This window comes from Solanum lycopersicum, chromosome 8, assembly GCF_036512215.1.
Source record: "Solanum lycopersicum chromosome 8, SLM_r2.1".
Classification (NCBI taxonomy): domain Eukaryota; kingdom Viridiplantae; phylum Streptophyta; class Magnoliopsida; order Solanales; family Solanaceae; genus Solanum; species Solanum lycopersicum.
Window position 1 is genome coordinate 22,488,692 of NC_090807.1, and position 72,089 is coordinate 22,560,780.

Here is a 72,089-nt window from a genome sequence, read left to right on the forward strand (position 1 = left end):
CACTTGAAGGGAAAAAAAAGTTTTCCCTGTGACGCGGGGTCTTCGCTAACCATTGTGTCTCAAAATTTTCCAAAACCAAGAATCAAAGGTGACATCGCGACGCTAAGTGACCTCCCAAATTTGATCGCGTCATTTTTAAAGTCAAAATTGAATTGGTTAAAAGGTCCTTTAAGTTTAGGCGTCTTTTGCGTAATTTGGGTATGAATTATTGATGATTATTGAGTCTTTTTAGATCCCACAACTCAAAACAAAAACTCTCCATTCCTTTCTCCAAAAACCTTCATTGTTGCAGCTTGGGAGGTTCAAGGAAGAAGACAAATTTTACAAGTTTTTATCCACTAATTTCATGGGATAATATTCAATATTGAGGTATGATTTTCATACTTGAATCTTCTTTCTTTCAACGAGTCAATTCCAATGGTTTTCAAAGATGATCAAAAACCTGAATTCTTCTATTTCAACTTCTAGCCATGGGTTCTTGCATAAAATGATTTGGAACAGTGATTTATGTTATAATTGATATTAATTGAATGATTTGAGATCAAAATTCCTACGAACTCATGCAAATCATGAAATCCTATTTTTGGCTATATTACAAGTGATATGATCATAGCTCTATTGTATTGATTTCTTGTGTAGACTACTTTGGGCTATTGAATTATGTAAGAAGCATGTTAGAATTATATATAGGTTGTCCTAATTTGATGGATTTCATATCGTGTTATGTTGGATCATTGTATAATTTGATTATTGGTTTGGATTGGTGCATATGACTATTGGTAAGAGCCTTTCTGAATTGGTTGGAATGACTATGGATTGGAGGTGTTCTTGGTGAAATGGAGGTAAGTTGACCTAATATTCTCTATATTGTGTAGTATAGATATTAAATAGTGTTGATTGGTATGGTCTACTTATGGTGGCGGTGCTTATGTGTTAGACTTGTGATGAACATGGCCTTGTCGGCATTACTTTATGAATTGTGATATTATTATGTTATAGATTGTGTCACTGATCGATTTAAAACATGATTGTGTTTATGTATATGTAAAGTGAAAGAATGTTATCTCCTAAATGATTATAGGTGATGATGAATTGTGGGTATGGGTGGAAACGGGATCGGAACCAGGACTACCAGACTGGTATTAACCGGAATCGAGAACCACCACCCTGAACCATACCGGAACCAGGATGGAATCGTACAACTAGTTTCGGTCAAATATGCTTGTACCCCTCCCGGTCCGCTAGTGAACTGATAACTGGACCGGACTCCAGGACTGGGTGGGATTAAATTTTTAAAAAAAAAGATTATTAAAATAAATTAAATCTTAAACTTTTATTATTTTAAAGTTAAAAAACAATACTTTTCAAACATTTAAAGTTATTATTTATACTTTTTAAACTTCAAAGTTTGAAAGTTTGTAAAACTTAAAAGGTTAAAGTTTGAATGTTTGTAAAATTCAAACATTCAAATTATAAATATATAATTTAAATATTAGTTTGAAACTTTGAATATAAATTTAAAATTTTATATTTCTAGCTTAAATTTTTAACTTTAAAAGTTTGAAAATTTAAAATTCAAACTTTGAGGTTATAAAAGTTTAAATTTAAAACTTTAAAAACTATAAAAGTTTAAATTTCACAATATAAAAATTAAAATTAAGAGAATAATAAAAAAAATAAGCTGAATAGCCTACACTTTTATTAATATTAGTTTGATAGTACAATACTACAATTTGATCTATAAAAAAAATTAGTATAGTACTAAAAGATCTAATATACACATCTACCTTCTAGGAAGGATTTTGTTTGAATTAGACCTTGATTATCATACTCATACTAATAAATAATTACACATATAAATTTAATATTTAGTGCTGCCATAGAGATCTTTTCGTAAATCATGTAACATCTCTCTAGTAACATGATCGGAAATTGATTGAATAGATAAATATTCCATTCCTTGAATGTCGTCGTCACTATAATCTTGCATTATTTCATCAACATCATTTTCAGATTTGGTCGATAGTGGTTGACGAACGAAATTTTTTCTCTCAGCATAAATCCAATCTCTAAATAATACCGATATCTCCAAGCTATATGCTGCTAATGAATGTCTATGCTCTCCAATTACAAACCTTGCTGAACTAAAAACGCCTTTTGAAACTACTGACTATGCCTGCATATCTAATACATCTCGAGCCATCGGTTGAAGTTTTGGAATCCTTTGCCGCGATTTCTCCACCATCCTAGAACATTTTTAGTAGGTTCTGATATTCCGTGGTTTCACGGTATTTTTAATGCTTTTTCCTTAAGTTTAGTGTGTGTCCAAAAGCCTTTTTGTATTAATTTTTATGTAAGTTTCTCTTTATTTGCAGGAAATCTGTCTAAAGATGATGCGAAAGTTTTTGAGTAAGAAATGCAGAAAAGTACCACCTACGGAGCTTGTGACGGTCCGTCGTGCCTGTGACAGTACGTAGGTGGCATCGTAGTGAAGATGCTGAAGGAAGATGGGGAAGTTTGACCAAATGTGGGGTTACGAAGTGTGTGACGGATCGTCGTAGCCATGACGGTTCGTCCTTCTGGTTCGTCGTGAAGATCAGAGAAGTAGTCCAATACCCAAATTCCAAGAGTTAAAGTGTTATGGAACGGAGAGCCTCGACAGATCGAGGTGCCTGTGACGATCCGTCATACCTGTCGTCGAGGGTAATGAAGAGAGAAGCAGAAGAATTTGCAAAGTATGGGACGACGAAGTCCATGACGGCCCGTCGTGACCATGACGACCCATGGCGAGGTCCGTCGATCCAGACGCGTTTTGACATATTTCTAGCAATTAGAGTCCTTCTTTGATTAGGTTTTTATTTTTTTATAAATAGTTCGAAAAACCTCATTTTTGAGGTTAGAGTCTTTGGTGATTAGACACTTTTATGTTATATTCTTTGTGAGGAGATTATTTTTGGTTATTACACTTCGATTTATTACACTTTTCTCTAGATTTTATTCTTTCTCATTGAAGTAAGTGCATGAATTCTTATATTACATATTTGAATATTGTAATTATGACTATGGTAACTAAACTCCATAACTAGGATTGTGAGAACCATAAGCGAATAATGAGGTAAAACCTAACTAAAATAACAATTCTAGAATACTGTCTTGCCTGTATTGATAATTCTTTCGTTTAGATGACTTTTTTAACGGATGGCCAACGTTAGAACTTGCCTTAATGCTACTTTCCGGACCAAGGAGGTAGATAATAGGAAAAGAATTATCAACATAAATTTAGTGTATACTATCTAATAGGCTAGTAACGATTGGTACGAGGTAATAACTTAGTCAAATATCGAATATGATGCTTAATATTAGGTAAAGGTAAGGGTTAGTATAACAACACACGTAGCCGGACCAAGGTGCGTAGTGAAATTTTCTAGATGCCGGACCAAGGATTTAGAAATACATAACTTATCACTTTGCATGCAAGATATTAGGAAAGAATTGTTATAGTTAGAATTATCAAGCTAGGAACATGTGGGGAAGACGTAAACTCTAGTTACTTTTATTAATTGATTAAACTCCAACATTTGAAGCTGTTAGTTGTCTCCTTTAATTTAGCTAGTTATAGTTCACTCATTGCTAAGCTAGAGTCCCTTTTTGAAATGTCTTTCATTAATAATCATTACTTAGTTTAGGTCATAGGAGACTACTCCTTGTATATTATCATAATTAGCTCATTAGGAATTGTATAAGAACCACCTCTCAATATACCCCTCATAGTGAGATCAAATTATATATCATACCATAATAATGCACACAAATGAATCAACATCATCCTTATATCATCACAACCTTAACATGATATCACAATTCATAAGATAAGACATTTCAATACCAACATCATATCATCTTAATCAATCCAATCGCAACACATATAATTCAAATGAATCACCATCATTAGGTATAAGTCATCAAAATAGAGTTAAGATTTGAAGATCACAAAGTCTTACCTCTTCCTCTTCCAAAGTCATCATCATGGTCTTACCATCATCTTACCCCAAATCATCCATAAATTGGCATAATAACATCATATAATATTAATTCACACATTAACCAAGTCATTTCATCAATACTAAATAATTCAATTCATGATTACAACCTAGGGTTAAAGAGAAAAGGTCATCTTCCACAAACTAGGTCAATTCATCAAGGAATAGTATAATTGAGTCATAGTACATGTTAATCTACTCCTGATAACCAAAATCATAAACAAAGCAATTTATAAGATCAATTTCATATTGGAAGGAATTTCAACTTTTTGAAACCAACTTTGGAAGAACCCTTTAGGATAAAGAATCCCAAAGGTGAAATGTTGCCATACCTTGTAAATTGACGAAGATTGATGGATAAAAACTTGATCTTTGCAGCCCTATAACATCCTTGACCTGGTATTCTATGGAGTTTCTTTGGGAGACAGAAAAAAGAGAGAAGGAAGAACAATTTGTGTTTTGGGAATTATGTGGGTTGGGTTAGTTTAATTAGGTTAGGCTCTTTATACAAGTCAATAACTATATTAATTAGAATACCCTTAGCCGACTAATTAAATAACCATCTAATTAATTAATTGAATCAACTAAAATGTGGCAACAAAATAGTATCCTAACCTACGAGACCCCGACCTATGGGATGTAGGTCAGTCGATGGCTAAGACCCCTCCTCCATTCTGCTCATCTGTCTTTTGCGACGGAGACTTGCCAAAATGACTTCCAGTGTGATTGAATAAATTTCTATCAACGCCCCGTCGATTGGACCACGCCTCGTGGTTTGCCCCTCGTCGATGGCTACTGTCTTAGACAACTTTTAGTCATATATGGTCCTCCTCAAGGGCCCTTGGTTGGTCCTTGGTTGGTATTAACTGGACGTTTAGACTATAAGCCAACTCTAACAAGTATAATACACCTTACTACCAAATTCCATCAAATTCCGACTCCTATAACCTAGTCAAATAGGCTAAGGCACACTAGCACCTCTTGAACTTGTTTCCGGACGTCATGGACGTTTTAATTCTAAAAATTCCTAAAAGACTTTTATTCATTATATTTGAACTCAAAACAGTTTCCTAACCCTTAGACACTCATGTTAGGCCCTCGATTACATCTTAGATTTTCAGAGTGTTAAAATAGTATAGGTCTTAGATAGTAATGATGTTTGGTATGGTCCACTTATGGTGGCGGTGCTTGTGTTATACTTGTGAATTATGTGTCCTTTTCGGAATTACATTATGAGTTCTTAATTAATGTGGCCTCGTCAGCATTACTTTATGTATTATGGCTTTATCATGTTATAACTTGAATATCTGAATGTGAATTGTGTTATACTTGTGAATTATGTGTCCTTGTCGCCGTTACATTATGAGCTCTTAATTAATGTGGCCTCGTCGGCATTACTTTATTTATTATGGCTTTATCATGTTATAACTTGAATATCTGAATGTTATGAAGTTCTTGATGACTTATGTGTTTAGGTAGAGTCAAAGCATGAATTCTCTTAGTTGATGATATGTGTCTCTAGTAGACTATAGTGGAGTCATTATGTGTATTACATTATGTTGAAGTATGATGTTTCTGGGTAGATTATATGATACTTGTGATGGTTTATATCGATGATGCTATAGTAGTGAATAGGGTGACCTATAGTTGACTTCGTCATCCCTAGGTTCTATAGAATAGTATACTATGTGTATGGTATGGTGAAGACTTATGTCCCTTACTTGATACATGTACAATGTGAAAATGACTTCTTCACTTAGTATGCTAAAGCTCCTTAGTCTTGTATGTGTGATTGACATGTGACCTTCAACATAGCTAAGAAGGTCTTTTATGTGGAACCTTCATCCTAGATGTAAGGTTATGATATTCTTAAATTTGAAAGACGTAATGGTATCCTTCTTGTGTGAATGGTGGACTTAGGGTTGGTTGGCTAGAATGACATGAAATCATCCTTAGGAAAATCATTGAGCTATCATCTTAGCCATTACAGGTAGCCTTAATGGACCCTCTTTTGTAAGGTGTAATGTGATTGGGTTGTGAACTATATATGCAATCTCTTCATGTACTCATTGAAATTACTATATGAGAACAAAGGCTAGCACCGAGTTAGTATGCTTGGTAAGTTGCTCCAACTAAGATGACTTTAGAGAAAAAGAAATCCTCGATATTCCTTAACCATATGCCTACATGAGATGTGTCTTAGTTCTACTATTGTCAAGTAGAACACCCTCCATCATAGTAGGTTCATGACTCCAGATTCCATGCATAGCTAGTATGGTCTATGTTGTTTATTGTCTATTCTCATCATATGGGATACCTACTAGTTTTGGAGAAGTTCTATGAAGCTTAGGTGGTGGTATGAGACACTATCTAGACATTGCACGATTCAACATTAAAGAGGTTAGTGAGTGAGTCCCTAGGTCTTCTCCCATACCATTACTTGAATGTCCTTAAATGTTTAATGTCTCTTAAATAAACTAATGAAGAAAATTGCTTAAGTTAGAAAGTATGTAAATGAATAAGTACTAGTCTAGTGTAGCTTTAAGGATTTTCTAGTTAAGGTGTGAAGGGGGTATAGGAATGGTCTCTTCATGTCTTACCTAGGAAAGTCTTAAGAATAACTCTAGATAGGAAATATTGATTAATGAAGGGAGAATGATCTTATCCTAGGTAGTCTAAAAGATCTCTTAGGTGTGTGTGAAGGGATTGTATAGGCAGTCCCTTTATAACTCACTGAAGTGATCCTTAGAACCTTTGATAGGAAGATCTCATGTTTATATGTTTCTATATTTTCTTGATGTTGTATTGTGATGTGTGAGTCTCATTTGAAGTTATAGTGAAGTTCATTGTAATCTTACTGTAAGATCTTATAATTTGATATAAATTGCATATGACTTGGAATGTGTTCTAAATGTGATGTTTGGTGTTTAAATGTGATTCTCATGCTTATACTATGAAGTTTTAATCAAAAGGAGCATGTTTCTCATAAATGTCTGTTTCTCGTGATGTTATACATTATGCCATACTTAGTACATGCATTGTACTAATTCCATACTTTTTGTCTATCTCTAAAGGTGTGGCTAGAAGGTGAAAGGTATCTTGAAGAAAGCTTGGAAACTAGGACTCTTTCAAGCAAAGTTTAAGTATATCCTCACTTTACTCGAGGGCATAACTATCTTTAGACTTCTTTTATTCAAAACATTGTAATAGATATTAGATTTCTATATTTCGATTGTACGGGTCGTGTCCTAAGTATTCATGAGTCTAAGGATGGAGTATGTTGAGACATAGTATTTCCTATGATTTTATATGAAATATATTTTAAAGATATTTCGTGTGAAAAATTTTAATTTCGCACTACTTTTCATACATGTTATGCAATGAATGATGTCAAGGGCTAGTATAATACCTCCAAGAGGTAAGTACGCCATATTGCAATCTGAGAGTTCCATATCTTCTAGGGCGTACTCTTGGGATGTGACACCAAGCCCTTAAAGAAAGAACCAAGTTTAAAATGGAAAAGAGTAGTCGGCGGATCGCCGAGTGATTCTATAAAGACAAGATAGATCACCCAAAGTTATAAACCTAGAGGACGTTGAGTACCAAGGCAAAAGGGCATTGGCATAGACCGAAGGGCGGCTTGGTCCGACATACTTTTTCGAGTGACTCTTCATAACATTTTTGGTGACTAAAATAGATTTTTCAACATTTAATTTAGTAACTTAGATCATATATTTTTAATCTATTTTGGAGTTTTGAATTGTGAGATAGATTTCTCTAGTTTCCTAAAGCTTTGAAGAATTGAAGTTTTTCACTTTTGAGAAAATAGAAATTGTTCAGTGAGATTTTTGAATTGGAAAATTACAAGGACAAATATACTCTTACCCAATTTATGGATAAACAATTATGTGATTTTGGGCTTATTTATTTTATGGATATTGCTAATTGTTAGTTGAACTGCTATTTAGAAGTGATCTTAATCACTAATTGTGGTTTAATTTAGAAATTATAGTTGTAAACACAGTTTCATGTTTGTGTTCTTAGCATGCTTAAGACAAAGGTTTTAGAAGCAAAATTATTGGTTGATAGTCAGTGGGTATTAGGTTTACCAGGGTTTATCTCGAGAGAGTGAATCCTAAACCCAATCTCACACATTAATCTCGAGAGAGTGAATAGACTTAAGTGTGGCTTGTTCTTATATTTGCATGCTTGTTGATGTTCGAGAGAAATCAACTTTATTCGGGGTAAATTTTTCTAGAGAAATTTTACCTCCACTATAGACTAGCTTACTCACTAATATCTACCTAATTACTAGTACTTGCAATTACTCATTTGTCTATATTAGCCTATAACCGATCACATCCCAACAACCCATCTCATTATTGTTAAGTTTTATTATTTGTGACATTTTTTTGTTGATAATTAAAACCAAAACCCCATTTGTCATTAGTTTCACCCCTATACGAATGATATCTTTATTCAATAAATTTTATTCCTATGACTGATTTAGACATGTTCATACTTCCCAATTGAATCTGAAACTTGTACAACTTCTTGTGGAATTCGACCCCAACTTATTTAGTTGGGTTTTATACCAACTAGCGATCGTTAAAAACATAGTATTGGATGAAGTTTCTAGCGTCGCTGCTGGGAATAATGTTGTTTGAAATTATTTTTGGTGAAGTTGAATCTTGTTCTTGTTAGTTATAGTTGAATCTACTTACTTTTAAATCTACTTACTTTTAGTTTTGATTTTTGTATTTTGTTGTTAAAATAGAGGAAATGGGTGTTAATTGAAGCAATGGTAGCCATATTGGTCCACCAAGATGACACTGGATATCTCAACGATGTCAATGGACCGAATATTGTGACCCTAATCTTATTAGGATCAAATGCACGCAAACACACTAGATGAATGAAGAACACAAGAACTTTCAAGAGAAAGAGATGAGAGATCTAGAGAGAGAAAGAGAAAACCCAATATTTCATGGTAACATCCCGTGAGTAAACTTCCACGGCGGTGAGGTATATTTATATTAATAAATCAGAGTATTTTTGGTTACAGAGAATAAATAGAAAAACCTAAAATAGATAATAAATAGGAAAACCTAAAATAGAGAATAAATAGGAAAACCTAAAATTAATCAGGCTCCACTACCTAACAATTCTCCCACGTGGAGACTGACTCAGTCATCCAAAAAATACATTCTCAAAAAAAAATCTCTTCATCATCAACATCTTTACCGCACCGCAACATCTGTAGCAACAACTACAGAAGACCAACCGAGGTTTTACATAACCTCAGTTTCCCAACGTCAACACATTTCGTCAACATGTCTGTCGGGTTCTTTGCACCCTCTATCTTCTCCAAGCACATATCACCATCCTCCACTGCCCTGCGAGTGAAATGGTATCGCCTTCTGATGTACTTTGTCTTCGAATGATAGACTGGATTTTTCACCAACTGTATGACACTCTGTCTATCTGAGTAAAGAATCTTCTCGCTTTGCTTCTTTCCCAATTCCTTAAGATAATCTGCCAGTCATATCATCTCTTTCCCAGCTTCAGCTATTGCCACATACTCAGCTTCAGTAGATGAAAGAGAAACACACTTCTGAAGCTTGGACATCTAACTCACTGTTGTTCCACCTATGGTATAAATGTACCCGAATGTACTCTTGCTCGAGTCAACATCCCCAACAAGATCAGCATCCACAAAAACCTGTAGAGTCACCTTGCCTTTGCCAAAACAAAGTGAAGTACTGGATGTACCTCTCAGATATCTCAGAAGCCACTTCACAGCTTCCCAATTCTCTTTCCCAGGGTTCACAATGTACATGCTAACTACTCCCACTGCATGTGCTATATCAGGTCTAGTGCAGACCATAGCATACATCAAACTTCCAACTGTTGAAGCATATGGAACAAGTGCCATGTGATCACGCTCCTCGGCAGTCTTGGGTGACTGCTCCTTTGACAATTTAAAGTGATTTGCCAATGGATTAGTCCTGGGTTTAGCATCATTAACCCTGAATCTGCTCAGCACCTTCTCAATGTACAACTCCTGAGATAGATTGATAGTGCCAGCAGATCTATCCCGAGAAATCTTCATCCCCGAATCTGCTTTGCTGGACCCAAATCTTTCATCTCAAAAGCTGCAGACAACCTTGTCTTCAGATTATTAATCTCCCTCATACTAGATCCTCCAATCAACATATCATCCACATACAAAAGAAGAAAGACATATGAATCAGTGTATTTCTTCAAGTAACAACAAGGATCCTTTTAATCTTTGCAGAATCCACTCTTGGTCATGAAGGAGTCAAACTTCTTGTACCACTGCCTTGGTGCTTGCTTTAGTCCATACAAGCTCCTGGTGAGCTTGCACAACATGTGTTTCTTGCCTGAACCATAAATCCTTCCGGTTACTGCATATAGATCTCTTTGTCCAGATCTCCATGTAAAAATGTTATTTTTACATCCATTTGCTCTAGATGCAAATTCTCCGATGCAACATTACTCAACAGAATTCGAATAGAGGTTAACTTAACAACAGGAGAAAATATTTCAGCATAATCGATACCTTTCCTTTGTGAATATCCTTTAACCACTAAACGAGCCTTGAACCTTCTTTTGCCATCTGGTTCAGTCTTAATTCTAAACACCCACTTGTTCAGCAAAGCTCTCTTCCCTGCAGGTAACTCAATCAACACCCATGTGTCATTCTTCTCAAGTGACCTCATCTCATCATCCATGGCTTGCTCCCACTTGATCGAATCCTCCACCTGTAGGGCCTCATCAAAAGGCTCTGGTTCCCCCTCATCAGTCAGCAATAGATAGTGTAATGAAGGTGAATACCTATCTGGTGCCCTGATGGATCTGGATGATATCCTTAACACCTGCTCAGGTGTAACTTGCTCCACTTCAGATTCTTCAATAGGAGTTGGCTGAGCATCTGCTTCGACATCTCTGGGGTTACTCTTCTCCAACTCAACCTCAACTCCCACTTGTTTTGTAATCTCTAGAACCTTCTGCTCTCTGTCCTTGTACAGGATAGACTCATCAAATGTCACGTCGCAATGTCTCAGGATCTTTCTGTTCTTCTCATCCCAAAACCTGTAACTAAACAAATCAGAACCATATCCTATGAAGTAACACTTCACAGCATTGGCATCAAGCTTGTCTCTCTTTTCTCGATCAACATGAACATAAGCAGTGCAACCAAAAGTCCGCAAGTGTGAGTACTTGAGTTCTTTTCCTGTCCACACCTCCTATGGAATCTTGAACCGTAAAGGAACTGATGGTCCCCTGTTGATCAAGTATGCAGGTGCGCTCACAGCATCCGCCCAAAGTGTTTTGGGCAGCCCACAGTGTATCCTCATACTCCTTGCACGCTCATTTAATGTTCTGTTCATCCTCTCAGCAATTCCATTCTGCCTTGCCTTACCAGGAACTGATCTCATCAATCTGATTCCCTCAGCTGCACAGAATGCCTTGAACTCTGATTTGTCATACTCTCATCCATTGTCAGACCTTAGGCATTTGACTTTCAAACCGGTCTGATTCTCAACTTCAGCTTTCCACTTCTTGAAAGTTTCAAACACATATGACTTATGCTTCAAGAAGTAAGCCCATACCTTCCTGCTGAAATCATCAATGAAGGTAACATAGAATCTGGATACTCCAAGTGATGATATTGGAGATGGTCCCCAAACATCTGTATGGACCATTTCCAACCACACTTTCTTTGGCTCTCTAGGATTCTTTGTAAAGCTTACTCTTTTCTGTTTACCCATAACACAGCTCTCGCAAAGACCCATATCAACAGACTTCAGACCCTCTAATGCTCCTTTTGCAACCAACATCTTCATTCCTTTAGTACTCATGTGTCCAAGTCTGTTATGCCACAGACATGAACCGGAAGCACCTTCAGCAACAGCAGCCATGTTTATACACCCTACAGTGGTGTACAAGGTTCCAGATTTGGTGCCACAAGCTACTACCATACCACCTTTCACGATCTTCCACGAACCTTTCCCAAACTCTGCTGCATATCCCGTGCTATCCATATGACCAACAGAGATCAGATTTTTCTCGATCCCAGGAATATATCTGACATCCTCCAATGTCCACTGGTTTCCCGAGGTGGTTTTTATGCAAACATCCCCCTTTTCTTCAATATCTAAGGCTTTATTGTCAGCAAGATATACTTTTCCAAAATTTTCAGATTTGAAGTTTTGGAACAACTCCTTGCTTGGAGACGAATGGAAAGATGCACCACAATCCAAAATCCATGATTCAACCGGGTTGTTCACACTAACGATTAGAGCATCCCCAATGTCCTCTACTGAATTTACAGAATCACTGTCATCTCCAAATTTCTGATTCTGTTTTTTCTTTGGCTTTGTACAGTTCATCCGAAAGTGCCCTTTTTCTCCACAATTCCAACAAGTCACGTTTGATCTGTTCAGCGATTTTCCTTGATTCTTTGAGTTTGATCGATCATATTGATTTTGGCCTTTTGTCTTACTTATCCCCCTTCGATCAACGCTGAGAGCACTGCTCGATGAATCTCCCACTTCTCGTTTGCGAATACTTTCGCTAAGAACAACATCACGGATTTCATAAAACTTCAGTTTCTCAGATCCACGGGAACTGCTAATCGCAGCAACAAAAGTATCCCAAGACTCGGGCAGAGATGACATAAAAAACAACGGCTTAATTTCATCTTCGAAATTAATATCCACATAATTGAGTTGACTCACAATCATATTGAACTCGTTTATATGATCAGAAACGGATCCAGTTTCAGACATCTGTAAATTGAACAATCTACGCATCAAATATACCTTGTTCATAGCCGATGGTTTTTCATACATGTTTGACAATGCCTTCAACAGACCGAACATAGTCTTGTCCTTTACGATGATGAACGCCACGTTTCTTGACAAAGTCAACCGGATCAACCCTAGAGCCTGGCGATCCTTGAGTTTCCACTTCTCTTCTGTCATGGATTCCGGCTTCACCCCGGTCAACGGTTCGTAAATATCTTTCTGTTACAGATAATCTTCGATCTGCATCTTCCAGAAACTGAAATTGGATCCATCAAACTTCTCGATTCCAAGCTTCGAACTATCCATCTTCTATGATCGTGTTGAATCTCCTTAGCTATGATACCAGTTGTTAGGATCGAATTCACGCAAACATACTAGATGAATGAAGAACACAAGAACTTTCAAGAGAAAGAGATGAGAGATCTAGAGAGAGAAAGAGAAAACCCAATATTTCGTGGTAACACCCCGTGAGTAAACTTCCACGGCACTGAGGTATATTTATATTAATAAATCAGAGTATTTTTGGTTACAGAGAATAAATGGGAAAACCTAAAATAGAGAATAAATAGGAAAACCTAAAATTAATCAGGCTCCACTACCTAACAAATCTTGTGGGTGGATTAATTCCATTCATTTTCCCCCAGTTAAAGGGTACATTGTGTTCCACATTGAGCACCATGTTGCAGCTCTCGCAATTGAAAGGGTTGTTTGTTGGGTTGACTCATGAGGAGCCTTATGAGCATATAAGGAACTTTATTAATGTTTGCGGTCCATTCTCCTTTAAGAACATCTCCCAAGAGCCGGTCTGATTAAGGTTGTTCCTATTTTCTCTAATGGTAGAAGCATGTAAGTGATTGACTAAGTTGCAAAGAAATTTTATCACTTCATGGGAAGAGATTTTCACCATATTCCAAGTGCAATTTCTCCCTCCTTTGAAGATGATGACACCCCGGGTCAAGATCAAAAGCTTCAAGCATTTGGAGGGTGATCCAATCCATGAGACTTGGCTAAGATTAAGAAGTTGGTGCTGAATAATTTTACCAAGCCTTGATTCGGTGAACAATGTAGTGGCAGATCAACATTATCTGAGAGGTTTAATGAAAATACCTTACATTATAGCATCCCAACTCTTGGATGGTATGACAAAAATTAACCGGGCCAGTTACACCCGTGAAGATTAGGTCTCCCCTCTCACTTTTAAATTAAACAAGGAGAACCTTGAGAAAGATCAAGAAAGGATCAAAATATGGAAAATATTATGACCCAACTGGACCTTTTAGCCAAGAATTTCATAGGTGCTTGTTCTAGGAGGGAAGATGTTGTGGGTATTAGGTATGTAAACCCCAAAGAGGCCAACTTTGAAGAGATGTACAATGAGGAAGTTAACTTCCTAGCCAACACGATAGGTGTTTGTCATGCTAACTATCCAAGATTGGGTGTAACTCAAGGTGTATTAGGGATGAGGGATGGAGAGATCGTGATAGAGAGTGGAGGGGTCGTAACACCACTTGGAAAGAGAAGTATGTTCCTCTGCAAGAGCATCAAAAGCCCAAAGATCTCGAATTATCAACAAGGTTGAAGGGCCCAATAAAATTTTAAAGGAGATAAAGGAAGATGTATCGACCCTCAGCAAGATGTCTACTTCTCATTCCATCTATTTCAAACAGTTGGAGATCCAAATGGGTAAAATTTCTTCTAATTTAAACCCGAGACAAGAAAGGGGGTTGCCTAGTGATACTATGGCAGACCCCACGAATGAAGTTTAAGTGGGACCTTAAGTCGTGCCACACCATTATGTAAGGCACTGCTTGGGAGGCAATACAAGTTTTAAGTTGCTTTCTTTTTGTTTTTTGAATAACGTGTGTTGATTGTGCAGGTGAAAAAGTGGAATGTGTTCGCATTATGTAGGTTGGCGATCCAAAAGTCAAGTCGGCAACTCATCGAAGAACTCAACGATCCCGACTTGGAAAAACCATTGAACTCACGATATTATAAAGATGGACTCTGTAAAACTTGGCGATCACATGGATGTATCGACGACTCACTAAACAAGTTAATGAGCCCAACTATGATCGTCATTTTGGCCTTCAAATTAATTGTAGGTCTTTTAAAGCTCTTCAAGGGAAGTAACCACTCAACGTGTAACCGAGTTATTTGGCTAGGTAGACTAATATGACAAAAATGGATCAAACTAAATGGTGTTTTAAAGGCCAAAGATTTAAACTTTCAAACTCTTTCACATTCCCTCACTTTTCACTTCAATACATTCATACCCTCCCTTCAAATTTACTAATTTTTTTTGCATTTTCTTGCTTTTTGGTCGTTGATTTTGTGTTGGGAGTTGGAATTATTTACGCCTAGCATTTCAAATCATGTTTTAGCATTAAAGGTTGGTTTTCCAAACCCTAAACTCGTAAATTGCAGTTGAACTCAAAAGCTTTTTTATACATTGTGTTTATGGGTGTTGGGCCTCTCTGAAGTTGTGTGTGTGTGCTTGTGTGTCTATTTTAATTTTGATATCGTGCCTAAATTGCCTGAATTGTTGATTCCCTAACTTTCATTCTTTAAAAGTAATTATAAATTTTTTGATTGCCATATTTTTTTGTTGGTTCTAGTTGGGTAAAGTGTGAGTAAATCAAATTGTTCTAAAATACATGCTTGTCCTAATGATCGAGCATTTAACTTCATTGCTAATGTTAAAGTCGTCAAATGATCAATTTTTGCCAAATCGGGGGAAGAATGAGTACCTCGGTGGCATGGGTCTATTGGGTCTGGTCTTAATTGAAAATCTTTGTTGCCAAATTTTTGTTTGGGGGGATATGGGTTTGATTTTGGAAGTTAAGGTTGAAAATAGGCACGTTGGGAAGTTTGGGGAGTTCGGTCAAATTCGTGGAACCACTTGGAGGTTCGCCAAAGCCCCCCATATCGCCTTTAATTTCATGATTTAGTTGAGTTTGGTTCTATAAGTTTCGGCAAGAATCCTGAGCTCACCGAGTGCACTTGAAAACTCACCGAAAGTCTTCTATGATTTCCCTTTTTGCCACCTAACCCCTAAAGCAACAACAACTTTTGGAAGGCTAGCCTGTACTCATCGAATGAGGTCAAAGATTCACTAAAAGGAACTTTTCATTGCTGACATGCCATTTCTCTAGGAAATTTTTAATCCGGTTCTTTTGGCGAGCCCGATATAGCTCTCCTATGTGACTTAGTGAGTCACCAATCGGTTCAGAGAGTCTTTCTCCAACATGATTTCTGCATTATTATAGGGTGGTTGATAACTCATATTGGGAGTAGTTTTGTAGATATGGATTGACCAAAAGTAGAAGCCCAAGACATGCCACCCTGCAAGAGGGCAAAGAAAATCACTATAAATTAAAGATGCAACTACATCATGAGCAAAGGCAACAAATCTTCTTTACCACAGATGGGTAAGTGAAAGGGAAAGGCTACGCACCTGCTCCTACATCAACGGAGGGCAACTCCGATGGTGAAGAAATGTATGCCACTCACTTCCCCACTTGTCAAAATGAGTGTGAACATCAAGACCCTCAGGATACTAAGTTAATCTTGAGGCTGATGAGTTACTATTTGCCCAAAAGGTTGAGTTGCGTTCCAAAAGGTTGAATGATTCATCTAGGATTAGAACTCCTTATGCCACTACTCGTCCTCCCATTCCAGATCAGGTTGTGGTCTCAACACCACTTGCACATGGTCCTCTTCCCTGGTCTATGACCAAACTGAAGGTTGAGGAATTGAGGACCATCATCGAGGAGAAGAGGTTGTTTACATATAGAGTGATAGACAAATTCCTAGAGATCTGAAGCTGTTTGAAGTCTTATTAGTTCCAGATATTCAGGAGACCCCGTGACCCTTACATTCGAAATTGGGTCCGGTAGGTCTATACTACCTACGGAGCCCTGGTGCCACAAGCAAAAAGGAAAGCTACCACATTCAAGCCGGTGGATTATGTGCTCGTCAGGGGCAAGAAGGTTAAGTTTGACAGCAGTGACATAAATGTTGTACTGGAATTCACTACCAACGTTGTTGATGACTACCAATACATGATCAAGACCAAGTCTTTGGAGACTATGAAGGAATATTTGGCTCTTATATTATCGAGCGGTACTCTTAGGTGGCTCAATGTTAGACTGCATATTGAGAAGAAAGACCTCAACATGGCTGCGAGAAACTAGTTTGGCTTTATTATCAACAACATTATGCCATCTCAGAATGAATCTATCCTCTGCCACACAAAAGTGGCTTGTATGGTTCAATCATTGGAGGGAAGCGTATAAATCTTGGCATGATCATTGCACAAGAAATGCCATGAAGGCCAAGACATCGCTTCAGTTCCTGGTGTTGATCACCAAATTATGCAAATGGGCTCGAGTACCCCTTGATGAGAAGACGGATGTGGGAGTTATTCCCACCTCCTGTATCGACATCTGGTTGATAGAAATGGAGTATTTGAAGGATGACGCTAAAATAAATAAAGCAGCCCCGGTGGACTCATTTCAATTATTGATACTGAGACCCTACCCTATTCTGGCCCCTAGGATTTTAAGTATATCGAGTGATGTCCCTTCTGTAGATCCATTTCCTCTACAGCTCCCTTGCCTCCTAGGCCTGATTCTAGTGCCATTGAATCTCGACCTCCACTCACCCAGGTTGTGATAGTACAAATGGGGAAGCTAGCCAATTATGCGGATAGCGTGCCTCCAAACTCGAGACCACAATTCCTGGGATGATTGAGAGGGCCCTAAATGTAGTTGTGACACCCGTTAGTGTGTCTATTAATGCCATTACAGCAAGGATGGCGGTGTGTGAGAAATGCCAAGGGACCACTGATGAGGTGGTGTCCCTAAATGTCGTAATTACTGAGTTGATGAAGGACGTGGACCAATTGAAGTCCACATTATGTCGATGATTTTTGGGACTATAGAGATCCCTTATATGCCAGTTTATGTAGATGTACCTCTAGGTACCACCAGATATGAGGTTCAAGCTAATGAGGGGACTATTTCTGAGTTCGAGGTTGAGACTAATAAGGATCATCATGATATCAATGATGAGTCGGCTTTTGAGGTCCTTACATCAGTTGATGAGGTTGTGGTGGTTAGCCGTGCAAATTTCATTAGCAGATACACCTATGACTGAATCTAGTGGAGCCACTGCTGATGTTACACCGAGCATTGATGCCCCGACAATGAAGTGAATGTGTAGATATGACTTTTTCTTTATCTTTCTCTCTGTCATTTTTATTAACTTGCTGTTTTTTTATTGCGTTTGAGGACAACTACCTTTTTGTTTGTGGTGGGTGAGGTATTTCCATACCTACCTCTTGTGACTACATTTTTTGTATACATTTTATTGGGTTTTTGTGTTTAAATTGTGTTTTGATTTTGTTTTATGGATGTTTGAGCTTGTGGCTTCTCATTATGAATGCAAATGGTTTTTGACCCTTCTAAAAGAAATTCTCATCTCTTATGTGTGATTGTGGTTGTTCTTGTGAAAATTTGGGTATCGGTTATGATCAATATCAATGACTGGAATAGTGCTCTAAATTGAACAAAAATGAATGTGTGGCTACGATGAGGCAAAATAAAATTTCATACACAATATGTGGACTTTTTACATCTCGTTATGACTAGATGATTATCGAATGAATGTCTTGTGATGAACATTCTACACTAGAGAAAGTGTGAGTCTTGTTTGAAATTGGTGTCAATTCCTCGTGTGATGATCTTATCGTGAACCTTGTTTGATGACAAATAGAATTTGCCCTGTTGATTCGGTTGACTAAGTGATGCAAGCTCTTGAAATGATCTTAGGCAACAATTTGGATGAGTTAAATAATTTGACAATATACCTCTTTTGTGGCCAACCTTGTGAGTGTGTGAACTTTGCTTGAACCCCTTATGAGCCTTATCCTTTCCTTGGAAAAAACTTGATCCAATTGTAACCCATGTTCATCATTTCACATACAATCCCCATGAAGTGTTGTTTGTTTGAATATCCAACTTAAGTCAAAAGCCTAAATTGAAAGTGTGGTGAAAAGAGGAGAAAAATCAAGAAGTGTGAAGAAGTCCCCCTTGATCCATGGTTTTGAAAAAGATGAAAAACCTTCATACAAAAAAAAGAGAGAAATAGAAGAAAATCGAAAAAAATTGTTAAATAAAGTGGTTAAAGTTGCAAAAGAAATGGGGTATGAGGTATTGTCTTACAAGTGAATAATGGGGAGAATTTGAGCATGGGTGAAAATGCTGAAGAAAAGGAAGGAAAAATGATATTATACCACATTTCATGAGGATAGCAACCACTAAGCATAAAAGACCATACTTTTAGATTCAGCCCATTACAAGCCGTGAAAAGACCTTTTTGATTTTGAGTGAACTGAAACAAATGTTGATTGGAAAATGAGGGCAAATCTCTGGGTGAAGTCATGCATGTGGTCATCTTTGTGATCATGAGAGTTGTTTGTGAATCCGAAGCTATAAATTGTTGAAGAATTATGTGTGAATTTGGAATAATCTTTGTTATGAGGGAATTTGACTACCTTTATTGAGCTTGAACTTGCATTTGAAGTAAGTATTGTGAATATGAGAATCTTTGGTAATGGTGAGTCACAACTTGTATATTTGAGTGCACAATTGATGTTTGCATGAGTAAATTGAGTCTCATTCTTGATTGAGTCTTTTGTAGCACTGTCTAGACATCCTTTCTGAAATGTTGAACTTGAGTTTTACCTGAGGACAATCAAAAGTATAAGTTAAGGGTGTTAATGAGTCGGAGATTTAGACTCATTTAGGCTTTGTTTATATAGAATTAGTAGCTTCAAATGCTTAATTTGTGTCGATAATTGATGTAAAACCGTTGATTTTTAAGTATATGTATTAAGGAACAAAGCAAGGACACTAACAAGCAAAAAGTAACAAAACAGGCTAAAAGGATGAATAAAGGCAGCCTGGTGATCACCAAGTTCACTTAGCGAATTGAAAAATGATTATTTGACCGCCTAACATTTCAGTATACCAAGCCCTGATGGAAAGAAACAAGTTGGTGATCAGATAGAGAAGTCGACGGATCTTCGAGTAATTCCTCGAAGCCAACATAGATCTCCCAAAGTTACAGACCTGGGGCATGCTGAGTACTAGGGAAAAAAGGCAATGGAATAGACCAAAGGGAGACTCAGTGAGTGGTTCGGTGAGTCCAATTTACTTCGTCAAGTGACTCTTCGAAGTACATTTTTGACGACTATAAATACATTTTTGAACATTTAGTTTAGTATCTTATATAATATATTTTACTCTATTTTGGAGTTTTGAACTGTGAGACACTTTTCCCTGGTTTTACCTAAGCTTTGAAGAATTGAAGTTTCACTTTTGAGAAATTAGAAATAGGTCTTTGATATTTTCCCGATTGGAACATTATAAGTACGAATCTACTCTTACTCACTTAATGGATAATCAATTTGGTAACGATTTTTATGTTTTTATGATATCTAAATAAAATCCCAATTCTTGGGGTATGATTATGTGATAATGGGCTGATTTAGTTCATGGTTATTGCTAATTGATAGTTGAAATGCTATTTAGAAGTGAGGTTAATCATTAATTTAGGTTAATTTAGAAATTGTAGTTGCAAATACAATTTCAGGTTTGTGTTCTTAGCCGGCTCGAGACAGATGTTTTAGAAGCAAAACTATTGGTTGATGGTTAGTAGTATTGAGATGACCTGGATTTAGCTCGAGAGAGTGATTCCTAAATCAAATTTCACACGTTCATCTCGAGAGAGTTAATGCACTTAAGTATGGCTTGTTCTTATTTTTGCATGTTTGTTGATGTTCGAGAGAAATCAACTTGATTCGGGATAATTGTTTGAGAGAAAGTTTGCCTCCACTATAGCCTAGCTTACTCACTAATATTTAGATAATTACTAAAATTTGCAATTACCCATTTATCTATATTAGCCTATAATCAACCACATCCCAAGAAACAGTCTCATTATTGTTGTGTTTTATTGTTTGACTTTGTAGTTAATAATTTCAAGAAAAACCCCTATTTGACATTCGTGTCACCCCCTTATTTGAATGATGTTTTTATTCGATAACTTTTATTCTTATGATTGATTTTTAATATGGTCGTACTTTTCAATTGAATCTGAAATACATATCACTCCTTGTAGGATTCGACCCCAACTCATTTCGTTGGGTTTTATACTGACTAGCGATCGTTGATCCTCATAATTGGATGAGGTGGCCTCGAAACGTTAATCAACATGACATCTTCAGCCAGCTATTAATAGAACTCGCTTAGAAGATCTATGATCATTTTACATTCAAGGGTGAGCCAGTTTTTTCGAGCTGCCATGAGTTCTATTTTTTGTGTATGTCCACATTTCAGACTTAGACTGACACTTTAGTTAGTTCATGTTAGTTTGGGATTGCATCCCTTCTTGTTCACACTTATGTGTTGAACTTTAGATGTTCTGATACATTAACTTTCACGTTCTATATGTATTATTTTTGCAATGTTAGTTTTGGTTGTTGTTTTGTTGGAGTTTATAGGAACTCCCTATTTTTAGCTTTAGCATTTAAAATTGCTTTTGTAATCTTAAATGCCTTAATATTTTGAACAAGTTGATTAGGTAATAAGTATAAATGGTTCTCCCACCGTAGGATTAGTGTGGGTGTCAATCACGTTGAATTAGGTATTGGCACATATATACCCATATAATTGAAGTCTGAAATTATAGTTACAATATTCACCCAACAAAAACAGAAATAAAGCAAATTGATATTTTAATTACAATTAGAATTTAAATAATCAATATTGAAACTTTCAATTACATTCAACTTTTGCAACAAAAAATTACAACTCATTATTATCTCAAATAATTATAAAAACAAAGATATTTTTTAAAATAAAAATAAAAATAAAAACGTGTTATATATAAGTATAACTATTTATTATGAACAACACATATTCTTTTAATAAAATAGCAACACATGTTCTTTAAATCAAATTAATATTAATTATGACTTTAATATATAAATTCACATAAAGAAAATAGTGAATAATAAGTAAGTAAATAAACAAAAATATCTCTTTCCTTTTCTATACACGGATAATAATAGTACATTTTAAAAAGTACAGCTATAACTTGATGTAACTATTTATAAGTTTTGGAGAAAAAAAGCAGATAATGTAAATATTCTTAGACATTTATCGTTCACTATCTCTTCAGTTTTACTTGCTATGTATGAATAGATTAAAATATTAGAAAAAGTTCACATCTAACCATTGATAAAAATATAGTTTTTATTTTTATCTATTAAAATTAAAATTTTGAATTAATAATATATATATATATATATTATAACAAGTTATCAATAGAAAAATGTATATGTTGATTTCATATACATGTTTTTATTATTATTAAATTATGTTATATTCGCTCTATTTTAAATACATATTCAATTATAATATTACACGGCAAATGAATATTTTGATCCTTTTGGATTTGAAACAAAAACATAAGTAAAATGTATCAAAATGTAATTTGAGACTGTGATATTTACATTACATATGGATAGTTAAAATTAATAAATTGTTAAAATGATATTTTTTATTAATACAACATAAAAATAATGAAGGACAAACATGTAGAATATTTGAAATATTTTTCTGTTTTATGAAATTAAAATAATCATAAATTGATATATTTGCGCAATGCACATGTAAGTATAATAGATTTATAATATAATGAAGTAGTAATTCAAAGCTATTTATCTCTTATTTTAACCATAAACATGACTTTCTTCAAATTTATTTTGTCATGTCAAATTACTTTTAATGATAATATTAGTTGAGTGATTTTTTTGATAACAAAAGGCTAAGTTAAGTGATTTATTGGTAGAATAGTCTAAGTGAGTTATTTTGTTGATACAAAATAAAATTCAATTATTTGCTAGATAATTTTTTGAAATTGAGTGACCGTTAGGAAATTGATTACTCTGGTAATAATAATGAATATATTAGGTAATATACATATACTTAAAAAAAAAATTTTCTTATCGAACATAATTTCTATCAATCAAAAGATACTTTTTTTTTTCCAAAGCTAGTCAGAGGTGTTTTATTTAATCAATAAATTATATTTATTAATTTAAAGAGTATTTTTGAAATTTAATAAAAATTAATTTTGACTATATTAAAATTATTGAATCTTACTAATTATGCTTATGATATTATAGAAAGAATATGGCATGTAGTATTGACTTATAATTTTAAAATGAAACATGTTTCCCACATATGAAACAATAAATATTGAGTATATTTTTATATGTTTATTTGACTATATATATATAAGAAGTTGCACCATTTTAGTAGAAGAAGAAAATTACCAACAATGGGTATGAAAAGACTCTTGTTGAGGTTTTGTTCGTTTTACCTTGTAGTAAGTCTTCATCTTACTAGTGCTGCGGTAATCCCCGCGAAGCGCTTTGTGGCACCTTTTAACCGAACAAGTTTCCCTTCTGATTTCATATTTGGTGCTGCTTCAGCTGCTTATCAGGTATTCACAAAATTTTTCATACTAATCTTATTTAGCAAAGCTTCAAGTTATAAATCGTAACATGTTCACGTGACCGTCCACATATATACTTTGAAGTTACAATATTAAATAGTGAGTGTAAGGATACTAGATCTTTCCAAAAGTTTGTGATTATTACAATAATTTCAGAATATTTTCAAATCTTTTTCCATATATATATATATATATATATATATATATATATATATAACATGGAAATTCAATATAGGCATCACACACACATTTTTTTAATATTTTATGTTCGAATAAGTAGATTGAAGGACGAGCTCGTCAAGGAGGCAGGGGAGCTAGTATATGGGATACTTTCACCCACAAACATCCAGGTTTTTCCCCATCCTAAATAATGAAAAAAAATTGTGAATAAAACATAATTTTCCCACTAATGAACATTTTTTTATTCCCTAATTCAGTCAAAATATGTGTGGTAATTGCTAGTGAAAAGTTTACAATTAAAAATAGGTAGTAGTAATTTTTTAGAAGTCAACGATCTTCAATTTAGATAAGATATATATAGGAAATGAGTTGTCAATGATGACCGGTTGATAAAATATATATATATTAAATAATTGTGATCAGCTGAAGGTAGGTATATAAAAAAGTTGATCACCATTATAAATATATGTTATCCAAAAAAATATGATATATAATTTTTTTGTAGATGCAAATTATCTCAACTAACATAAAAAATAACATTTAAAACTTCCTTAAACATATACTTCAAAAAGCAGCTTCGGTCTCACTAGGTAATTTTCAATATAATATATTGTTCTTGGAAAAGCCATTGGCTAGTTTATAATCACGTATTATATAAACTATTTGATATAATGATGTAAACGTATGCTTTAACTTAATATTAGTTGTTATTTGTAAATTGTACCTTTCCAATATTTAAACTTATATTAATTTAAGCAATTAAAAACATATATTCTATGTAAAATAATTTGTGATAATTTATGCGAGATACACTCAACTTGATTTGTATTATGAAATATAAAATGAGTGTGTTTCAATTTTATATAAGTATAAATATTTATTTATCAGTACCTAAAATCAAAGAGACATAATTATCAAATAATATCAAATTAAAGAATACATTTATATATTAGATCAAAACAATATCGTAAAATTGAATTTCACATAAAGGATAGTTTATATTTGTCAACATATATATTATCATGGACTATTTCAAATTCATTTTAAAAATAGTCGTAGTGCATGTCACATAGTTCTAGACTAGATAATGAGTTGTCTTAGTTATATATATATATATATATATATATATATATATATATATATATATATATATATATATATATATGTGTGTGTGTGGGGGGGGGGGGGGGGTTCGGACTCACTCATCTAAAATAATTTTTTCGCTTTTTTTATATGAGCGAGTCCGAACTAAATGGCAAAAATTGTGCAATATTTGCTACGGAATACAAATGAATTAAACAGTAGGTATAGAATTTATTTTGATTTAGATATTTTCTATTATATACAATTTTTTCTTAAATTTAAAACCAAACGAGTGTATGAATGGAGCCGTCAATATGGGCTAGAGTCGTTGGGCCAATCTGGCGTAACCCGAGATTTAATAGGGTTGTGCTATGATTTTTGCAGTCCATTAAGAAAAGGGGTTTTTAGTCCGGCCTCTATAAGTTAGTTGATTTGTGGGACTTGAGAAATATCAGTAGGATCGGCCGTGTGCCAATAAAAATTAACTAAAAATATAATATAATATTAAAATTTAAAATTAAAGAGAGTCCAAATTCAAAATAATTAAATTAATATTTCTATTTTGATATTTATACTTTTACTTGAAAAAAATTTAATAAATATTATAAAGATACTTTTATTCGTTGATTTGATTGACAAGTAGTAACATTAACATATGTAATATTACTTTGCCGATATTTTATGATAATATTTTTAAATAATTTATAATTTAATTTAATAATTATAAAAAAAATATAATTTTAAAGAAGTGGTCTGACCCATAAAGCCTGTAGTCCACGTACTTATGAGTAGGATCGATTATTTTTTAGCTCACACAAAAAATAAACTAATCTGACCTGACCCATAAAATGTCAAAACTTGTATGAATTAGTCCTAATGAGGTGAGGTAGTCCATATTGACAATACTATATATGAGGTTATATTATACATAACATTTTCAAGTTTTTGAATTTCTCCAAAAAAAAATGTATTTTTCTTATTACCTGGTTCAATCTCCTATTGATAAAGTTGTCATACTATTTGTTTCATAATTGATCTAAATTTGACAGTATGATATGACTTCACAAAATGTCATATTTCATGGATCCTATTAACCTAATAGCATATCCTCGTGAAATAATTTTCTATTTTCTATTATTAAATAGAAGAAGATAATTTTTAAAAAAAGTTAAAAATATTTTTAAAATTTATTTTATTAATTGACTATGTTCTTATTTAAAATAATTTTTTTTTTATATTCTACCGTTTACAAATTTATCATATATATCCTTCAATTCCACCTCAAGAAAAATAACCCAATTTCTTCTTCTTAATTTGAACCCGACCGCTAAACCAAATAAATATTACCAAATCAAATCCCCAATATTTTATGACAATATTTTTAAATAATTTATAATTTAATTTAATAATTATAAAAAAATATAATTTTAAAGAAGTGGTCTGACCCATAAAGCCTGTAGTCCACGTACTTATGAGTAGGATCGATTATTTTTTAGCTCACACAAAAAATAAACTAATCTGACTTGACCCATAAAATGTCAAAGCTTGTATGAATTAGTCCAAATGGGGTGAGATAGTCCATATTGACAATACTATATATGAGGTTATATTATACATAACATTTCCAAGTTTTTGAATTTCTCCAAAAAAAATGTATTTTTCTTATTACCTGGTTCAATCTCCTATTGATAAAGTTGTCATACTATTTGTTTCATAATTGATCTAAATTTGACAGTATGATATGACTTCACAAAATGTCATATTTCATGGATCCTATTAACCTAATAGCATATCCTCGTGAAATAATTTTCTATTTTCTATTATTAAATAGAAGAAGATAATTTTTAAAAAAAGTTAAAAATATTTTTAAAATTTATTTTATTAATTGACTATGTTCTTATTTAAAATAAATTTTTTTTATATTCTACCGTTTACAAATTTATCATATATATCCTTCGATTCCACCTCAAGAAAAATAACCCAATTTCTTCTTCTTAATTTGAACCCGACCGCTAAACCAAATAAATATTACCAAATCAAATCCCCAAATTCATCAATTTATTCTTCATCTCTATACAAAGTTTTTCGTCCATTTCTCCTCATCGTCTTCTCTGTAATCTTCTTCTTCATTCAACCCTCCGTGCAATGGAACCCTTCATCTTCAAATCTGGACAGACCAAGTGGTGAAAAATGCAGATCTTTGTGAAGACCTTGACGGACAAGGTTATTACCTTAGAGGTAGATTAATCGGACACCTTAACAATGTTAATGCTAAGATCCAGGACAAGAAAGACATTCTTTAACCTTTTAGTTCAATTATCTTGCATTTCTTTAACAAAATTGTCCAAAGTAGTCTTGTTCTTATCTTTATTTAACACCAATTGAATCTCATTCTATGTGCCAAGACCCGACCTCAGACTAAAAGAACGAACAACTAACATCAGAAAGAGAAAATGGAACCAGAAACGACATAACTCAGCACCTTCAGTCATCTATTTCAGTGAATCAACAACCATCAAAATAGGTGCACAAATCCATTCAAATTCCCACATAACACTGTGAAAGGGTATCCATAAAATCCAAAAATATTAAATATAACATCTGGCCCTCTAGAAAAGCCAAGAATTTATAACCTAAGGCATGATTGAATATTTCTTTTTCAAAGTTAAGGTTGCACCATTGACAATGTTAAGGCTGCACAGAGAGTTGACGGAAGAAGAAGATTATATGTTAAAGGGGTTGGGCATGGTTTTAAATTGAGAAAACAGGTCGTTATTTAAGAATCAGGTTAATTCAAATCGACTTTAAATAGTGAAATTATTAATCGTGAGAGAAAAATAATTTCATTTTACATAGCTAACCAAAAAAATAAAGAATATTTTTTATTCTTTTTTTATTCATATAAAAAATAACCTCTTATTAAAAAAAACATAAACTAAAAACAAGTTTGAAGATGATTTTAATTGCACTTGTAATAGTGTATTTTGCCCTGGATCTCTTAACAATTTATTATCCGTAAATTACAGAAAAAATTGCTGACCATTCTACTGGAGATGTCGCTGTTGATTTCTATCATCGTTACAAGGTATTTATGATTAAATAATAGCTTAAATCTATACACTTTTATGATTAAATAATAGCTTAAATGTGTACAGTGCTTTTTAAAGTTGTCTGTATATTTTATTTAAATAATTTAATTAAGATTATAATTTATTGAACACTTAAATTGTTTAAAAAGTATACCTATTAAATATAAAATACTGATATGACGAAAAAAAATATTTTTCACTTCTTATGAACGCGTGAAATTTTTTGAAATATCGTTTTACTTTTATTTTTTCAAAAAAAAAACTAGACTTTTTCTTGTTTAATTGACACTTGACATTCAGATAAATTACAATTATTTTTTAATATTTAAAAAATAATATTTTTAAGTAAAAAAAGAAAGAGCATCCTACCACCCTTCGACTAATCTTTTTTTCTAAGTTTAAACTTTGAAACAAAACTAAAGAATCTTCATTTTTTTATTTTCTATTTCTTTTCAATATTCATAAAAAAAATTGAATCAAGAAAATGAATTTACAAAAAAAATAGCGAAAATAGATTTTTGGAACATCGAGATGAAAAAAGTAATCATCTCCATTTGCAGTCACCTTCAAATAAATATGACCATTAAAATAAATTTGTAAACCCACTAAACTTATCAAAAATAATATCAAATAATTCACTAAATTATCCTCTTAATTGCTCCTTAAAATTGATTTTAAGATGATTAACCATTGACAAACTTCCTTTATTCATCACTCTTATACCAACTTTTAAAATATCTTTCTCTATCATGTACAAGGAATGAAAAATAATTTTCCATGAAATTAATTTGGGTCCTTTTAATTTTACTTTGCAATCGATTTTCGGATGAGTATTCTTCATCACTATTGTATCAATCTTTTTAGATATCTTTTTAACTCACATATTAAAAATACAAAATATTTTTTTCAAACATATCAAGTCAACAAGTAATTTGCAGTGAAGGTTTTTGTCGTTTGAGAAAAAAAATAGATGAGAAGAAAATGAAAATGAAGGGGGATTGGGTAGGGTGGGGTTGAGTAAAATTGGTTGTCATTTCATTTATTTTTATTAAGAAATAGATACAAGATTTATTTGAAATAATTTTCATTCTTTTTAATATTTTTTTTATAGTTATTGGGGTCAAGTGACACATGTCATCATTTAATTAGTTAATTCTTTTACATCATATCGTTGTATCACACACACTTTACCTTTTTTTTTACTGATTATCGAAAAAAATCTAATAGAAATAAGTTTTGGATAGATAAAAGTGTCTAATAGATACTAATCTTAATTCAGATGTCTAACTAAATCATACGAACAACTTAAAGGGACTACATATGACTTAAGCCTTATGTAATTCTAAACATTACACAACATCCCAATCATGTCCACACCAAAACTAGTTCTCTTTTATCTTTATAAAGAACTCAATATGATTATATGTGTGTCTCGCATTAATCAATAAAATTATACACGACAAGAATAAATTATATAAAAAGATGATCGATACAAAAAAAAAGAGTTTAAAAATTATTTAATATAGGATTATAAAACAATTAACGTCAAAATAAATGTTGCATTGCAGAGCGACATAGGTCTGCTTAAGGAAGTTGGCATGCAGGCATTCAGGTTTTCTATCTCATGGTCTCGAATTTTACCATGTAAGTATACTTCTCTTCAATATATAGATGTTCTACACATTAATGATAAATCTTTGAAAAATCCTAATAAGAAATGTAATACAATTAGTAATAATTACTATGACTTTCTTGCACCTTAACATGTACAATATTTGCATTTTCTTAAATTAATTATAATATTTGATAACATAGGATTTTTCTCATCTTTATTTTAGTTGTTAGGTAGTGGAGCCTGATTAATTTTAGGTTTTCCTATTTATTTTCTATTTTAGGCTTTCCTATTTATTCTCTATTTTAGGCTTTCCTATTTTTTCTCTATAACCAAAAATACTCTGATTTATTAATATAAATATACCTCACCGCCGTGGAAGTTTACTCACGGGGTATTACCACGAATTATTGAGTTTTCTCTTTCTCTCTCTGGATCTCTCATCTCTCATCTCTTTCTCTTGATAGTTCTTGTGTTCTTCATTCATCTAGTGTGTGTGCGTGAATTCGATCCTAACAACTGGTATCATAACTAAGGAGATTCAACACGATCACAGAAGATGGATAGTTCGAAGCTTGAAATCGAGAAGTTAGATGGATCCGATTTCAGTTTCTGGAAGATGCAGATTGAAGATTATCTGTACCAGAAAGATCTTCACGAACCGTTGACCGAGGTGAAGCCGGAATCAATGACGGAGCAGAAGTGGAAACTCAAAGATGGTCAGGCTCTAGGGTTGATCCGGTTGACTTTGTCAAGAAGCGTGGCATTCAACATCGTGAAGGAGAAGACTACGTCCGATCTGTTGAAGGCACTGTCAAACATGTATGAAAAACCATCGGCGAAGAACAAAGTATATTTGATTCGTATATTGTTCAATTTACAGTTGTCTGTGAATGGATCCGTTTTTTATCACATAAACGAGTTCAATATGATTGTGAATCAACTCAATTCTGTGGATATTAATTTCGAGGATGAAATTAAGGCGTTGATTTTTATGTACTCTCTGCCCGAGTCTTGGGATATTACTGTTGTTGCGATTAGCAGTTCCCGTGGATCTGAGAAACTGATGTTTGATGAAATCGGTGATGTTGTTCTTAGCGAAAGTATTCACAAACGAGAAGTGGGAGATTCATCGGGCAGTGCTCTCAGCGTTGACTGAAGGGGGAGAAGTAAGACGAAAGGACAAAATCAACATGGTCGATCAAAATCAAAGAATCGAGGGAAATCCCTGAAAAGATCAAACGTGACTTGTTTGAACTGTGGAGAAAAAATGCACTTTCGGACGAACTGTACAAAGCAAAAGAAGAAACAGAATCAGAAATTTGGAGATGACAATGATTCTGTAAAATCAGCAGAGGACATTGGGGATGCTCTAATCCTTAGTGTGAACAGCCCGGTTGAATCATGGATTTTGAATTCTGGTGCATCTTTCCATTCATCTCCAAGTAAGGAGTTGTTCCAAAACTTCAAATCTGGAAATTTTGGAAAAGTATATCTTGCTGACAATAAAGCCTTAGAGATTGAAGGAAAGGGGGATGTTTGCATAAAGACCATCTCAAGAAACCAGTGGACATTGGAGGATGTCATATATATTCCTGGGATCAAGAAAAATCTGATCTCTGTTGGTCAGTTGGATAGCACGGGATATGCAGCAATGTTTGGGAAAGGTTCGTGGAAGATCGTGAAAGGTGCTATGGTAGTAGCTCGTGGCACCAAATCTGGAACCTTGTACAGCACTGCAGGGTGTATAAACATGGCCGCTGTTGCTGAAGGTGCTTCCGGTTCATGTCTATGGCACAACAGACTTGGACACATGAGTACTAAAAGAATGAAGATGCTGGTTGCAAAAGGAGCATTAGAGGGTCTAAAGTTTGTTGATATGGGTCTTTGCGAGAGCTGTGTTATGGGCAAACAAAAAAGAGTAAGCTTCACAAAGACTCCTAGAGAGCCAAAGAAAGTATTGTTGAAAATGGTCCATACATATGTTTGGGGACCATCTCCAGTATCATCACTTGGAGGATCCAGATTCTATGTTACCTTCATTGATGATTTCAGCAGGAAAGTATGGGTTTACTTGTTGAAGCATAAGTCAGATGTGTTTGCAACTTTCAAAAAGTGGAAAGCTGAAGTTGAGAATCAGACCGGTTTGAAAGTCAAATGCCTAAGGTCTGCCAATGGAGGAGAGTATGATAAATCAGAGTTAAAGGCATTCTTTGCAGCTGAGGGAATCAAATTGATGAGAACAGTTCCTAGTAAGGCAAGGCAGAATGGAATTGCTGAGATGATGAACAAAACATTGAATGAGCGTGCAAGGAGTATGAAGATACAATGTGGGCTGCCCAAAACACTTAGGGCGGATGCTGTGAGCACAGCTGCATACTTGATCAACAGAGGACCATCAGTTCCTTTACGGTTCAAGATTCCATAGGAGGTGTGGACAGGAAAAGAACTCAAGTACTCACACTTGAGGACTTTTGGTTGCACTGCTTATGTTCATGTTAGGTAGTGGAGCCTGATTAATTTTAGGCTTTCCTATTTATTCTCTATTTTAGGCTTTCCTATTTATTCTCTATTTTAGGCTTTCCTATTTATTTTCTGTAACAAATAATACTCTGATTTATTAATATAAATATACCTCACCGCCGTGGAAGTTTACTCACGGGGTGTTACCACGAAATATTGGGTTTTCTCTTTCTCTCTCTAGATCTCTCATCTCTTTCTCTTGAAAGTTCTTGTGTTCTTCATTTATCTAGTGTGTGTGCGTGAATTTGATCCTAACATTAGTTTGTTCAGTTATATTTTCACTTCAAATAATCTTCAATTTAGTTAGTTAAATATATCTTCGTTCCGTGAAGTTATCATTATATAAAGAGTTTAATATTTTATTTTTTAACAAATAGAGTAACATTATTATATTTGTGTACAATTTTCATAAAATAGAGGGTGTGAGTGCTTGATTTTGAAGTATAAAGGAATATACGTACCTTCAATTAATCAGTTCGTATCACAAGGTTATTTTCGGTATAATTCAAAAAATTAAAAAAAGGACACAGTAATAGTTGCTCCCTTCAATTAAAAAGAATGATCTAATTTTGTTTTCTGTTTAAAATAGAATGACCTTTTTTTATAACACTTTAACTTCAATTTTAAACATGACATGTTTAATTAAGACCATATGATTTAATAACATTTTAATACATTGACATAACTTTAATGTAAAATTACAAAATTAAAAAATTTCCATGCAAAGTTAAACTAGACCAGTAATATTCTATTATTACTGAACTGAAACGACTTTGCTTTAGATGGAAAGGTAAGCAAAGGGGTGAATCCAGAAGGCATCAAATTCTACAACAATGTCATCAATGAGCTTATTTCAAAAGGTACAAGTAACTTTTCTCATTCTAGTTAAAATAACCCTTTGAGAAACCATCATAATTAAGGTTCCTAACCTTTCTTTAAATTTCTTTTAAAAGGTTTGACACCATTTGTGACGCTTTTCCACTGGGACACACCACAAGGCATTGAGGACGAATATGGAGGCTTTATGAGTTCAAAAATAGCGTAAGATGGTTTAAGTATTGAATTAGAAATAAAAATTTCATGTATGTTTGACCACCATAGATATCATATTTTCTTTGGCCTAAGTCATCTACAGCCCCTTAAAGTTGTCCACATAATTCACTTAGATACCTCAACTAGGCCTAATACTGATTAAACACCTCTACTAACTCGAATTTGATTTATTTAGACACTTTTGCTGAAGTGGCACAGAAAGTGTAATTCACATCTTGGTGAACGCGTGAAGTTCATATTTTAATATTTTTCCTTTTCCTTTTTAATCTTTCCCTTTAATTTTCTCATTATTTTTTTAACAATAACATTTTTTTTATCTTCTTCTCTTTCACCATCTGAGACCACTTTGCTTTACAAATCCATGGTCATTTTTTATTTTATATTTACTTTTACAAATTTCATGTTTTCTTTTTCTTTTTTTAATATTCTAATAATTGTCAACTTCCGAATGGAGATTGTCATTCACAATCTTTTATCAAAAAAATGAAGATGCCTTATTTATAAAAAAAAATGGAAATCATCTACAGCTTCTTTGCCGGAAAAAATGAAGATCATTAATAAAATATCTTCTCTCTCCCTCTTCACCTCTCCCGCCACAAACCACCTTGATCTACGCCCCTTCTTCCTCCCAAATCTAAGTAGAAACATAAAAACAAAAAAAAAATACAAATTTGAAAATATCAAAATAAACAAAGGAAGAATGAGAATCTTTTAAGAAAACACCATCAATTCAAATGAAAATGAGCAAGAAGACATAAAAGATATTAAAATGATAAGTTTATACCTAATATATGTTAAATATCTATTTGTTCTAAATGGAGAATTAACAATGGTGGAAGGTGGAGCTGTTATAGAAAGAAAAGAAAGGGAAAGATTTGTATGGGGTGGAGTGCGGGGTGGGTGAAGGGGGGTTGTATAATTTCTTTCTTTTTTTTTTATTTTTTTTAAAGAAAAATTTAAAGTCTTTTCTTAAAGATTTTGACTTATTAATATTTAAAATTTATTTTGATAATTATTTTAAATTAAAATGCCACATGTTTTTATTTGATTTGCTATTTTGTCACATCATGTGCATGTGTATTACACGCACTTTCTCTTTTGATTGAATGTCACAAAAATGTTCAATAGGTATTTATTTGTTAAGGTTAGAGTGTCTAATAGAAAACAATGTTTGTTAAAGTGTCTAAATGAATTATACGAACAACTTTAAGGGGCCACACATGACTTAATTACTAAATTATATATATTATGTCTCATGTATTATCATGATTAAAAGTACACCATAGATGTGACATGTCCTATAAGACCCCAAAATGTCCTACACAAGTCACTTGACATACATACAACACAACATAATAGAGCCAAGTAGAAAAGGAACAGAAGTCTCATATTATGAACATAACTTAAGTGCAGAAATATATTAAGTCTTGGAAAGCCAATCTAAAACATCAAGAGTGATTGGAACGTAACTCACATACTACGTACAAAGTCTCAAAAGTAAAGTCTTCATGGTCTTGCCCTCGGAGTATCAGGACTCATCAATCCAAGAAATAGATAGCGATCTGTATCTAGCCACGAGCGGGAGGAGAGGAAGTGGTAAACTGTACATTATGAAATAATATAGACACAAGTATGCCTTAGAACATGTAATTTATTAAGTATGAGGGATATCCATAAAAACATAAACCATGATCACAAGAGACATAATAGAAACATGATATGCAAGACCAAGCTAAATATAGTAAAACCTTTATAGAAGAATCATATATCACGAACATGTCATTGTATCTTAAATCATCATGAAAGCTTAAAAAAACCTTTAGGAGAACATAGATCATTTTGTGGGATAATTATTGTCAACCTAAATAGACCGTGTTGGATATAACATGAAATTTGGTGTCTTACTCCCACACCAAAAAGAAATGTCTTACTTGCCAAGGTAAGAAGCATGAACTTCTAGCATACGTGGGTACTAACTATGTTTTCTATGACAATCCTACGGGGTCATGTAGTTAGGGACAACAAGACTACTACTAGAGAACCAACCTTTATTAACTGGAGAGTTTCCATCTCAATATCCTCTCGATGCTATGTAAATATCTCAACAGAATAGTCATATGCATAGACATATTATCATAAATGGAAAATCATAATTATGTTACTATTTCAAACTTAAATCATTGTAGAGTAGCTCCTTAAATCATGAATCTGCATACATGACCAATCATGATTTCTTAATATGAGAAAACCTTTCACAATTTCATTGATACAAATCTTAGAAACAACATTAGATCATAGAACATCTTTTTATTAATCATGCATAAACTTTCATAAATCATCATTCACAATTCCATAGCTTACTTCATAAATTCAAAATAAAATTATGCATAATGCATGAGTGCATATGAAATCAATTGAAAAGTACTTAATTGAATCAAATCATGCATAATAAGATAGAAATCAAACAATTGAATCATAAGATATAGGACCCATGGAGAATTGAGATCAAACCTTAATTAACTTAATGAAATTGAATTGGAGAATTGAGAATCATTAGGATCCAATAGATTAATGAAATCCATTGGTGAATTTCCACATACCTTGAGGATCTATGTCAAAAAGCAATGTAGAAAAAAAGAGAACCCTAGTTTTCTTCCTGGAGACTTGAGAGAATATGGAGAGGATGAATGTGAATGAAAATTGGGGATTTGAGAGAATAAGAGAGTTTGGGTAAAATTAGGGTTGGGAAAATCAGTTATAGGTCTAAATTAAGCGACACAGTATAGGGGTTATTTGGGAGGAAAAAGACCAAACCACCCTTCATTAAAACTGTCGGATGTGACCTACGGTTCTGATCTACGCTCCGTAGAGTAACCTACAACCCGTATTAGTCAACCATAGACTCGACTACAAAAACCTAAAATTTGCTCAAACTTCCAGCAAGACCTCCCTACGGCCTATAAAAAATTCTACGACTCGTTGAGCCAACTTTTAGAACCCAAGTTCAAGTAAAAAACTTCACCAAGTCTAGAATCCTCCTACTAAACCCATATACTATACCCATACTCCAAAAGTGCGATGAACTATCATGTTCACTCGTAGGTCAAAATAAAGAAACTTAAATTTTCGTAAACTCAACCTCATTCCTACGAGTGTTATGTGTGACTCGTAGAGACTCCTATGGACCATAGACTTGTCTTGTAGGGTGAGATTACGAGAGGCGAAAACATGAAGTTCATCTATTTTCATTTTCCGAAGAGTTACATGGATGAGGTTCACTTGTAAATATTTTAGTTAATTGTTTTGGTATAGATAAGATGTATTATTTGGTTTGAAATTGTAAGGTAAGATATGTTTTGATTATGTTAATGGGTTTAGGAAAGACTATGGTGAGTATGTGGATGTTTGCTTCAAAGAATTTGGTGATAGAGTAAAGCATTGGATCACTTTAAATGAGCCATTATCTTATAGCATGAATGGATATGCTAGCGGTACGTTTGCACCAGGAAGATGTTCGAGTTATGTTGGAAACTGTACAAAGGGTGATTCTGCGACGGAGCCATATATTGTAGCTCACAACTTGCTTCTTGCCCATGCAACTGCTGTCAAACTATATAGACAAAAATATCAGGTAAGGTATATATATATATATATATATATATATATGCACGCGCGTAATTTCATTTTGACATTTGTATTCTTTGTTTCAGAAAACACAAAAAGGGAAAATAGGAATCACCTTGGTAACTCACTGGTTCGTACCAAAAATCAAGACTCCACTAGGACTCGGTGCCCCTCAAAAAGCACTTGATTTTTTCTTAGGATGGTGAGTTTTTTCCGCTGCATGCACTCCCTAGCTTGTTTATTATTACTTATCAAATGTTGATCGATGACATTTCTATATACAGGTTTTTGGACCCAATTACATATGGTGACTACCCAGCCAGCATGCGCGCTAACGTAGGGGGTCGGCTCCCAAAATTCACACCAGAGCAGAAAAAGTTGGTCAAAGGGTCCATTGATTTCTTAGGAATGAATTACTATACTACTCAGTATGCATCTCCAATGCTATCTGTCCCCAGAGTTAACCTTAGCTATACCACAGATGGTCATATTGATATGACTAGTAAGTAATCAAATTCAATTTATTCATTGTTGTCATAATTTGTTTTTAATTCATATGAAATTTAAGAAAGAAAGAAAGAAAAACTTTTAAACCTTTGTAGCAGTGTGACTATAAATCGTTTCATTAATTAAGGGTAACATATTGAACATTTAAAATTGAATTAAATGATTTATAATCACACTAGATCATAAATTTTGAAATTCTTTCTATTATCTAATTAAACTTTATATGAAAGATAAATATAGGAATAGAGAATATCATATATGTACTTAACAATTTGTATTTCATAATTCAGCACAAAAGGACGGAAAGCCTATCGGTACACCGGTACTAATTCTCTCCTTTCCTTTTAATTTTTCCGTAACATATTTATGAACTAATGAATTAATTTTTATTTTATATTGTCATGCAGACTGCGCTGAGTTGGCTATACATTTATCCAAGAGGAATATATGACCTCATGCTTTACCTCAAGCAAAAATATAAGAATCCTCCCATTTACATAACAGAAAATGGTAGTTATTATATATTTTATTAGTTTATATATAATATTCAAACCACTTTAATTTAAACTAGCGCGCTATTCTTCCTTTTTAGTTAATTGTCATTATGCATGTTTGCAGGAATGGCTGATGCGAACAATAGCACATTGCCACTTAAACAAGCCCTTAAAGATGATATGAGGATAAGGTATTACGAGGGACACCTATGGTTTCTATCAAAAGCCATCAAGTAAGATATTTTTGTTGCTTAATTACTTGTGCATTAATTAATCGGACAAGGGCCTAAAATAGGCTTAAAGTATTGAAAATGGTACAAAATTACCCTTCATCCACCTATTGGCTCCAAAATGCTCTTTTTATCCACCTATTGGCTCCAAAATACCCTTGTCATCCACCTTTAGATTCAAAATTGACCATTTTTTAATTGTTTTAAAATTAAACTCTGTAAATATTTTTTTAAATACTGGGGGTTCAACTATTAATTATAATTTTAATTTATTGATATAATTTATAAATCAATCCACTACCCACTCATTACTTACTAAACCTCACTCAATTAACAATTCAATTATAATATCAAAATCGTCATAAACACTAATAAAACACGATGAAATTATAGATTACTGAAAATGACATTCAAAATTATTCGAGTTCGAATCGAAGCCCCAATTAAAAATTTAGGTTGAACTGCTTATTTAGGAGGACACTTTCTTTCAAAATTGAATTAGAAATTTATGATTAAAGGTAAAGAAATAATACATCCCGAATTAATTCATGCACTTTTTTTAAATATAAATTTATAAATATTTATGATTTATTTTAAAACCCTTAATATATTATTTTGAAAAAAAATTACATATGAAGTAAAATCACATAATTGAGACGTAAGAATAATTAAGATGAACATAGTCAGACTTTTAAGTTTATCGGTGATTTTTATGTAGCCACTTGAATGTATGATAATTTACTTCTATATTTTTTAAAAACACTCAATTGACAATAGCTTGCATTAATAATGTGACGGGTTCATTAATTTAGAGGGATTTAATTAGTAATGGGTGGTTAGTGGATTGATTTATAAATTACACTAATAAGTTAAATTATAACAAATAGTTGAGCGACACGTATTTTAAAAAATATTTAAATAGTTTAAATATAAAACCATTAAATAAGTGGTCAATTTTGAACCAAAAGGTGGATGACAAGGGTATTTTGGACCCAATAGATGGGTGGAAAGAACATTTTGGAGCTAATAGGTGGATGAATGATAATTTTATACCATTTTCAATACTTTAATGATATTTTAGCCCTTTTCCGTTAATTAATTAATATATTCATATATAAACTCAAATTTCAACTTGAATATGTAGGGCGGGTGCAAATGTGAAAGGACATTTTGCATGGTCATTCTTAGATGACTATGAATGGGATGCTGGTTTCACTGTCCGATTTGGCATTACATTTGTTGACTACAAAAATGGACTTAAAAGATATTTCAAGAAATCTGCTTACTGGTACAACAAGTTCCTCTTGAAATAAAATAGTTGGCTCGTAGCACTTGGGATGTCGTCTGTCACGTTATTGCATTTTCTCACAATTAATGTTTGCTTTCTAGCTTTTTCATAATGAGCGGGCTACAATAATTTCCCATGATATTCACATTTATTGCAAAAATAATTATTCCATTTAGAATTACTCTATCTACATTAAAAAACAGTAATAAGCACATCAAATCTTTGAATGGATCAATATATAGGGAAAATTGTAAAAATAACCATCAAACTATGTGAAGGGAACAAAAATTGTCACGATCGACCCAACACCTAGACGTAACTGGCACTCCAGAATCATTATTAATTCACGAAAGAATCCTTGGCTTGACTCAATACTCAGTGGAAGATTTACTCAACAATAGATGAACTCAAAAGTAAACATTTACTCTTTTGTCTTAAAAAAAAGTAAACTCAGAAGTGTCTGGAAACATTCAACTAGCCAAAAGAAGGCAACTCAAGTCTTAAACACAACAGAAATGGAAAAGACTACTCAAAATACTACTGTCTAGGAAGCCTTTAATAACTAAGATGGAAGTCAGGAGAAGACCCACAACATCGTAACAAAACAAAATCCATAAATGCGAAGCCCTCCGGAAAGCAAGGGTGGTTGACCAAACTAGCTGGAATGCGATGGGATCAACGAAACACTGGTTATTGACCCAAAATACCTGTATCTGCATTATGAAATACTGCAATCCAAATGACATCAGTACATTGAATGTTAAAGCATATAAGGAGAAACTCTAAAACATAAATATCTGCTTGAACTGATAAAACAGAAACATATTAACCTCGTCTCAACTCAACTCAATATGAAGCAACAATAATATTCAATTAATAATAAAATCTTTCACTCTTATTTGAGAGATTCTCTAACCGATAATCATCAGTATGAGCTATGTAATGATACAACGTCTCACCACACTACCAGAACTTTCATATACTTTACCCATGTTGGCACATATTGTTTATGAGGACTTTGAGTTGTCTGAATTCGTCCCCATATCGGTGCTCAATACTACTCCCAATAATATTACTCATGCTTATATTTTTTAAAACATTCTCTCATCCTCAAACTTTGAGTTTATTTCTCAAAAGGTTCTCTTAAAATAGATGATTTTTAAAACTCCTCATGAACTCATTTGGAAACCAAGGCCTTCTCTCATTTTAAATGTAAAAAAATTTAAACATAGGAATACTTAGTCCCCGTAAATTCATTTTGAAATCATGAGCTCAACTCTCCGCATCCTCGTACTCAAATACTAAAGTCTTTAAGCAAGTTTAAAAAATTGTAAAAGACTTCTCAAAATGACTCGAGAGGATTTTCTCAAACTCTATTCTTAACTCAATCTTGAATTTGAAATGTGAAGTTAAGAGTTATGATTCATGATATATACGATATGTCGATGATTAATGAAAGTTTAAATAGTTAGAATTAAGAAGAGAATGAAAAGGAATAAGTGCAGAACGAGAATGAAAGAGAAAAAGGATTTGACGCTTCGGGTGCAGGGTGACACATTGCGCTAGGCATCCAATGACTGGGGTTAAATTCTGGTGCAGTGTGTAGACATGTAATTTTTGACCGAACATAAGGTTTTACACCATTGTTAGTGCTTAAATATTTTGTTTAAAAATTTAAATTTCATATTTTACTTTTATTTCATTTTATTAAATTTATTGAAAAAGATATGAAAACTATCAAAATAGAATTACACTTTTAAGGTACATTTTGTTTTTAATTTATTCAAATTTTTGATAATAAGTTAGTAATATAAATATTTTTTATCTAGCTATTTAATTTTTTCTTGGTTAATATTATTTTTATATTTTATTTAACAACAAAAAATAATAATAAAATCAAAACTACCCCACCTACACTATCCCTGTTAGGACTGGAAATAAGCAGGTGTAAACGCGGAAGCTAGCAAAGCAAACCTCGAAAAACCACGAGAAAGAAGACAACAAGAAATATACCAAAAGACACAAAGATTTAACGTGGTTCGGTGAATCGACCTACATCCACAAAGGAGATGAGCAATCCACTATAAATATGAGACTACAAAATACAGAGGGAAACAACCTCAACCAATTCACTCGGAATACATGGGAGGTTCACACAAGTGATAACGTATCAAGCTTGTGACCCACAATTTCTCCCTCTAACCAAAACTCTCAAAGCCCTGAAGACTACATTGTGAATGCTGATTAAGTTAGAAGGAATATGCCTCTATTTATAGAGTCCTAAACCTTTTCCTACCAACAAAGAATTAGTCAATCCAAAACCTTTTCCTAAGAGGAAAACCTATTTATGGTAAGAAATCAGGGCAAATAAAACCCAACAAATCTCCCCCTTGGACTGAATTTCTGACAAAATAAATTTGTTCACCTTCTTCACTTAATCTTCAACAACTTGCTTCTCCTCTCCATAATCTCCTTTGCAAAATTTATGTCTAAAAGAGAAACTCTCTGAAAAAATTTCTTCAACAAAATCTTCATTACTGTCAAAAAGCTTGTGGCGAGAACTCCACCCGTCAAGATGAACACCTCTTTCTAACCTGGTCCAATAATCGATTATCGAACCACTGAATCTAACTTCATCATTGAATCTAGCTCTGATACCACTTGTTAGGATCGGAAATAAGCAGGTGTAAATGCGGAAGCTAGCAAAGCAAACCTCGAAAGACCACGAGTAAGAAGACAACGAGAAATATACCAAAAGATACAAAGATTTAACGTGGTTCGGTCAATCGACCTACGTCCACAAAGGAGATGAGCAATCCACTATAAATATGATAGTACAAAATACAGAGGGAAACAACCTCAACCAATTCACTCGGAATACATGGAAGGTTCACACAAGTGATAATGTATCAAGCTTGTGACCCACAATTTCTCCCCCTAACCAAAACTCTCAAAGCCCTGAAGATTACATTGTGAATGCTGATTAAGTTAGAAGGAACATGCCTCTATTTATAGAGTCGTAAACCTTTTCCTACCAAAAAAAATTAGTCAATTCAAAACCTTTTCCTAAGAGGAAAACCTATTTATGGTAAGAAATTAGGGCAAATAAAACCCAACATTCCCATCTCCCTCCCCATTTCCTATCACAATCCACTAAAACACTCCCCCCCTAGACACCTGTACAACACAACATAACACACGACTACAGTACACACGACCCAAAATACAAACCCATATATACAGACACACTACAACACTAGAAAAAAGAAGAAGACAGAAATAAGTACAGAAAGAAAACCAAAAAGAGAAGGAAAAAAAGGAAAAAATCAGAAAATTTTTGGCAATAAAAAAAAAATCAAAACACACCCACACACAACAAAAAACAGAAAGGAAAGAAGGAAAAACACAATACACATAAAAAATTATGAGTGTTCGAATAGTGGTTCAGTTAAGACTTTGCGGTACTTTTCTTTTCATTTAAGGTTCAACTTTACCTTGTTTATGAAAAGGAATTTGTTGTAATAATTATTTGATAGTTTCTTACACTTTTGTTTTATTCATAATTTGATTGAAATGAAGAATGTGTAGCAGTTATATTTTTAAAAAAAATAGTTTTATTTGATGAAAATTATTGTTGTTTATTTTGTCCAATAAAGAATGAGATTTATTTTAGAAATTTTTCATTGTTATGTACTTTTGTTGGATTAATGAGATATTATAATATTTTCATGCCTTTTTATCATTAACTTTACTATAAAAAATATATAATATGTGTGGGCCTAATTTTAATATTAACTTTAAGAGTGAATAAAAAAAAAAAAAAATAACATATAATATTAGATTGTATCCTAGATGTTTAGATTTATTTTACTCTATTTGATTTTATTTAATATTTTCTTATAACAATAAATGTGTTTTCGGCATGTTAAGAATATTGGTTTCAATTAAGAATGTGGTTACACATCTTTCTTGATACATTTAAAAATAATTTAAGGATGCGGTGACGCAACTTGTCCATAAAATATTAAATTTCTAGTAATTTAACAAAAGACTTATAGGCAATTACTATGTGAAATACGAAGAAGACAATTATGTATCTAAACGTCAAAATCGAAAATGCAGTTATGCATCCGATTTAAGACTAATAAAATTCAACAATAAAAATATGAACGAAACTGTAGTATTATTGGTGAAAAATGAAAAATGAGAGAGTCTTATTGGTGAAAACTTCAGGGTACTATAAGAAGTTGATGAGTGATATATACACAAAATGAGTGAGATCGTTGGTGAAAAATATTTCGAGGCACCACAAGTCGAATGTGAGACATGAATCTAGTCGAGATTGGATTATAAAAGCATGACTCCAATTGGTTGAAAGTTTGACCAAAATTAAGTTTAGATTGATTGGACAGATCAAAATCATTTAATCTCGCATGTATTTCATGATCATTAGAATTGAGCATCACTCTCAAATGAGTCTTCATTTATTTATTTATTTATTTTCCTCAAAAGGAATAATTTTTCTCTTCTTCTTTCTTTTTTCTTATTTTGTATAACTCAATTCGTTTTGTATTTCTTCTTTGAGTTAGTTTTCATTAAAGCATGCATAAATGATTTCAAAATATTTATCATTTCTTCTACTGCTCAAAACAAAGTGTGGTAAGCACATCAAATATGACATGATTAAGGAAATAGTGACATGCGTAGTAACTTGTCAACAATTGACAAAGTTTGAGAATTTATTTGAATACAAGATCCAATGATCGTTGGAATATGGAAAATAATGTGAAAAATTTGAAGTTGAAACTTCTGAACAACTAAAGATGTATTTTAAGATCATCAAAGTGAGCTGAATAGCGGATGAAAGCAGTCTATCTCAAGCTGAAATTAGTTTCAAACATGGCAACGACAGGAATAATTATTGTCAAAGCCAATGCCATAAATCAACTGCCATTATAAAACGAAAATAAAAAATTGAAGACTCAAATTTTGTAAACGTTATTGCAAAAAAAATAAATAAATTAAATACATGTATTTTTTCTCTTTGGACAAACATTTCCTTGTCCGAGACATATATTTCTCATTTTCTCATAGGATTAACACTTTCTAGTTGGAGACCATTATTACTATTATTTTTTTTTATTTTTTGTCCTAGAATAAACAGTATTTAGTTTGAGGCAATTATTTTTCATTTTTTTCTTTTATGATAAAAACTTTATATTATAAAAAAACTAAATTAAAACTAAAAATTTAAATGCTATGGTAATTCTATTTGATGATTCAAAGTGACAGGACCATCCTAAATAATGGGAATCAGAGTAGCAGGACCCTCCTAAACAATGAGAATTAGTGTAGCAAGACCCTCCTAAACAATGAGAAGTAGACTAGCAGGACCCTCCAAAATAATGGGAATTAGCTTGGCAAGGCCCTCCTAAACAATGAGAATTAGAGTAGTGGAACCCTCATACATAATAAGAATTAGAGTAGCAGGACCCTCCTAAACAATGAGAATTAGAGTAGCAGGACCCTCCTAAACAATGATAATTAGCATAGCAGGACCCTCCTAAACAATGAGAACTTGCTTAGCAGGACCCTCCTAAAAATGAGAACTAGAATAGCAGGACTCTTATAAACAATGGGAACTAGAATAGCTGGACCCTCCTAAACAATAATAATTAGAGTAGCAGGACCCTCCTAAATGATGAGAATTAGCGTAGCAGAACCTCCTAAACAATGGGAAGTAGATTAGCAGGACCATCCTAAAGAATGAGGATTAGCGTAGCAGGACTCCTAAATAATGGGAAGTAGATTAGTAGGACCCTTTTAAACAATGAAAATGACAGCAGCTGGACCCTTTTAAACAATGAGAATTAGCGTAGCAGGACCCTCCTAAACAATGGGAAGTAGATTAGTAGGACCCTCCTAAACAATGAGAATTAGCATAACAAGACCCTCCTAAACAATGGGAATTAGCATTGCCGGACCCTCCTAAGCAACGAGAATTAGCATAGTAGGACCATCCTAAACAATGGGAATTAGCATAGCAGGACCAACCTGAATAATGGGTCGTTGTATTAGCAGGATCCTCTTGGACAATGGGATTAGCAGGACCCATCTACATAATGAAATTCAATCACTTTCTACTAGGATAAATACTTTCTAATTTGAGAAGTTATTTTCATTTTCTCCTAGTAAAAACACTTTCTAGTCTGAGTTTATATTTTTATTTACATTTGCTAATAACTCATAAATTTTTTTCCAGTGAGAACTGGGGAAAAATTTGTTTATTTTTTTGTTTGTGATGGTTTTCAGGTTTCATTAAGCGAAACATGGATATGAAATTTAAGAACATAGTTTAAAATTTTTCAGAATGATCAATCTTGTGATAGCCAGAATCAATTTTTTTTATGCATGTAGCAGCCTGACTTCCTCACATCTTTTTCTATTCAGCTTCTCATCAAGAAAACATGCAGCCATTCAAGAGAATCTTCAAATTGTCATTTTGAAGAGTGTCAAAAGCTTAGTGTAAGTGGCAAGTTCATCCTCCAATCCAATTCAATTTTAAGATACTCATTTAAAAATCAAGGTTATATCTTAAAGTCAAGATTCAAGTGAAGACTCAAGAGAAATTGCATATATATATATATGAGCTTGTACATTTATTTTTTTCTTTTGACTATTAGCTTTCAATTTTTTTTGAAAGGATAAGGACCGCAATATGAAGCCTCGATGGAACCTCATTTAACTCCAACTCATCACCTCATCTCCTTGAACTACACGTGTCCTGATTTCATTACAACCCGGATATGTCGGTTGTCCAAAAAAAGGACTCGGTCGCATACTTTTCTTTTAAATGAGAGTCCATCAAAACTTGTCGCTTCGTCTACTTCTTGGTCAGACAAACACTTTGTTTTTCAGTCAAAGAGGGGTAAACTGTAGACACGTAATTTTTGACCGAACTTAAGGTTTTACAAATTTTAAATAACATATTTTACTTTTATTTTATTTTATTAAATTTATTGAAAAAGATATGAAAACTATCAAAATAGAATTACACTTTATGGTACATTTTGTTTATAATATATTCAAAATTTTGATAATAAGTTAGTGATATAATATAATTTTATCTAGCTATTTAATTTTTTCTTAGTTTATATTATTTTTATAATTCATTTAACAAAAATAAATAATAATAAAATTAAAACTACCCACCTCGCTTCCCATTTCCTATCACACCCAGTAAACACTCCCCCCCCCCACACACACGTACAACACATACCACACACACGACTACAGAACACACAACCCACCATACTGACCCATATATACAGACACACTACAACACTAGAAAAAAAAAACAGAAATAAGTACAGAAAGCAAACAAAAAAGAGAAAAAAAAAAGTAAGAGTAAAAATCAAAAAATATTCGGCAATTAAAAATAATCAAAACACACCCACACAATATAAAAAACAGAAAGGAAAAGAAAAAAAAAGCACAACACACATTCATATTAAAAATTGTGAGTGTTTTAATGGTGATTCGTTCAAGACTTTGCGGTACTTTTCTTTTCATTTAAGGTTCAACTTTACCTTGTTTATTGATGGAATTTGATATAATTATTTGATAGTTTCTTATATTTTTGTTTTATTCATAATTTAATTGAAATGAATAATGTGTTAGGAATTTCTTTTTTTTAAAAATAGTTTTATTTCATGAAAATTATTGTTGTTTTTTTGTCCAATAAAAAATGAGATTTATTTTAGAAATTTGTCATTGTTTTGTAATTTTGCTGGATTAATGAGATATTATAATATTTGCATGCCGAATTTTGTCATTAACTTTAGTATAAAAATAAAATATAATATGTGTGGGCCTAATTATAAAATTAACTTTAAGAGTGAATAAAAATAAAAGAATAATAAATAACATATAATATTAGATTGTATCGTAGAAGTTTAGATTTATTTTATTATATTTGATTTTATTTAATATTTTCCTATAACAATAGATGTGTTTTAGGCATGTCAAAAATATTGGTTTCAATCAGAGAATGTGGTTACACATCTTTCTTGATACATTTAAAAATCATTTAAGGATGCGGTGACACAACTTGTCCATAAAATATTAAATTTTCAGCAATTTAACATAAGACTTACAGACAATTATTATGTGAAAGGCGAAGAAGACAATTATGTCTCTAAACGTCAAGATCGAGAATGCAATTACACATTTGGTTTAAGACTAATAAAACTATAGCATATAAAATATATCAAACAAAAATTAAAAGAAGTATAAGTCAATAAAAGCGATCGTGCTAGAAACACGGGACTCGATGGATGCCTAATGCCTTTCTTTCTGTCAACATAATTCCTTATCCAAATTTTTGATTCGCAGACCATATAAAGAGTTAGTTCCATTGTATTTGGGGTTAAACAAAAAGGTGACTTGGAGCACCATAACTCAATTCCAAGTGTCGACTCTATAAAAATCAAAATAATACCTAATCAATAACGTCGTTTAAATTGGAAAAATCCTGTAGCTGTGCGAAAAAGGGGTGTGACACAGTCCTGGCGCCCTACACTAGCCCTTTTGGAGCATAGGGGGAGCGACGCCCTAGACCTTTTCAAGAACATTCTGACAACATTTTCTTCTCGATTTTTGCCTTAATTCACCTAGAATTGATTGATTTCTTCCAATCTTTCTTATATTCGTAAATCCAACATAGTTAAACAAAAAACGTACTCCAATTTCCTCAAGAACAATCCTCAAACTCAAAACCCTTGCCTCTAAAACTCATCAACTCCATTACTAACAAATGAAGAACAAACTAAAGAAAACACATCAAGAACTCAATACATGAAATCTCATGGGTGAATTAAATAAGGAAACTCATGATTGGCATGAGTATGAAAAAATTCACCACTATGAAAACTTACATACCTAAAAAGAATCAAATTCTTGGCGAAAAACCTCAAATCTTGCAACAATCTTGAAAACTCTTTTTTTTTCTCTTCTTCAACTCTTTTCAATATCCCTAAGTGTGTTTAGGAAGGACAAAAGTTGATTCCAATCAGTATATACCCCTAATATATTTTAAAAATGTGTTAGGCTAGTGGGGTAAGGAAAAGACAAAAATACCTCTCCTTAATTCGGTTAAAATGCTTTAACTAGAAAGACTGCATTTAGCAAACTCTACAACGTAGGAGAGAGGACTCAACATCATTCAACTTGATATCTCATGGTTCACCTAACTTATCTTGTACTGAAAGTTATGGTAGTTTGAAGTTGGACCAAAACTCACAATTGAAGACTTACTTGCCTAAATGTAAATTTAGATATTTTTAGTTTAGTTCTTTCTGGATTTAGCTCTTTCTAAAAATGAGATGTTACAATATATCTCCATTGGAAATTTTCGTCCTCGAGTGAGACCACTCTAAATAGAACTGAGGGTGGAAACAACTAAACCAAACATTCAATTCACACAACTTAGCATATTAACGTAAAGAAAGAGCGATTACATTAGTTTGAATTTCTCTGTATTAAAAGAGATGTTGGTATCTCTTCTTCATATCCTTCTCAGCCTACGAAGTATCTCCTTGGTTCTCAACTTGCAAACCTGACGATCAAGTATCTCAACCGGTATGTCCTTATGCGATGGGTTGTACTTAACATAGACATGTGAAACATCGAATGTACTGCTGCTAACTCTGGCGGTAGCTCCAACTCATAAGCTACATTACTAACTCTCTTGGATATTTTATAAGGACCAATATACCAGGGACTAAGCTTTCACTTCTTGCCAAATCTCATAAAACCCTTCATGGGTTAAACCTTCAAGTAAACCCATTTCTAGTTTAGTTCTTTATGGATTTAGCTCTTTCGAAAACCTAGATGTTGCAATATCTCCCCTTAGAAATATTCATCCTCGAATGAGACCAATCTAAATAGAATTAAAGGTGAAAACAACTAAAACCCAACTCAAATACCTAATGTTCAATTCACACAACTTAGCATATTGACGAAAAGAAAACAGTGATTACCTTAGTTTTGAATTTCTCTAGATTAAAAGAGATGTGGGTATCTCTTCTTCGTATCCTATTAGCCTACCAAGTATCAATAAATTGATTCTTCCATAAGACCTTCACTGATGCAACATCCTTGGTTCTCAACTTGCGAACCCCATGATCAAGTATCTTAACCGGTATCTCCTCATAAGATGGGCTGTACTTAAAACCAATATTTTTAGTAGATATAATAACTGAAGGATGTCCCATACACTTCTTAACATATAAATATGAAACATCGAACTCTGGCGTTAGCTCCAACTCATAAGCTACATTACCAACTCTCTTGGATATCCTGTAAGGACCAATATACCAGGGACTAAGCTTCCACTTCTTGCCATATATCAGAAAATCCTTCATGGATGAGTCCTTCTAGTAAACCTAATCATCCACCTCAAACTCTAAGTAACATCAGTATATCATTTCTGACGACTTTGTGTTATTTTCAACCTCTCTTTAATAATATTCACCTTCTCCGTGGCTTGATGAACCTTGGATGGTACCATCAACCCAACTTCAAAAACGTCAAACCATCAAATAAGAGTGTACATCTTCTTCCATAAAGAGCCTCATGAGGAGCCATTTGGATACTAAAGTGATATCTGTTGCTGTAAGCAAACTCTATGAGAGGTAGTTGATCATCAAAATTACCTTTGAAATTGATCACACTAGCCCTCAACATATCCTATAAATTTGAATCGTACAATTTTCTTGACCATTAGTCTGATGATGGGAAGCGGTACTAAGGTTATCCTTTAAACCCAAACCTTTCTAGAAGAACTTCCAAAATTTTTATAGTGAATTATGAATCTCTATATGAAATGATAGATATATCATCTCCATGAAGTCTTACTATCTCTTGAATATATAGTCTAGCATAATCTTCTACTGAATAAGTAGTCTCTACTGATAAGAAATGGGTTGATTTAGTCATCCAATCTACAATCACCCAAATCGAATTATGTTGTCTGTGAGATCGCAACAGACCAGTGATGAAATCCATATTGATCATCTCCCAGTTCCATTCCAGAAGATCTATATTCTAAGACATACCACCGGGCCTTTGTTGATCTTCTTTTACTTGTTGGCAATTCAGATACTTAGCGACAAACTCTGCAATACACCTCTTCATACTACCCCACCAATAAACTTATCTCAGGTCATGACACATCTTTGTGGAACCAAGATGTATTAAGTATGTTAAATTATGAGCTCCCTCCATGATCCTCTCTTGGAGTTCATCCATATTTGTTACACACAATCTACCTTGATACCTTGATACATCATCTCCTTTTCATTCAAAAGCTATCTTTTCTGCTTATAAATATTTCCCTTCAACTCAAGAAAACTGGGGTCTTGATCTTGTTTCTCTTACACTTCAGACACTAGTGATGATTCAAGCTTGTTCATCACCACTACTCCACCTTCATTGGAATCTATTAATGTATCATGCAAGTCTGTGCACATCCTTAGATAATTATTTCTTGCCTTTCTCAAAATGAGTAGTAATACCCATAGATAACCTACTTAAATAACTAACAACAACATTAGCCTTAGCTGGGTGATAAGGAATACTCATGTCATAATATTTGGGTATCTCCAACCACCTCCTTTGTATGAGATTAAGCTCTTCCTAACTGAATGCATGTTGGAGACTATTGTGATGGGTGAGAACATCCATATGAACACCATTGAGATAATGACGCCATATTTTCAAATCAAATACTACGACGTCCAATTCAAGATCATGAGTTGGCTAATTTTTCTCGTGAATATTAGCTGCTTGGAGGTATATGCTATAAATTTATCATACTTCATCAATACAAACCCAAGTCCAACTGGGCACATCTCAATACATAACGAAGATTTGTGTACCTTTTGGTAGGATCAACATAGGGCAGTAGTTAATCGGGTCTTCAACTACGAAAATATTTTCTCACAAGCTTTAGAGAATTGAAACTTTGCTGTCTTCTGAGTCAACAGGGCCAAAATATACGTAAATCCCATTACGAACCTTCTATAATAATAAGCCAATCCCAAGAAACTCCTAATATCAGTTGTAGATGTGGCTTTGGGCCAAATATGCACTGCCTCAATCTTCTCGTGACAACTCGGATCCCATCACCAAAACAATGTGGCCTAAGAACGCCTCACACTTAAGCCAAAAATCAAACTTCAATTTTTTTGCATACAACTCTCTATCTTTGAGTGTTTGAAGAACTATTCTGAGATGACTAGCATTTCCCTCCTCACTTCTCAAATAGATAAGAATGTCATCAATGAATATGATAACAAACATATCAAGACAAGGCTTAAACACTTTATTCATAAGATCCATAAATGTTGCAGAAGCATTAGTCAAACAAAAATACATAACTAGAAACTCATAGTGACCATAAGGGGTCCTGAATGTTGTCTTAGGGATGTCACTTTCTCTTAGTGTCAACTAGGGTTAGACAAATCTAAGGCCTGTCTTAGAAAAGAAAGTGGCACCCAAAGTTGATCAAACAGATCATCAATTCTCGAAAGGGAATACTTATTCTTTATAGTAACCTTGTTCAATTTGTGGTAGTCAATACACTTCCTAAGGGAACCATCTTTATTTCTCACAAATAAGGATGGAGCGCCCCAATGTGAGACACTTGGTCAAATGAAGCCTTTATCAAGAAGGTCTTTTCAACTTCTCTTTTAACTATTTTAACTCAGCAAGAGCAATTCTATATTGCAGAATATAAATAGGTCAATTGTGAGAAAGAATATCTATATCAAAGTTTATTTCTCTCATAAAGGACTCCAGGAAGATCATCTGGAAAAACCTATAGAAAATCACTCACAAATAGAATGGACTGAATAGGAGGTATCTCAACAGTTGATTCATTTACTCAGACTACGTGATAGACGTACTCCTTGAAAACTAACTTTCTGGCCTTAAAGTATGAAATAAAATGACCCTTAGGAATTGATGAACTACTCCATTCTGTAACTGGCACATCAGGAAACTCAAACTTAACTACTCGAGTTTTATAATCAACTAAGACATAACAAGAATGAAGCCAATCCATACCTACAACATCAAAGTACTCCATGTCTTACTCGACTAAGTAAGCCATGATGTCATTGTGATTCATAAAGATGGTAGAATTATGATAAACTATCTCATCTAGAATGGACTCACCAACATGGGTGGAAACATCGAAGGACTAAAGAAGTTGCTTTGAAAAATATGAAAACTCAAAGCAATATACAGAGTCACAATATATCAACACGACCTGGATCAAACAATGCAAATATATCAGAACTAAAGACTTTGATAATATCAGTGACTACATCAGATGAATTGTCTTGCTCTTGACGACGGCTGATACCATACAAACAGTTTTCTCATTGCCTTCCCTTAAGTAGATACTCTAGGTGTAACTCTGTCTGCTAGAGCTGCTGAAAAAGAATGAGATCTATTGTCCCGATTACCATTGCCTTGCATGTTCTTAGGGCACTCTCTCATGAAGTGACTTGTTTTTAAACTTATAAAAATTAGAAGAGACATCACTAAAAGCTCTTGGGTGGTTCCTACCAAACTTAGCACATGCAATAGTCCACTTGTCCCTTTATCACAACCCAAGGTAGTCCTTGGGCGTAAAATGGTGTATAAGACCCTGAAAGGCCACACACAAGCCATTTAGAATACATCATACATGATAATAGATTTTGATAGATTTAAAGACAACTTCAACATATAAAAGTTTTATAGAGAAAAACCGGAATCCTAAACAGTCTCAAAGCCACCTAATACATAAGAGGTTATCAAGGCTCCGTCTGTGCATCAAATTCAAAACTAAAATCAAACATACATATGAAACAAAGTCTTGATTGTCTAAACATGAGGCCTCACCACTCTTCAATCTTCAACTACTAAGAGTTCCTAGTCACGGAGGTGCGAATCCAAATTGCCTGACCCTACATTTAGGTTAATAGGCAAGAGTATGCGTTAGTACAAAAATTCACTAAGCGGTCGTTTTGTAGAGTGTATAAGAATAATGCTAAATAGAGAGTATTAATAACACTTGCATTAGTATTGCTTGTATTAGTTGTTCTTGAATTAGTTGTATATTTCTTAAATATCTTCTGTTTTGGTGTATTAAAAATAGAATGCATTGTACAAAAATAGTTATTACAAAAATATCCTCCAGAATTATGGTGAAAAAAGAAGAATTTCTTTTGAGGGGTATTTATGTCTTTAAAAATCTAATGCATGCATTATATCACTTTGCTTTACTAATACCTGGAAATATATGGTATTAGTAATACACTCCCCAATACACAATAGAGTGTGTAATTAATGCTTGCATTACTCATACTTAAAATGAAAAAGGCACCAAAGAAGGTACTACTACAATACAAAGTTTATGAAAACATTTTTTTTAATACACGCTACAAAACGACCCCTAAGAATGATAGCCATGAATAAAAGTATAAAATCATGCTTAAAGAGACCTTCTTATGATATTTTAGGACTAAGTAAGAACATAAGATAAAGTGTTAGAAAACATAAAATAAATCATGATCCATGCAAGTAAAACCGTCTTTGGACAGATGTGAGATACTTCTTAAAGTAAACTTAGTTCATCATTATAGTGGGAATTAGCCTTAATCAAAATAAAGATCCTGTGAGCTATAACATGATCCTCCAGTGTATCCCACAATGAAAAATGGTTATCCTACTTGCTAAGATAGGACCATGGTTGAGTTAAAGTGGATCCCCTAGCTAATGTGTATCTCGATACTCCTCATACGGGGGCACATAGGTATGGGATAAAGAAATTCTACTAGAAATCCGGCCTCAAAACAGTGGAACTTCCATCTCAGTATCCCCTCATTGCTAAGCATAAATCCCACGTAATAGTTATTAAGTCTTAACTTATCTTATCCCCTCATTGCTAAGCATAAATCCCACGTAATAGTTATTAAGTCTTAACTTATGTTATCATTAAGAGATATAGGTAGTCGCCACATTCCTTATCATAGCATAGCTCCTAAGACCACGCGTGAGAAAACCGTTCACCATCCATCATCTTTCCATAATAGCTTTTAATGCCCATAGTCATTCACTTCATGCTAGTGCCCCTAATACTAATTGAAATAGTTATGAAATTCTTCTCTCTAATAATTGATGGCATATATGGATACCATATTAAGAAAGACCTAATTTAGGAAAATATGCAAAAAGTATTGAGGGAAAATCTAGATGACAATCATGTCATGTGGCAAAGCTTCATAAAACATATAGACAATGTCATCTATAAGTTTCTTGAGTGATAAACATCCTTTCATGAACATGCATTCTTTTCAATAATTCATAAGCTTCATCATGTTTTCAAGGTAAACGAAACTTCAAATTCATTTACATCTATTTCATACAGAGATGGCATGCACATTTCCATAAATTTATCTTTCATAGTTCAAGACCTATATTATATAAACATAGCTTATAAAACATTGGTTATGCAAGGGTTCACGGGAAATCAACTTAAAACATGAAATTTCTTCAATTTATGCATAAAAGTTTAGAAATCAATCAAATAAATCAATATTGAAGATAACCCATGTCAATTAAAGAAAACCCTAACTCAATTGGGGAATCTAACTTTGTAAAATTGGAAAATTTGCGAACTCCTTGGAGGAAAGGGCTCCATGGATGAAGAGTATCATACCATTATGCCAATATATTGAAAGCAATGGAGGATTAAGAGGTTTGATCGTGAAACTCTAGGTTTAATCTTAAACTTCAAGAGGAAGAATTATTTGAGAGGCGGGGCTTGATCAAATTTTACAAATTTAAGAGAATAAATTGATTTTGGGTGATTTGGGGGTTTGAAATCATTATATTGGGTTTTGGGTAGAAGGAAAAATAATATACTATTGAGTTAAAACAATTGTGAAAAGACCAAACAACCCCTGACTTAAAAATTATGAAATTGGGTCACTGGAAAGCCAAAAAGGCTTGTCATGACACACCATGGCCCATCAAACGGGTCGAAAAGAATTCATGCCTGATAGGGACTTACTAATTTTGATATAAGTTCTTACTTCGAGTTTGAAATTAGACAAACTTGGTGGCGCTAGAAAGAGGACTCGAAAGATCTTTAATTTGATTGGTCATGGGCCACCTTATTCAGTTCGTATTAAAAGATATGATCGTTTTAAGTTAACCCTAAACTCTAAGTCTATTGAAAACCCTTCACGGGCCTCTTTGATGTCTGTTGTCCTTGAACAGTGTCTTGAACATCACCCTACTAAACTTGAACCCTTCACAACCACTTTTATGACCCGTCCCCCACTTCATGGACTGTTTAGAGGTCCATGGGAGGTATCCTGCTTGGAGAAAATTCTTCCTTCTTGTCACGAGCACCATAACGGGTTATCGTCCCCTTCATGGCCCTTGTAGGTCTCCGTAAGGGGTTCCATGGTCCAATTATGGGTTCTTGACAATCCTGCATAACCCCTTCCTCGCCTTTCTCAAATATAAGGTGTTAAAATTTTTCCTCTTTCGTAACATTTGTCCTTGAATGAAGCTCATACTAGCACGAAGAGAGTAAAAGAGAAACTAACAACCCAATAATGCAACTTTATCAAAATGCACATAACCAAGGAGGAATTGATTCCAAGCTAAAGCATGTTCAAAAAATCATAAAGAATATAGGAACTAGACCTAGTAGTCAATCCTAAATGCAATCATATAAATTACTTATCCAAGGAGGAACTTTAAACTACAAGCTAAAGCATATTCAAAACATCCTTCATAATGTCTATATGCCACTCATACTGAAATACTCATAAACATGAGACAATTAACCAAACTAAACGAAATCATATTTTTGAAAATCAAATTTTATATGAGAATGCATGCATGAGTAAACATAAGGATGACTACCACTCCAAAATCCTATAGAGTGAACCATAAGGGCTAAGGCCTCAAGTTAGACTCGAAGATAAAGGAAATATATACGGATACAAAGAAGTCATATCGCCTCAAAAGTTTCAGTCACCAAACCATAACAAGGAATTTCTCATAAAACAAACATATTTCTACTCACTTACCAACCATGAAACACAGTTTCTCCCCCTTCAGAGCGAACCCCACTCGTCTTTTCAAATCCATCTCCCTCAATCCTTAATATAACACCAACGTATTAACAACCACTAAACCATTGATATAACTAAACACTTAAGAAGTTTATACAAGTATTTTACTACTCAAAACACCTCTCCATACATGAAGTCTTACCTTATCCAACAAAACACTGAATATCAAGCAATGCATAACAGAAAGATAAAAGACCTTAACCTACCAATTCTATATCTGGGGAACCCTCATAATCTTTTTGAGTATGAAGAGCATAAAATCTATCTTTTTACGAACCACCACTTGGACCAGAGGAAGGGTAGGGTTAGGCCCGTTGATGATTATCTCCCTGATTCCTAGCAATTGAAGGTAATCTCTTATTTCATGATCCATCTTACCACAACCAAAGACAACATTAGAACCGACTAGAAATTCACCCTCATGTATTCTCCCACACTCCTTACTCTCGGGCCACATTTGTCACTACCACCCTTACCGTGAGAATGATTTCCTCCATCGGACCATGAATGTGAAAAATCACCATCATCTCTTCTTGCCCTCTTTAAATCCCTAGACGTTGTTTGACCACTAAGTCAGAAGCATCTAACACAAACTTACTCATTCTTGTTTTTTGATCGACAACCATTATTGGAGCATATTTAGAATTGTGTGAATATCAAAACATACTCCTCCACACTAACATCTTTTTAGCAAAGGTTAATAAACTCAATTACGTTTTCCTCTCTCATCTAAAAAGGAGAGAACCTATTAATATAGCAACCTTGAATTTTTCCCAATCAAGAGGACCCTAATCTACCACTCTCTATTATTTCAATTGGTTGAACCAAACTTGAGCGACACCCTTAAATTTACAAGCAACCAATATTCGCTTTTTCCACAGACGTCATTCCCATGAATGTAAATACCTTATACACCTCATCAATAAACTCCTCAAGATATTCCTCAATATTAGGCCCATGATATTCCATAGGATTCATTGTAATAAAGTACATCACCCTTGGGCTTATAGGAGAGACAACATATCTATTTTCTTGAACTATCAAAGCTTTGTCCAATGCATAAAATGTGTCTATAAACTCATCATTAGTCACTTGCTCGACAAAAGCGTTGACCGACACTTGGGGATGCTCTTGTCTCACATTTTCACAAACATTCCAATTCATTATCACAGAGTCCTTCGTGGAGGCATATTATGAAAAGCATAAATAACGTTTAAGAGAGAAAGACACCTAGAGTTACACTCTAGTGCACAACTTTAGAGTATTAAAGAAGTAAGTTTTTGTAAACATCTTATATCTTCTCATTCATAAATGAGGAGCGCTTTACACTAATGAACAAGACTCTACTTGACGTGGTTTATGAGACATCCTAAGACCTTTCTAAACCTTGTGCTATAAATACCATGTTTGTCATGACCTAAGGTATCCCTAGGCGTAACATGACGTATAAGACCTTGGCAGCCCCCATAGAATCCACTTAGTATACATCATACATGATAATAGATTTATACTATTTAAAATACAACCTCAACATATAAAAGTTTTATAAATTAAATAGGAAATCTAAACATCATCTCAAAACCATCAACTACATGAGAGTTTATCGAGGCGTAGCCCGTACATCAAGTTCAAAACTAAAATGAAAGAAATTATGAAATAAATATTTGGTTCTTGATACATGAAACCTCACAATTTTCAGTATAAAATTACTAAGAGATCCTAGTCAAAGAGGTGCTAATCGGAATCGTTGGACTTTCATTTGGGGAAATGTAGGAAAGAGTATGCGTCGTTAAAAAAATTCAATAAGTATGATATTCATCATAAAAGTATAAAATTATGCTAAAAAGAACAATTTCATGATATATGAAGGCCAAGTTAAAACATAAGATAAAAGGGTTGGGAAATAAAAAATGAAATTCTGATCAATGCAAGTAAAACTATTAAAAACATGTGAGATACTTATTGAATTAACCTCAGTTCATTATTATTGTGGGAATTATCCTTAACCGATATAAAAACCATGTGAGCTATAACATAATCCCCCGGTGTCTCTCACACCAAAAAAAGTTATCCTACTTGCCAAGAAGGACCATGGTTGAGCTAAAGTGGATCTACTGGATAATTTATATATCGACACTCATTCTATATCGGCACATAGGTATGGGATAAAGAGAAATCTACTAGAAACCCGGCCTTAACACGATAGAGCTTCCATCTTGACATCCTCTCGGTTCTAAGCCATAAATCCCAAGGAGTAGTTATTAAGTATTGATTTATCTTATCACTAAGATACATGAATAGCCACCACATGCCTTATCATAGTATATATTTTTAGAGCATGCGTGAAAAAACATTTCACCATCCATGATCTCTTCATAATATCTTTGAAGGCCCTTAGTCATTCACTTCATGCTAGATATTACCCGAATGCTAATATAAACTTTTTTGAAATCGTGGTCTTTAATCATTGATGATATGTCTAGATACCATACTAATCAAGACATGATTTAGGAAAATACACCGAAAAGTTTAAGGGTAAATCTAGATGTAATTCATCTCATGTGTCCAAGCTTCATAGAACATATAGACAATCTCATCTCTAAGTTTTCTTGAGTCATACACATACTTTCATGAGCATACATTCTTCTCAATAATTCATAAGCTTCATCATGTCTTCAAATTCATTTACATCTATTTCATAAAAAGAAGAAATGCTTATTTTAAAAAATTCATTTCAAGATCCACATTATATTAGCATAGATTAGAAAACATGAGTTGTGCATGGGTTCATAAAAAGATCAACTTAAAAATATGCAATTACTTAAATTCATGCATAAAAACTCATAAATCAATAAAATAAAGCAATATGGAAGAAAACCTATGTCAATTGAAGAAAATCCTTACTCAATTGGGGAATTCTAACTTCGTAAAATTTGAGAATTTGGGACTCAATGGAGGAAATGGGCTCCATGTATGAAAAGTATCATACCTTGATGCCAAAAGCTTGGAAACAGTGGAGGATTATGAGTCTTGATCTTCAAATGCTACCTTTTTTCCTCAACTTCTAGAGAGAAATATTTAAGTTGAGGAGCTTGATTAACTTTTGGAAATTTAAGAGAATAAATTGAGTTTGTGTGATTTGGGGGTTTAAAATCATTATAGTGGATTTTGGGTAGAAGGAAAATAGACGTAGTATTGAGTTAAAACATTTTGGAAAAGACCCAACAATCCTTGACTTAAAACTGCCAAATTGGGTCACTAGAAAGACAAAACGGGTAATCATGAAAACTATGACACGTCAAACAAATATTGAAGAAATCCTCCCTGATAGGGTTTTACAATTTTTGGCATAACTTCTTACTCCAAGCTTGGAATTAGGAAAACCACCGGTGTTTGAAAGAGGTCTCAGAGATCTTCAATTTGATAGGTCATGGAACACCTAATTCATTTGTGCAAAAAAATTTGATCGTTTAAAGTTGACTCTAAACTCCAAGTCTCATGAAAATCCTTTACGGACGACTTCACGGTCCATGTTAAGCTTCACGAAACTTTTTGACACCTATGGTGCTTGACCAGTGGCTTGAGGAGATCCCCTATTGTATTTTACCCCTTCACAACCACTTATATGGCATGTCTCCTTCTTCACAAACTATCTAGGGGTCTGTGGGAGAAAGTCTGATTGGGGCAGGTTCTTTCTTCTTTTCATGAGCACCATAATGGGCCATTGTCCGCTTCAAGACCCTTGTAGGGATCCATAGAGAATCCGATGGTCCAGTTTTCATTCTTGATCATCCCGCTAAACCCCTTCTTAGCCTTTCTCGAATCAAAGGTGTTAACCCTTGTGTCACACTACCTTGAGACTAAGTCGGTCGAACTCTGAATTTCTGCGAATTCTGATTCCCTAACTCACTCCCTTTTCTTTGGTGCAGGTACACTAGAATATGATGAAGTAGGTCCAATTAGCTTTTTTTGAATTTGATAGAATTCGATACAAGACCCACGAGATCCTAATATTACAAAATCCATAAATGTGAAGCCCTCTAGAAAGTAAAAAGGGCTCACTAAACGAGCTAGAATGCAATAGGATCAACGAAACGCTTGTTGTAGACCCTAAAACCATGTATTTGCACTATGAAGAGATGCAAACCAAATGACGTCATTGAAATGAATGTATGAACATGTAAGGGGAAACTCTGTAACATAAATATGGTCTTGAACTAATTAACCAAAAACATACTCTGTAACATAAATATGGTCTTGAACTAATTAACCAAAAACATACTCACCTCATCTTAACTCAACTCAATATGAAGCAAAAATAAATATACAACTTATATAAATCTTTTAAAAAAATAGATAATAATTCAATGTATTTAAAGAATACATTAATAAACTCTTTTACTCTTATTTGGGATATTCTTTAAACGACAACAATCACTATGAGCTATGTGATGATACAACATCTAGCCCACACTCTTAGAACTGTCATATACCTTGCCTAAGTATAAGATATCCTCAAATAAGTGGATCCACTAACCTATGATTAAAAGTACTAAGGAATATTCTAAAAAGTCTGACCCTTTACCTATGTTGGCATACATGGTTTATGAGGACTTTGAGTTGTATGAACTTGTCCCCATATTGGTGGTCAATACTACACTCAATAATATTAATCATTCTCATATGTTTAAAAACATTTCTCATAGTACAACTTTGAGTTTATTACTCAAAAGTTTCTCTTAAAAGAGATGATGTTCAAAACTCCTCATGAACTCATTTGGAAATCAAGGTTTCCCCTTGTTTTAAATGTAAAACATTTACACTTGCGAATACTTAGTCCCCTTATATTCATTTTGAAAACATGAACTCAACTCTTCTTATCCTCATACTCAAATACTCAAGTCTTTAAAAATATTTATAAGATTGTAAAATACTTCCAAAAATGACTCGAAGACTTCCTCGAACTTTACTCTTAACTCATTCTTGGATTTGAAATGTAAATTAAAGAGTTACGATTCATGATATATTATGATCTATCGATGATTAATGAAGGTATAAATAACTAGGATAAAGAAGAGAATCAAATCTTGATTTAATAAATAATTACGGAACAATAAGAAAAGAGAAAAAGGGTGTGATGCTTCAAGTTCATCTAGCACATTGTTGGTGCTCACACCAGCCCTGTTGGCGCAGCACCAGACCTTTTCCAAAACAATCTGATCAATTTATTTGTTCCAAACATTCATAGATTTATAAACCCAACATATGTAAACGAAAATCTTCTAAAATTTCTTCACGAAAATCTTCAAACTCAAAACCCTTGCCTAAAGAACGCATGAAACCAATTATTAACGAATGAAGAACAAACCTCAAGAAAACTCATCACGAACTCAATATGCAAAATCACATCGACAATTTTAATAAGGCAACTGATGATTGGAGTTAGGGTAAACACACCCATCACTATGAAAACTTACATACCTCGAAAAAATGAAATTCTTGGTGAAAATGCTCAAATCTACAAGAATCTTGAATTTTTCTTCTCCTCTTGAACTCTTCTCAAACCCCCCAAGCATTTTAAAGAAGGACTTAAACTGATTCCAATCAGCTTAGACCCCTTAAAATTATCATAAACGAGCTTGGATAGTGGTAAAGGAAAATTCCAAAATACCCTTCCTTAATTCGAATGAAATTCCTTAAGTAGACAAGCTGCACTCAAACGGATATATCTTTCTTATGAAAACGTAGAATTTAGCTAACTCAACGGCGTTGGAAAGAGTATTCAAAAGCTTATATTTGATATCACACGCGGTACCTAACTCATCCTATGCTTAAAGTTATGGTCATTTCAAGTTGACCCAAAGCTCACAATTGAAGACTAACTTCCTAAATCTCAATTTAGCTATTTCTAGTTTAGTTCTTTATTGTTTGGCTCTTTGTAAAACCCATGTTTTACATAAATTCACTCCGTTTATAGATTTTGCCTAAAAATTTCCTTACCGTCAATATTTTGGTTCAAATATCCCTTTGCAGTCGATAGTTTGGTCTAGAAATTCCCCAATAATTACAAATTAGGTAAAAAAATACCATTTTTTGAATAAATATATTATTTTTGCTTTTTAAAACACATTTTCTTCCTAATTATCACTTTAATAAATAAAAATGTAGGAAATATTTATTTTCTTCTAAATCTCATTCTATCAACATATGCACATAAAATAATAGTATATCCACCATTAATTTATATTCATATTAACGATAATTAATAAAAACAATATAACTAGAATTTTTTAATTCTATTACATTTTTATTAATTGAAGTAAGATAGACATTTTCTAACTTTAAACAAACATTATTAGAAATAGATTATATTGAAAATAAAATCAGTAGTATATTTATTTGGAAAATGAGCATTTTTGACCCATTAAATAACAATTAGGGCATTTTGGACTAAAGTAATGATGACAAAGCCACTTTTGGAGCAACGTACAAATGAGGGCATTTTTGAACCAATGTATTGACGGTAAGGGAATTTTCGAGCAAAACTATAAACAAAGGAAATTTTTGTTTCTTTCACATTGTTTAAGGGCAATTTTGAACCGAAGTATTGACGACAAGGGTATTTTTGAGTCAAATTATAAACATTGAGAATTTTGTTCATTTCATATCCATGCATAGTATGTCACAGTCTAAAATTGGGCCATGATGACGCCTACTATAACCCCAGAATAGGCAAGCGTAAGCCCAAAATAAGATGTGGAAGACAATAAATAAATAACAATATTAAGAATAAGTGGAAGAATACATAGAATATAAGAAATGATTCATTTCCTATATTTGTAGCGCGATACAAGATGTACAAAAAGACCCACAAGTAATAGAGAATGATAGATTAACATAAGAACCAACCCAAACGTCATATCATTTATATAGCAGCTAAAAGTACAAAAAAATTCAAATTTACAAGACATAGAGTAAGCAAAATATAAAATATAAATGAGTACATTAAAGAGAAAAAAACAAGTCCTTAATGCCAAAAGCTCACCAGAATCCAAGTTTATGATGGCTGAGGTATATCTAACGCTGATGGAAGGTAACTCAAACTGGGAAATGCATAAAAAAAATATACAACTTAAGTGTATTATGAGTACAAAAACATGGACTACTCAGTAGGAATCATACGCCGATCGAGATAAGAAAGAACATAAGAATGAAAACAAGAACATAGATACTAGTAAGTCAAGAAATAATACAGATATACGATAATCATACCATGGGGAACAAACAAGCGATTTACAAGAATTCTATAACAACTACACACAAACACTATGCAAATCAAACATGCTACAAGGAAAACTCATACCATAATTCCATGAAAGTGTCTAAAAGGATAAAGCAACACGCCTAGATGAAACGTCGAGCTTCCTAGAATAATACATCGAGCCTAAACACAAAGATCCAATAACCCTGATATTGTATCTAGGGGCCATTTGGGATGATTCATTAAGCTTAGAATAACCTAAGTAAGATATAAAGAGACCTCCCATACACCCTCTTGAAGACAAACTGAGTAATCCTCAAAGCGACCCTAGATAAGAACCTTTGTATTAAAATCATTAAGTGAGCATTATTCATAGAAACCATTTAAGAAAGAACTAGACTATTAGAGGACTTCACATAATCGTCTTCGAAGACCTAGGGAATTCATCCTAGTATCTTCAAGGCCTACTTGTGCCATGTATAGATAGCGTCCCATTCCACTACCCACACGTTGTAGATCCCATCAAATAACTAGAATGTACATACAATATGATGAGAATAGACACTAACCGACCTAGACCATACTAGCTAGATATGAAATCCGATGTCATAAGACCCCACATCCCATATAGGCACATGGTTTATGGGATATTAAGGGCTTCTTTGTAATCTAGTCTCATTATCAAGTAGAGCTATTACCACAAACATGGCATATCCACTCGGCGCTTTGCCTTTGGTCTCATAAAGTACGTTCATTCACATATTAGTATTTGAGAAGATACCATTTCTACATCTTACCAACTCATAATACCACTACCAAGAAGGGGTCCAATAGGGATGCGATCAAGGTTCATTAGAATAGCTCATTCTTAACCTTCTTTTCATATTAAAGGCTCCATATAAGTCTTTCATAGAAGGGCACCTACTTTAGGTCTACCGATCCTAGACTTTCATTTATACATTCATTCATACACATACATGACAAGGGTGCCTAAACCTACAAAGTTAAGGGTTCATAATCCGTAAGCTTTCATGTATCAAGAAGAGATATGTAAGTCTACCAATCAAGACACAACATCATTCTATAAAGGTTCTCCCTAGTCCTTCGTCATCATATATCAACAACTAGAGAGAAAATACATCCAATCATACAATATTATCACCCATATAGGATCATATAGACAATACATGAGCACATTCTCATCATACCTTCACATATACCATATCATGTTCATACCATAATTCACAAAATAATACCGACAAGGCCATGTTCATAACATATATAACAATTAAACTCCACCACCATAAGTGGACCATACCAATAAATACAATTCCATATCAATTCTATAAAAAATAAAGGAATTAGTTCACTCACCACCTTCCATTCACCATCATCACCATTCCTTAACCTTTTCAACAATTTCACATAACAAAATGACTTATCAATGATAATATACACAAGACTAAGCCAACAACTAATCCATATCAATGATTTAACAACATTCAATATAGATATCAATACTAGAAGACAAACTATGAACAATTTTACCATAATCTGTACACAATTCAATAGCCCATAACAATCTACACATGAATTCAATAAGATTAAGCCATGATCACTTCACCTACTTTAGAGCCAAAATTAGGAACTCAAGAAATACACGGGCTCATGGAACTTTTGATCATAAACCATAAATTAATATTGAATACTTCATAAATCATCAATTAAAACCTTTTTATGAAAGATCCCATGCTTAGAATTCGAAATAGGGTTTTACAATTTTTGAGATTTTTTGAAAAACCTTTGAAATCGGCTCTTTGAATGAGATAAGAATCAAGGATGAAATCACCATACTTATTTAAGTTCTATTCACGAAATTAGCATTGAAACCTGGGAGAATTCGGCCTTCGTTTTTGGAACTTGAAGGTCCTTCAATGGAGGGGATCTTGACTAGAGAGAGAATTTAGAGAAAAGAGAGAGCTTATAATTTTTTTTGATTCTAATTGAGTTTTGGGGTTTTTGATTAGGGTAATGGGTATATAATGACTAAAAATCAATATACAATACACCCCAAAATACCCAAAACACCCTTACATTAATTTTACCTTTTTAAACAAGTCAAACTTAACTTAAATTTTCAGAATTATCGTCGGGGAACAAGTCTGAATCAAAGAGCTGTTCCTACAAGATTTTAAGAATTAAATTTTGGGATATTAGATTCCACTCCGCGGACTAAAATTTATGTCTAAGGTGAATCAAGTCCGCGACGCGGACTGGTTTCTCTAATGAACAACTTCTTGCTGCCTATGGGCAGCTTGTTGGCCAAAGGTTGGGTCCTTTACAAGGACCCCAAGAGTGGTTCTTGGGGTGTTGTAACTATAAAATTTGACCTAAAGATGTCCCTATAGGTTTCAGGGTCACCCCTACTGATTTTAGACTCCAAACAACATATACAAACTTGCACAACATACTATGACACACTTTCATGCACACAATAGTAGTTTTTGAACGTCTTGGTCGTCCTTTGATGTTTCACTTCCAAACACTTCAAAGAGAATTATAATGATAATAATCACTATTTTAACACTTTGTTAACTCATAAACACATGATAGTCTCTAATTTAACCTAATTCATTTTGACGGTTGTTACACTTTTTAGGGGCTATGGTTCTATTTTGGTTATTGTAGATTAAACGAGCAAGCCAGCTCACGTTCTACCAGTTAAAACTACTAAAACTCAAATATATGGGAATATATTTACCTTAGGGAGATTTTGTATTCATGGGTTCAAGTTTTTATCATTTCAGATTGGCCAAGTTTACCCTTAAAGAGGTTATGCGTTTGTGTGGGCACACGGGTTGAGCTCTTAATAACTTTAAACCCTTAGATGGATGGTTATTACTAGAGTATTATTACTTTTTTTGGAGGATATTATATGATATTATGTTATTGATTTTGTTGGTTAGTTAGATTAGTCGTTGTCCTAATTGAAGTTTGTATATAATAATATATCCAGATGGCATATTTTGAGGAATTATATGGTTGTAGGTGTTATTTACCTTTAATATAGTCTTATAATTTTGAGGGTAGACTTTAGGGCACCGAGTTATAGATCAATTTTATGTATTGGGTCCATGTGATCCAAGAGACATTACCTACTAGCCAAATTAGGTAGAGGATTTATGCTGATAGAAGGTTAAGATCTTTAGAGTCCATGGTTGATTATTGGGTATTTTTGTGGGTGTCTCCTATGAACGCCGTCAGAAGGTTAAAAAGAGGTGCATGTTCAGCCCTACGTTTGTTGACCCTTTTGAGATTCTGGGAATGGTCAAAGAGGTGGCTTCTGTGATGTCCTTACCTTCATATCTTTTGGGTATTCATCCTATGATTTATGTCTTTATGTACATATAGTATGTTTCAAATGGACTCTCACGTGCTTGAATAGGATTCGGTGCAACTTGGGGAGTTCTTGAGTTATGAGAAGGAGCTTGTGGCAATTTTGTGTAGGAAAGTTAAGAGGTTGTGGTCTAAGGAAATCCCATCAATGATATTTTAGTGGAGGCAACATCCATAAGAAGAATCTAGTTAGGAGTCATAGCTTGACATATTGACCCGATATCCTCATCTTTTTGAGCCTTCAGGTACTTCCCATGTTTTACTTTCACAAATTGGAAGTCCTTTTAGTATTGGATGTTGTTATTGCCCTTGATATCATTTATGTGCTTTTGTATTCTATTTAGTATTTTCTTCCTTTTCATAGCTTCTTTAAAGCTTTTGTGTGGCGTTGGGTTGGGTGGCACACTTCTTGAGGTGATCAGTTGAGTTTGGCGAGATTTTTTTTTAGTTTGAAGGCTTAATGCTCAAAAGATTTGACTTTAATCAACATCGAGAGATTCTGATGTTGGACCAGAATTTCAAAAGTTCCATAATCTCTACAAGATTCATTTTGGTCAACTTTCTTGGTAAACACACTCATAATAAAATTCCTTCCAAAACAATTCGCTATATAATGCCGAATTTGGTTCAAAATTCCTTTGGTTTGGGTCATGAGGTTTTCAAGATGAGTTTTTGACTTTTAGAATTTTTTTGGTATTTCTTTGTGAAGTGTTGAATTACGTTAACATTTTGATGAGATGAACTTTGTTGGTTTTTTTATTCTGCTCCTCTATGGAGCCTGGAATGTCATTTCAGAGTGGTTCGCACTTTTGGATCACATTATTTGGGCCCCAAATGAATTAAGAGGGCTGTTTGACATTTTGAATACTTAGCTATATTTTGTCGAGAAGTGATTTCTAGTCTATTTGCTTTTGCCAACCCTTGATTGCTTCAATAATTGTCTCTTTACAAGGCAAGGTATAATTTAAACAAAGAGGCAACAAAGGGTGGAGGTTGCTTAAGCAACTGGCCTAACCATTTTAGGTGGAGGTCACTTTTGTGACCATGGACTTGCTTAAGCAACATTGACCTATTTGGTAGGGATTGATTTTACACTCTTTTAAAGGCTTAAGCGATGGTGGCTTAAGCGACCAAATGGATGATTTTGTCAAAGTCTATAGAATTAAAATCCCTTTTCTTGTTAAGAAGAAACCCAATTATGTGGATCTCAATCAAAGGAGATTTTGCTCATTTCTTGACCAATATTTGTGATTCAGCGATAGATGTCTTCCTTAACTTTTTTTTATCTTTACTATGTAAATCGATTTTGTTTCTATAAGATAACTCAACATTTTGATTTCTAACCTTTAAAGTAAGTCACCTAGAAAGTTTGAGTTCTGAATAGAACTCTATTTTTGCCCATCTTACAGGCAGGTGATCCTTAGTTGAAGGGAAATATAATAATGTTTTTAGTTTTGTAATTAAGTAACATCATTCAAGGGTCGATTTTACCCAAATTCTGGTTAGTGTTTCATATTATTAATATGGGTATTGTTAGCCCCACATTAATTTGCTTGTTCTTTTCTTGATAGCTTGGAAAAAGTCTGATGATCTTTGGAAGGGAAATGTACTTGAGTTATAATTCATTTGAGATTTTGGCTCCAAGATAGGTTACAATTTCCATTTCTTAGATTCTCCTTACTTAGACTAATATAATTTTAGCAGTTTTCATGTTTATGTTGGAGTTAGGACTAGTTAAGTCATTTGATACTTAATCAACTTATGTCCATTATTGGATTGCTTAGTGTAGGTTTTCGTCTTAAAATCCTTGGTTTAGGTTGATCCTTGTACTTTTATCTCACGATATCCTTAGAAAATATTCATAGGTGGGGTAATATTTTCTTTGATGTGTCTTTCTATATTTGAGTTAATTGTTGATTATGGTGGTTTTTGAGATTTTGTTCTTACTATTATTGATTTTTGGGCCCGAGATCGTGAGCTTAAACAAGTTGGAGTCCTAGGTTTTTATGTCTTTACTGTGATAGGAATTTACCCCAATATGTGCTTTTTATGTTGTGATTTCATTTAAAGCTTTGTAATGTCGATGGCTTTGGTGATAATTGTTGAACTTGAATTCTTCTTGTTGAAAAAAAGACTTGAAATTGGTAAAAAGGTCAGTTTATGTAAATTATTTGGTTGTCTTTGGGACTTTTTACTTGACTACCCTAGTGCTTTTGAATGCTTTTACTTTGATTAGATCGATGTATCATTCTAGGAGGTCCATAAGCATAGTCCTGAGCTACATTCTATCATTTATTCTTGTTGATAAGCTCGATATATCATCCCGAGCATTCTGTGGATACATATATTCAAGTTATTGGCACACCATGATATTAAATTCAAGGTATTATTTTGTGTAGCCTCATGTTCCTTCTAGCCTTTTTTCTTTGATCCTTTTAGTCACTTGCATTAAATTATTGTATGATCATGCTTTTGAGCGTACTTGCGTAACCTTGTGTTTTAGTAGATGTGATTGAATTCTTACATATCGCTTGTCTTTTCACCATGGTATGATTATGGTATCTTGATATTATTTATTGACTTATTAGCATCTGCGGACTTCTTTGTACACTTTTAATCTTTCTGATATAGATCGACCTATGATTCCTATATCACTTCTTGGTACTCATACTACACCTTTCTACATATTTGTTGATGCAGCTCCGAGTACGAGCTAGCCTCCCTTGATAGTTTGATCTACCTTCGCTGTCATAGACTTATATTGTGGTGAGCTCCTAGAATTCAGAGACTTGCTGCTTTTTCTATTTTGGACATGCTTATGTTTTATTTTCACATAGTAAGTTTCATGTAGATTTGGATTTTCCGTACTTACTAGCTCATGTATAGGTGATACTAGGTCTCGATTTAGTTGTTCTATTAGTATGTCGTTCTCGGTCACTTTGAGGTGTTTTTATACATCTTGTATCACACTATTGATATATGATATGGCCTGTTTTTATATTATATATCTTCTTCTACTTAATATTATTATTATTATATTATTGTCTTACACATCTTATGTTAGTTTCAGGATGTCATACTCAGAGGGTTAACATAGGTGCAATCATGACCAACTTAACTATTGCACGAGCAAGTTCATAGTAGAGTCTCGTGGATTAGTGTGGTAACATGTATATCTAATCTTTGAGAGCATATAGATTATTATGCAGAATACTTCACTGCTTTTTGTTTCTTATCCCGTGTTGATGGTTGTACTATGTATAAATATTATTTGTATCACCATGTCTTGGATTTCTAGAATGAGGTCATCCGTGGGCAGAAAAGATCCTCTTGCACCTCTAGGTGAAACCATAGATAGGGTTTAGGTGGAGGCCAACTGAGAGGTGAAGGGATATCATAAGCTATAGCTCCAACTCGAGATTAGGTGCGGGGCACCAATATTAGATCTTGCGATAGACGCTAAACATGTTAACTTATCCCAAATGGTATGGGGCCTGCCCAACCTCCACTAGCCTTCATGGGCATTCTTATGTGACATGATACTTTGAAAAAGATTCTGAGCTTTATTGAGGGCATGTCATAGGCGGGTACTTTTCCTAGAATTTCCCTTGGACCTTAGATTAGAAATGACGCTCAGACTTGGTTCAGGCAGGGGAGCATTGTGTTTAGAACCTATATGCATATGATGCAATTGTGGCTCCTTATTTAGTTTCTTAGATAGGTCTATATATTTTTCCACCTATGGTTGTAGGCCATATATGTCATTGGGGAAGAAAATAATGTTAGTATTGTTCAGTAAATTAGGTCCCTATGCCTTAAATTTTTGGTTAGTTGTGAGGAAAGGTTGCATAACCTAAAGCTAGAAGAGTAACACGAGGTTGATTATACCACTTTTTAACTTGATGGGTCAACACAGAAGTGGTGAATATCTTATCTTTAGTGCGGACTAGCTGGGTTACCTTTGAAGACTTGGGCATAATTCTCTGCGACATTCCTTGAGATATACGTACCTCACAACCTAAGGGAGTTGTCATGGGATGAATTTACATATTTAATTAAGGGATCAACGACATCCATCAGTTTTCTAGAAATGCAAATATTCTTTTACAGATAAAGCATGAAATAATGCATAAATTTTTTAGAGGTCCCTCATTCCCACTTTGGATGGTTACGAAATAGTTGGTGGAGTCGGGATGTTCTTTTCTTTATATAGTTGATCACACATGGATAATTGAAGGGATCCTCCACATGGACTATGGAGGAGACAAGAAAAGGCCCCTCTATCAGAGTGGTTTCAGCATGTCTCAGTCCTATGTAATAGGTTTTAAGGTCGAGGTTACCCATAGTAGTTTAATCCTACTAAGTTCTTTTAGGAAACCCTAAGATTTACAAATGATGGAATTGTGGGTACTAATGGTTAAAAAGTTCAGGCTCTGGTTCAGACTTCTCGAGGTGCACATGGGAATTCATGCCATGGTGTCCATTCAGGTTGAGATAAATCGTCTTAGTTGTTTTCTTCTAGTATGGGTTTCTATGAGTGTGGTATTGTGGTTTATTTTACTTGAGTGTGTCTTACAACCATTTATAGAAGTATATAGGTTCAGTAGGTTTAAGCCTTTACGATTCTAGTAGATTTGAATTTTTATGGTGCTTAGGTTAGTAAAGATGGTCCCTAAGGTTTAGAGGCGGTCCTTAGTCAGACAGGTTGAGTGGTCGAGGTGGACACGACCATGTGTATTGTTTTCCAGGGATCCTAGAGGTGGAGTCATTGGATGTAGTTATAATAGGTATAATCTCTTTCTCCGATCAACCTACTTATAATTTATTTGATCCTGGGTCAACATTTTCATATATGTCTGCCTATTATGTTACACAACCATAGTTAACTTGTGATTCTATTTTTGCAGCTATATTTAGCTACCCCATATGTGAATCTTTTATAGGGGATAGAGTTTATAGAGCTTTTGTGATAACCATCTTGGGTTATGATTCTTTGGTTGAGCTTATTGATTTAGTTATGATGGATTTTCACTTGATTTAAGGCATGGGTTGGTTATCTTCCTATCACACAGTCTTGGATTGCT

General features: G+C 33.6%; 2 protein-coding genes and 1 long non-coding RNA gene across 4 annotated transcripts; 1 reads left to right on the top strand and 2 right to left on the bottom strand.

Moving 5' to 3' along the window:
• The first annotated feature begins 23,239 nt into the window (after window positions 1-23,239).
• Window positions 23,240-39,322, top strand: LOC101268892 (beta-glucosidase 13-like). 2 transcript variants are annotated; one of them, XM_019215048.3, is made up of 13 exons: window positions 23,240-23,449; window positions 23,742-23,811; window positions 27,751-27,809; window positions 29,382-29,457; window positions 32,731-32,808; window positions 32,902-32,989; window positions 36,491-36,632; window positions 36,712-36,827; window positions 36,910-37,127; window positions 37,423-37,454; window positions 37,540-37,642; window positions 37,751-37,859; window positions 39,001-39,322. In XM_019215048.3, the coding sequence occupies exons 1-13, from the start codon at window positions 23,285-23,287 to the stop codon at window positions 39,167-39,169; spliced, it is 1,425 nt and encodes a 474-aa protein (XP_019070593.1). In that variant the 5' UTR covers window positions 23,240-23,284; the 3' UTR covers window positions 39,170-39,322. The 2 variants fall into 2 exon arrangements, with proteins under 2 accessions (XP_019070593.1, XP_004244958.1); XM_004244910.5 differs by having other exon boundaries at window positions 23,241-23,449; window positions 36,380-36,632.
• Window positions 33,472-33,870, bottom strand: LOC138337654 (uncharacterized). The gene is made up of 2 exons (XR_011211035.1): window positions 33,786-33,870; window positions 33,472-33,635 (listed from the first exon to the last, which is right to left on the bottom strand). It is a non-coding gene; the product is annotated as an uncharacterized lncRNA (long non-coding RNA).
• Window positions 39,323-49,247: 9,925 nt separating the features above from the next.
• LOC138337858 (uncharacterized) lies at window positions 49,248-49,568 on the bottom strand. Its single transcript, XM_069288292.1, has one exon. The coding sequence runs from the start codon at window positions 49,566-49,568 to the stop codon at window positions 49,248-49,250; it is 321 nt and encodes a 106-aa protein (XP_069144393.1).
• Window positions 49,569-72,089: the final 22,521 nt, after the last annotated feature.

Excerpts from the sequence above, each read along its gene's own strand:
- LOC101268892 (XM_004244910.5), top strand. The coding sequence starts at position 23,285 with ATGGGTATGAAAAGACTCTTGTTGAGGTTTTGTTCGTTTTACCTTGTA. Across the intron at positions 32,809-32,901 it reads CAATGAGCTTATTTCAAAAG|GTTTGACACCATTTGTGACG; the intron begins GTACAAGTAACT and ends TTCTTTTAAAAG. Across the intron at positions 37,643-37,750 it reads CATTTACATAACAGAAAATG|GAATGGCTGATGCGAACAAT; the intron begins GTAGTTATTATA and ends GCATGTTTGCAG.
- LOC138337858 (XM_069288292.1), bottom strand. The coding sequence starts at position 49,568 with ATGAAGGATTTTCTGATATATGGCAAGAAGTGGAAGCTTAGTCCCTGG.